The sequence below is a fragment of the Myxocyprinus asiaticus genome, chromosome 45 (assembly GCF_019703515.2).
Source record: "Myxocyprinus asiaticus isolate MX2 ecotype Aquarium Trade chromosome 45, UBuf_Myxa_2, whole genome shotgun sequence".
In the NCBI taxonomy this organism is placed as follows: Eukaryota; Metazoa; Chordata; class Actinopteri; order Cypriniformes; family Catostomidae; genus Myxocyprinus; species Myxocyprinus asiaticus.
In genome coordinates, this window is record NC_059388.1 from 2082430 (window position 1) to 2154518 (window position 72089).

A 72089-nucleotide genomic window follows, 5' to 3' on the forward strand; every position below is an offset into this window, starting at 1 on the left:
ATTTTGGACTCCCTTTGTTTGATTTTGGTGCGATTTTTATCGATAAGATTTACAACATGGAATGTGTGGGGGCTGAGTTAGGTTTTACAACTGTTAGGCCTGCCTTTGTCTTCTATCTGAATACATGAGGCCCAACAATGTTATCACAGTTTGAGCTCCCTGGTCTGCTGATGGTACTTTCTCTACCCATCTAATGAATCTGTCTATTATCACCAACATGTATCTTTTTCCTATTATTGATTTAGCCATTTCCACATAGTCCATTACCAGGTGTTTAAATGGCCCTTCTGGTACTGGTATGTGACCTATTGGTGCAGATGTACCCTTTCTGACATTATTTTTGGCACAAATTTCACATTCAGCTAAAAATTCATCTACCATTGCCTGTAGATATGGGGACCAATATCCCTGTCTTTTTATTTTCCTTATTACATCCCCCCTTGCGCAATGGTCAAAACCATGCGCATCTGAGATTAAAATAAGAAGTCCTTCATGAGATTGCCATATACCATTTAGATCTCTGCTCGCACCTCTTTGTTGCCATACACTATGTTCATATGGGCCAGCTTGATGTTGCATACGTGCAGTGTCATCTAATTGGGGTTGAGGCTGAAGCAGAACTGATACATTTGCCATTATTGCTACTTGGCATCCTGAGGCCTTTTTAGCATGTAAGCCTGCAGCATTATTACCTTGAATGACAAAGTCATTGCCTTTTTTTGTGTGCTTGGCATTTGATAATAGCCAATTTCTTTGGATACATCATGGCTGAGATAAGTTTAATTATTTGGTCACCATGCTGAATTGGTGTCCCATCAGTCTTTTTTGAACCCTCATTGTTTCCAGACTGCTCAAAATAAATGGCATACTCCATGTGCATATGCAGAATCTGTATACATATTAACAGTTTGATTTTTAGCCAACAAACAAGCCTCAGTTAGTGCTTTTAATTCAGCCAATTGTGCTGAGCATGGCTGCTCACAATGCTGCATCACAATTGGAACACAATTCTTGTCATCTTGACAGCATACCTGGCATTATTTCCTAGATGGTCTCTGAAACATGACCCATCCAAAAAATAATCTGCTTCTGCCTCTATTATTGGTGTTGATTCTAGATCTGGTCTTAAATGAGTAAAAGCTCTATTATGCATTCATGAGGTGTTCCCTCCCCTTCTAGAGAAATGAAATTGGCTGGATTTATTGTTGAACATCGTTTTATGGTAATGTCTGGGTTTGCATTAAAACAAATCTACCTTGCTCTAATAACTCTGTTACTTTATGATGTGTATAAATTATCACTGGATAGTCCATTGTCACAGTGGAAGCTTTGTCATATGCAAAATACACTGCTGCAAGTCCTTGATAGCATGGCGGGTAGCCTTGTGCTACATTGTCCAACTTGGTGCTATAATAAGCTAGTGGTTGCTTTTTTCTTCCACTATGGGTCTCCTGCATTAAGATTGCTGATGCATAACCATCCCTTCTAATTGCTACATACAGATGAAATGGTTTAGTATAGCCTGCGGTTGCTAGAGCTGGAGCTGTCTGAAGCTTTTTTTCAATGATTCAAATGCTATCAATGCATCAGTATCCCATGTCAGTCGAGCTCGGAGATTCTGATGCCCTGTCTGTTTCATCAGTGCTCTTTAAGGGAGCTGTTTTAATAGCATAGCATATTTAATAGCATATTGTATCAACACCAGAATTGTTTTTTCAATCATTATACCAATTTTAGCCAACCATGCACCCTATTTCTTAAACAATTCCATTTATATAGTTATAAACAAACAAAACAAGCAACCTTAATCTTTAGTCACCAACATGTTTTTTCCATTCTTCATTACTATTAAAATGTGCATGAGTTCAATAAAAGCATAAGTAAAAGTAATAAATCATCTTCCAATCTAAATTAATTATCATATAAACATTCCCAGGTTTGTTTCATACTTCTTTAATAAGTCAGGCACTCCTTTGTCTGCAACGGTTCTCAAAATTTTACCCCTAAAACCAATCTATAATAATATTCTACACAGGGTATGATCCCCTGATGGCACAGCGATGGTATGCTTGGTTTTTAACACTGTGATAAGTTGTTTTAGTAAAGCAGTTATTAAAATGCAGTCGGGTTGATTGGAACTCACAATTTTCGGGCAGGTCTCTTCTAGACCTCCCTTTTGATGCTTCTGACCTAAGAGCATTCATCCACTTCCTTAAAGCCATATCAAACCTTCTTGGTCAGGTTTTCAGGGCAGTGATGCCCTGCCTTAGGTTGCCTCCCTTTTTTGCATTGGAGAGTCTTACCCGTCATTGGGTCATTACCTCTTGCCACTGGTCTCGATACCGCTCAGTCCTATTGGCCAATCCTTAATAATTTGGTATCAGTTAACAGATATTTTCTTTTGTTTCAGGGAGTATCACCAGAGAACCGTCACAGCCAATGGAACCATCTACAACTGCTTAAATATGGAGACAATTCAAAACGTGGTTAAATTCAAAAAGCATTATTCAAAATTCAACAATCTATTAAAATTCTCCAAATAAAGGTAAAAGAATGCTAAAATTGAACTCATTTACAGATCATTAATTTTCTTTCAGGTTGTGTTTCTTCTATTTTAGCAAACGTCACAAAAGACCTTGTAACATAGTGGGGACTAACATCAGAACAAAACAATATAAAGGATAGTCTCTGTCAAGCTTCTAGAAAGCTTAATTTAAAAACATCACCTTAATTCAATAATAGTCTCTAGAATGTTTTGAACCTACATTAAGTGTGTCAGATCAACTTAATGTCAATCCAGTTATACTTCAACAGTGAAAATAGTAATAATAACTCTCTTATGTTTACTTTCTCCCTTTCCTTACTCTCTCAGGAGAAGGAACTTCCATTCTATCTTAATAAAATAACATTAATCAAGTTTTTAAACTAACAGAAAAGTAAGTAAAAGTTTAAACAGGATGAAGTAGTAAAGAGGCACAATGGAAATTCAAACAACTCTCTTTTCTTGTGTCTTGAAATAATTGATCAGTAAAATACACTAGCCTTTTTAATTTCTCATGTCTCTTATTTTTTATGTCTTAATATTTCAGCATCATTTAACAATAAGATTTTTCTGTTATTATTCTCTTATACTTATCAGCATTTCTCAACAAATTATTCAGTTAAATAGCAGAACCAAAATTCACAGTGCAGAAACTGTATGCCTCTAATGTGATACTTTCATGGAGTAACTATGGCAAATAAAAATAGTAGTAATAGAAAAAGACACTCAATCCTTCTTTGTAGCACCCACTAACCTTTTTGTTTTTTTTAAGTGAGGGTGCTCTCTGAAAAATTTGGGGGAGTAACCAATCCAATAGGTAACTCTAATTTTGCCATCAAGTTTGTAATATTTACTCTTCAAATTAATAAATCAGTGATTAGATGCTGGATTTAAATTTAGACCCTCAGAACCATTTAGACATGGGCATTGAACCCATTGATGGCAATCTGGTTAGTCATATAAGACTGAAATCAACTTATCCAGAGACATTTGAGTCCATATTAGAAATGACAAATCAGTAATGATTACCAGCAGTAATGAGAGCAGGAAGACCAATCAGATAATAGCCCACATAATTTTCAGTCTTCTTTTCTCTGGATTTTCTCCTGCAGTATTAGTAACTTCAATAAATCATCTGGCCCAGCCATCTGCAATGGTGAGAGGCTAGTTCCAGAATGAGTTAGTGAAACAACATACACATAATGATGACAAAAGAAAGGGTAAAACATAGTTAATATCAAAGACACACACAGAATAGACTCATGAATATGAAGTTATTAACATTCATAATTGAGGAAGTTATGATGTTCAATTTAATCTTAGTGTTTCTCCATGGGTTTCACCTGCCACCACCGACCAATTTTTCCTTAGCATTATGAATTATTTTTTACAATCAAATACATCAAAGATATTTCTTAATTCTTAAAATCAGAACTTCTAGCATGAATAACATTTTCTATTATATGCACTTTCAAAAGAAGAAAACTTCTACTTTATTAGATATTAGAGCATCTGAGCAAAACTGTTTACAACGTTTGCTTAGCTCTTCCTCCTTATTGGAGGTTGGAACTTTATTTTCCAACTTATCTGGCATGATTGGTCACAGGTCAAACCCAAGGAAAAAGCATCACAATGTTGGCAAGGGTGCCACACATAAAAATCAGAAAACCAGGTATTAAGAGCACAACTTCAGCAGATTGGAACTGCAGAGAACATGAAATGATCCAAATCATTCTTAAATTTCTTTTCCTTTAATTTTAGTCTCAAAGACAGCTTCTCAGTGTACCCATGACCAACCAATGCCTACACTGTGCATATAAAACAAGAAAATAAAATCTTACCTTAGCGTCCTTCACTGAGAGATTGAAAGGTCTGTGTAGTATCAGCGTTGGTTGGGCACGCATTGACAATGCTTACAATTTGTTCCCCTTTTACATGGAAAGGCAACGGGTAATAGAACAATGTGAAGGGCACACAACAACAATGAAGAAGATAACTTAAATCCCAAATGTTCAAACGTGAGTAGAAAGATTGTTTTGGCTTCCGAACGTGGTTTAAACTATAGATACAATGACACATCAGCGGCCGTCGAGCTAAGACACATAAAGGAGGCGCCTTATAGTCTCAGCATTTCATGTGGACACAATCACCACAACATACCAGAGTATGTGCTGGCAATGGATTCGGTTTTCTCTCCAAGCCTACTGATGTTACATTTGAGAGAAATGTAAGTTAAGCCCCACTAATTTTAAAGTACAAAGCCGAAATAAAACAACGGGCCCAAATGAATCCGAAAAAGCCATGATTTGCATTCATATGTGAATAAAATAGTCAGTTCGGCCCCCGCGTTTGATTATGCTGACACAAAGAGACCTCAGAGTCCTTCATCGAGACACTGGGTGGGGGTGTGGACGCATTGACAATGTTTATACTTCTTACCCCTTTTACATGGAAAGGGAACGGTAATAGAACGTAGTGGTGTGCACTCTACAGCATGACAACACCAAGGACATATAATGAATCCCAAATGTTCAAAGGTGAGTAGAAAGATCTGTTTGGCCTCCACACATTGTTTCGGTCAATGGCACTCCAGCGGCCTTTGAGCTGAGAGAAAGACATCAAGTGATGTATCATTTAAGCGTTTGTTGGGGGGAACAATGCTTTGCTTGTTACGCTGAAAAGTGTTGCACACTGACATGAATAGCTTTGAGTGGCATGGTCCATTTTGCATGGTCCCGCACTGGTCAAACCGTCCATGTCAGCTTGATTGTTTGTGACCATTGACGCACTGTCCGTGACCTCATCTCGCTTTGCCTCTCACGGCGTGACTACGGCATCGCTTCTCGGCCTTTTGGCTAAGATGAAGTGTAGTATTTGTTCTTATCAGTTTAATATCTGATACGTCCCCTATCCGGGGACCATACATTAAATTGACACCACAACGCAAAGGAGTACATGCTAGCAACGGATTCCGTTTTCCCTCCTAGCTTACTGATGTTAAGTTTAGTGGAAAAGTAAAATAACACTTAAATGAAAGCACAGGGAGGAAACAGACATTGAACATGCGAGGATGTGGGTCATTCTCAAAAAAAAAAAAAAAAAAAAAATCAGATTTAATCAGTTATTTAACGTCTTGTCATTATTAATTAATTAATTATTATTTTTTTCATAAAAGGCAACTTGACTAGTTGATTTATTTTATAACTGAATTTTGTTTAACGAATAATGCCAGTGTCGATAACACCAGTGACAAATTCTCTTAAAAGATGCATTTTCTAATATGGTGTCAGTTCCATCACAAAACATATGCCACTAATCAGACTAAAATCAATAAACCATACCATTAAATATATAATATTTACTGGTATATTTCATAAATATTTCAATAAATATCTTTAACATGAACTAAACAGTTTACCACCGATGACATATTTAAACATATCATGTGAAAACATTAGAGTTAAAATGTCAAATATCTCTTTGTGCAGACGCTTCTTTATCTGAACTTTGAAACTGGAAGCTCTTCATCTGAACTTTGAAACTGGAAGTTCTTTTACACAAGTTGAATTGTCTTGTGCTGTATCAAACTAAGATAAAGACCACATGGCGTCCTCCGAGCTGAGAGATAGAAAATAAGTGTCATGTAGGGAAGCACAGCAATTGCCAGCACGGCGTGATGAACACAACTGAGAAAGCTTTATTTTTTATTGTTTATGAATGACCAGGGATCAGCACAGCCGAAGTGCAATGGCCAAGCCTCACCCTGGGTGAACCACCTTCATGATCATAGTATCTCCCCTACCAGGTAAGTATAATTGCACAGGCTTCAGGGCAGAGGACAAATCCCATGAAGCCTTGCTCACTAAAGGATTGAACTCTCAACTCCTATTGGATGAGGCACACAACAGAACGCACCTCAAACCATGACATCATCAGGAGTTGAAATACCTCTGAAATGCTTTCGGGATTTGCTTCCAGCGACTTTGTTCACCAAGTATAGACGTAGTTTCATCGCTGCTCTCAGGTGGAACCTCGTGGCACAAGGAAGTAACATCCGACTTGAAACTGTGGCCATACAATCTCCGTTTCGCTGGACGAGTTGAGATTACTCTGTGTTCAACCGAACACTCTAACGGATCCGAAGGAGACCGCCGAGCAATTCACATCTTCATCCGTTTGCCTACAGAAGTGAAGAGATTAAAGATTTCTCTTCCATCTTCAATCAAGTTGACATTTCTGAGTTCTCCACCAGCCCGCTGAGAATCAACAGCCATACCACCCACCGACAGAGCGAGGAAACGGCCTCCCGTCATCACCCGAGCCTCAAGGAACCGGGTCAGAGTTAAAGGACGGAGGAAAACACATTCTACCTGTGTCCTCCTGCGATTCAAGTAAGAGGTTTATGTCTGGGTAGAGATAGAATATTATTGTGTGTTATTCTTGTGTTTCAAGGTTTTTTTTTTTTTTTGCTTGTACAGTTTACGGACCGCCATGTCCGCTCATTATTAATACTCAGGGTATTAATTATCACAAATTTGTTTTGCTGTATTGTGGTCCAACCAAATTGGACTGTTGTGCAATTTCGCCATCGCGGGTGAGACAGCAACTGAGTTCATCCATTAAAGAGTCAAATAACATGGGACTGTTTACGAGCCGTCCACCGTGTCTCTGAGTGATAAGCCAACAGCTGCTTTCTCTCCCACGATCGCGAAATCGGCTTTAGGGCCATCACTTCTCTCTCGTACTAACCACGCACGCACACATACACGCACGCGGCCCCTCACAAACATTCTGGCACACATTTTTGGCTCGTAGATAGCTTAAATGCTAAAGCCCAGCTTTGTCCCTAAGCTATCGTACAAGCGGATACACGCGGTAACTGGTAGACGCCATTGACTGGTTTCTCTCCGCTCCCATTCGCGGTCATATTCCCTGGCCGGAAGTCTTTTTGTGTGCGTCCCTCCTTACACACACCTTACGTGTGATAGGATTATTTTATTTCCGTATCTAATCATATCACTGTTTAGTTTGTAGTTGTAAGTCAGAAGTTTATTGACTGCATTGTATTAATTATTAATTGATATTACTGCATAAATAAACTTTGTTTATATTACAAAGAGAAGTGTTTTGGCTGACGGGATGTCAGTGCTCGGATTCAAACCTTCATTCATTGTTTTTTTCCCGAAAATCAATATTTTTCGGATGTCGATTTTCCTAAGAAAACAATCTAATATTGAGACTGTTTTACTATTTGGTTATTAGTCCCTGATCTCAGGGTGGTGCCCCATCAATGTTAATCCTTATTAATATTCTATTGATTTTTGATAATTGATAATTATCTTTGATGGTTGTTGAATTTGAATGATCAATAAGCTAGTGTTAATTATAATTAATGTTTAATCGGTGTTAATGATTAGTGATTATCTTTGATAATTGTTGATTTAAAGGATTAAAAAAGGTAACATTGATTCTCATCAATGTATTATTGATTTTAATAATTAATAATTATTTTTGATAATTATTAATTATTACTAATAACCAAACTTGCTCCTAAACATAGCACACTACATTTACTGGAGCCCTATATGAGGTTTTAATGAGTTAGATTCAATTAATTAATAACTAAAGAAATAATTATTAATTATTTCTGATAGTAACACTGATCTAAACAACCAGTAAAGCCCTACAGTGGTCTCAGGAGTGAGCGACAGCACCACTATACCTTTCGCTCTCGGCCGAGCAGTCGGTGGTCTGTTCATGGGTATGCAAAAACACACCTGAACGAGAACTAAATCCTCATTTGCCCGCTCTCAGCCGCTTATTTTATTGGTAAACTAAGATCCCTGCTTTTCATTACAAATTTTGATCCACAAAAAGGGAGCGCACCATGCATGGAGATACTGCAATACCAAGTCGATACGTGGATTGGATGGAGCAAGCCCCACTTCCATCTCCCAGGCCCAAAAATCTATTTAATATATGGTCCCCAGATAGGGGACGTATCAAATATTAAACTGATAAGAACAGATTTTTTTTCTTTTCTTTTGAAAAGTTGTATTGTCATCATTTCTTTTTGACATCCACATTTTTCCACATATAGATATTTTTCCAACATATTTTCACACAATTTGTTTCATTATTTCATACAAAACATAGAAACACAACTTCATATTGTTTTAAAATAAAAAAGACTTCATATTATTTAAGAAACCCATAAAACAATAAAATAGTTTTGTGTGTTGTTTAAAAGTCCAAAGTCCACAGTCCATGGACCGTAATGCGTTTCCCCACCAGCAGTTTCTGGTGATCCAGATGGCATCCTTGGTACAGTTGAGTGTGAGCCAGCGCGAGATAAATTCCTGTTGTGTCAGGTCCTTCAAGCCCCTGCCCATCCCAAGGATGGCGAGCTTATACTCCATCTTGACCCCACCTACTCCATCTTGACCCCACCGTTGTGTCGATGTAGTGACACTAGGGGTTCCTATAGGAAACACCGCAGGTGCTGAACCATGTCACGAGGTACAGAAGAGTGGACATGGGCAAGCTGCTGCATTCCTCACAGCGAGTGCTCAACCACGTCATGACCTTCTAGCAAGTTAAGTAAGGCATCTCCCTAGTCCCATTAATGGGGGTGGAGGCACTTACCCAAGGAGGCTACAGGTGGTGTCTTAACTGATTGCTGTTAAGCAATGTCAAGCCAAGCACTTTTCTAGATTAGCACTGGAAAGTGCTCTTCCCTCTCCAGGAAAGAGAGCACTATGGAGACCACATCCAGCCAAAGGGAGTTAGCATGAGGAGAATACCTCACATGGACTTACCAACAGGGAAGTTCACATATGGAATGATACCACAGGAGGACACTATCTATAGAGAGGATACACAGCACAGTGGCTGAGGCAGAGAAAGCTCTGACGAGGGGAAACATAGGGTTCAACTAAGGGGAACCAAACAGTGGAAACTCATCATATGGGATAACAAAGGGGGAATCACCATGCATGGAGCACTGAGCCCAAGCACACGGGCTCACCTGAAAAGGGGAATACCACAATTACTGGGCCTGGTGGCATCACTCCTCCACTGAGTTCGTCACCTGAACAGTGCTAAAAAACAAAAAAGTGCACATTATCACCTTTGAAAAAGGGGAAAGGTGCAATGCAAGCGGTACACCCAACCAGCCTCCCGGTTAACACTCGGGTCGAAACCGGGTCTATGCGTAGGTTATAAAACCTCGCAAAGGTATTGGGTGTAGCCAACCTGCAGCTCTGCATATGTCTGCAAGAGAGGCCCCCCTTGCCAGTGCCCAGTAGGACGCAACACCTCTAATAGAGTGCGCCCGGACTGCCAAGGGGCACAGCAAGTCCTGAGACTGATATGCGAGGAAAATGGCATCCATGATCCAATGGGATAATCTCTGCTTGGAGACAGATTTCCCCTTCTGCTGTCCTCCAAAACAGACAAAGAGCTGCTTTGAGCATCTAAAGCTCTGCGTGCGGTCCAGATAGATGTGCAGAGCGTGAACTAGACACAGCAATGACAAGGCTGGATCTTCCTCCTCTGAAGGGAGCGCTTGGAGGTTCACCACCTGGTCCCAAAAAGGAGTGGTGGGAAATTTGGGCACGTAACTGGGCCAGGGTCTCAAGATCACGTGAGAGTGTGCCAGCCCGAACTCCAAGCATTCGCTGGTAACAGAGAGCACCTGCAGGTCCCCCACCCTCTTGATGGAAGTGAGCGCCACCAGGAGGGCCATCTTCAGGAACAGAGTGCTGAGCTCAGCCTGCTCCAGGGGCTCAAAGAGGGCTCCCTGTAGGGCAGGTAGGACCACAGACAGATCCCAAGAGAGGATCAGGCGCGGTCTAGGAGGATTCAACCTCCCCGCGCCTTTGAGGAACCTGTTGTTCAGGTCGCGCTGTCGTGAGGGTCTCCCATCCAGTGTGTCATGGTGAGCTGCTATGGCAGCTATGTACACTTTCAGAGTAGAGGGAGACAGCCATCTCTCCAGCCCTTCCTGAAGGAAAGACAGTACAGACCTGACGGCACATCTCTGTGGGTCTTCCCCACAGGAAGAACACCAGTTAGCGAAAAGACGCCACTTCAAGGCATACAGCCGCCTAATAGAAGGGCCTTGGCCTGAGTGATCGTGTCTACCACCGCTGGCGGAAGACCAGCTAGATCTTCTGCGTCCCATCCAGGAGCCAGATATGGAGAGTCCAGAGGTACGGCCATGGGTGCTGGAGCATTCCCTGCCCCTGAGTGAGAAGGTCCTGCCTCAGGGAAATGCGCCAGGTAGGTGCTACTGTCAGGAGCATCAGATCCGAGAACCAAGTCCGGTTGGGCCAGTACGGCGCAACGAACAGGACTTGCTGCTCATCCTCTTTGACTTTTCACAGAGTCTGTGCAATGAGGCTCACAGGAGGAAACGCATTCTTGCGTAGCCTCCGAGGCCAGCTGTGCGCCAAGGCATCCGTGCCGAGGGGGGCCTCGGACAGGGAGTACCACAGGGGGCAGTGAGAGGAGTCTTGGGAGGCGAATAGGTCTACCTGCGCCTCCCCGAATCTCTCCCAAATCAGCTGGACTATGTCGGGGTGGATTCTCCACTCCCTGTGGAGCCTTACCTGCCATGAGAGCGCGTCTGCTGCATGGCTGAGGATGCCCGGAAGGTGAGTGGCCCGCAGAGACTTCAAGGTCTGCTGACGCCAAAGGAGGAGGCAGCAGGCAATTTGCGACATGCGACGCGAGCGTACGCAGCCTTGGTGGTTTATGTATACTACGGTTGCTGTGTTGTCAGTTCGGACCAACACATGCTTGCCCTGAATCAATGGCCGAAGCCTCCTCAGGGCCAGCAATACTGCCAGAAACTCTACGCAGTTGTTGTGCCATTGGAGTTGGGGCCCTGTCCAGAGCCCCGACACTGCCAGCCCGTTGCACACGGCACCGCAGCCCGAGTTCGAGGCATCCGTCGTGACCACGACGTGCCTTGAGACCTGCTCTAAGGGAACACCTGCCCATAGAAATGCCAGGTTCGACCAAGGGCTGAAAGTCTGACGGCACTGTAGCGTGATGATCACACGCCAGATGCCGTGGCGCCATGCCCAACTCGGGACTCGAGTCCATAACCAGTGCTGAAGCGGTCTCATATGCATCAACCCGAGGGGGAGAACCGCCACCGAGGATGCCATATGCCCCAGCAGCCTCTGAAAGTTTTTTTCACTGGCGCCACTACCTTCTGCCTGAAGGTCTTTCTCTGCGTCTCTCATCTCTGCAAGGTTAAGCCACAGGTGCCGCTCTTGGACCACAAGCGTGGACACTGTCCCTAAGGCGAGGTCAGTCGCAGTGCGCAGTTCCTGTATCAGCCCTGGGTCGGTCCTACCCTCGTGCAGATCTTTTAGCACCTTGGCCTGGTGGACCTGCAGGATGGCCATGGCGTGAAGGGTGGAAGCAGCCTTGTAAGCCTTCGTCATTAAAGAGGAAGAGAACTTACAGGCTTTGGAAGGGAGCCTTGGTTGGTCACGCCAGGTGGCTTCGCCCTGCGGGCATAAATGCACTGCTACGGTGCACTCTACCTGGGGGAGCTCGACATATCTGTTAGCCGCTCCGCCGTCGAGGGTAGTCAGAGTGGGCGAGCCTGCGAAGTGTGTACAGGCAGTGTACCCGGTGCCTTCTACGACTTCATTAGCTCCTCGTGCACTTCCGGGAAGAAAGGCACCAGGGCGGGGCGCGGCCATGAGTCGTGCTCCGAGCCCAGAAACCAATCATCCAGCCGCAAATGCTCAGGGCATTGTGGGGGGTTCTAATTCACCCCGATGTTTGCAGCCGCCTGGGCAAGCACGGCTACCATCTCAGCGTCCGCCTCATCCTGTGCTCTACCGCCACGACCGCAATGTTCTCATGGGCATATTCTCGTAATGAGAACACAACCCTTCCACGAAAGCCGCCTCAGCGTGCTGGCGCCCCAGACACTCGAGGCAGATTTCATGGGTATCCAAAGGGGAGAGATAACGGCCACATGCAGTAGCGCAAATGTGGAAGGACATCTTTAAAAAGATGCCAAGCATTTGTGCGAGCTCTTTTAGAAGGAAAATATACTCTTTTTTTTAATATACTCTTTTAGCACCTACAGACTCAGGCTGCTGAAGCGCCCAGGGGAAGCACAGCACTCAACGGTGTGAGGGTGACCGCTGATATGCAGCGTAAAAATCCAGCAGTGTTTCTTCGGCTCCAAAGAAAAAATCTGAATGAGTGAAGCACGCCATCTCCTTTTATACCCGTATGTCTGGGGTAGAGAGTGGCATGCAAATTCCACTTGCCAATTTTCATTGGTCTTTTATATTTTAAGAAAAGGTGATTGGGGCTCTCAAGATTGAACCCCTAGTGTCACTACATCGACACAACATCGAGTGAGTGACAGACAGGGAACCCCAAAGTTCTTAAGTAGGATGCCTTGTTTTCTCCGAATGGGGTCATAGCATATTTGATATGAAGGACGGTAAATCTGCTTCCTAAAAACAAAAAGGGTTTCCTTCCTCCTCTTCACCACCTCCCTTCTGAGGTGCTCCCATTTGGACCCCCAGAAGAAGTAAAACACTGCTCTCTCGACTCCTAAAAGAAAGAACTTTGGTGGGCTAAAAACAGAACAAAGTAGTAAAAAACAGTTGTAAAATCACAGCTTTATATATTAAAACGTTTCTCTCCAAAGTCAACTTTCTTAGCCCCCAGAAGCCCAGTCACTGTCTAACTTTCCCTATTGCGTCCGTCCAGTTCCTCTGTCCGCCCCCCTCTCTGTCAAACTTTAGTCCTAAAATCTTAATGTCTGTCTCCCTAAAGGTCATGTCTAGTCCTGCTGTGTCAACCTCTCCCCATGGTCCGAAGAGCTGGGCCTCAGACTTGTTTCTATTGAGCTTAGCTCCCGAGGTCCATCCATAATGGTCAGTCAAGTCAAGGGTTCTCCAGACTGATAAAAGGTTGGTTGTTAAAAGAGTCACGTCGTCCATGTATAAAACACATTTTACAGTCAGTTCTTTGGTACCCGGTATACTCAGTCCATTGACCCATTGGTCCCTTCTCAGGAGCTGTGCCAGTGGTTCGATACAAGCCACGTACAGGAGCGGGGATAATGGACACCCTTGATGGACACCGTTGCGTACACTTACCGCTTTTGTCAAGTGCTCATTAATAAGAATTCTGCTGGTTATGTCTTGATACAGCACCCCAACCCATGCTAAGAACCTCCCTGGCAACCCCATTTCAGGTACTGGTCAAATGCTTTCTCAAAATCTAAATTTAGAACTGTGAGCCGAATGTTTCTGTCTCTCACGTAACAGATTGCATCTCTGATTAATATCAGGCTGTCTGTGATCTTACTGTGATCACAGTGCATGCTTGATCTGGGTGGATCACGTCTTCTAAAATTTTTGACATATGGCCAGCTAAAAGTTTGCTAAAAGGTTTGCAGTTGAAGTTTAAAAGAGTGATCGGCCTCCAGTTCTTTATGTCTGTTTTGTCACCTTTCTTGTGACAAGTCTGTCAAATTCTTTTAAAACAGCCAATAAGTGGGTGCGCAGGGGCGGGGAGACCGCCGCTGGAGCGCCAAACCAGGAGTTAAATAAAAAGGTAACAAAAGATTCTCCTCCCGGCCCTCCACCGGGGGATGCTTACCAGCTCCAGAGCAGTGGGTTTCCTCGTTCCTGGGTCGCCCGTCTCAGAGGCACTTCGAAGCCTTTCTGGGGTTCTTGGCGGCCGGCCGTGAGACGGTTGGCATCTGCTTCCTGTGGTGGGCTCTACGCCGGGGCCGGGCCGCGGGGGTAGGCTACGGCGGAGCCGGTGCAGTCACCGCAGGAGGACGCCCTTGGCGATGAGCAGATGGGGTGCAGGATCTTGAGCCGTGCCGGGGCAGGATGTGTTGGATAGCTTCCATCTGCTGCTTCACCACCGAGAACTGCTGGGCAAAGTCCTCGATTGTGTCGCCAAACAGGCCAACCTGGGAAATGGGGGTGCCAAGGAACCGTGCCTTGTCGGCCTCTCCCATCTCGACTAGGTTGAGCCAAAGGTGGCGCTCCTGGACCACCAAGGTGGACATCGCCTGCCCGAGAGACCGCGCTGTGACCTTCGTTGCCCGGAGGGCGAGGGTGGTCGTCAAGCGCATTTCCTGCATCAATCCCGGGATGGAACAACCCTCGTGCACTTCCTTTAGCACCTTGGCTCGGTGGACTTGCAGGAGAGCCATGGCGTGCAGGGCGGAGGTGGCTTGTCCAGCGACACCGTAGGCCTTGGCCGTCAGGGACGACGTAAACCTACAGGCCTTGGATGGGAGCTTCGGGAGCCCGCGCCAGGTGGCAGCACTCTGCGGGCATAGGTGCACCGTGAGTGCCTTATCCACCGGGGGATCATCGAATACCCCTTGGCCGCCCCACCCTCGAGAGTAGTGAGGGCGGGGGAGCTGAAAGATCGGGACCGGCAGTAAAAGGTGCCTCCCACAACCTTGTCAGCTCCTCGTGCACTTCCGGGAAGAAAGGAACTGGGGCGGGGCGTGGCTGTGAGTGGCGCCGCGAGCCCAGGAACCAATCATCGAGCCGTGAGGGTTCAGGGGAGAGCGGAGGGTTCCACTCTAGCCCGACGCTTGTGGCTGCCCAGGAAAGCATGTCCTTCATCTCCGCATCAGCCTGTGACTGGGCGACCGTACCCGAGGGGGAAGCCCAGCTGAGGTTTCCGCATCCGACTGGATGAGCCCGCTCTCCGATGCTGCGCTCGAGAGGTTGAGCTCACCGTGAGATGAGCCGGCGGACTCATCCGGAAGCCCAATCGGGGCAAACGAGCGTACTGGGGAATGGGAGGTCCGTGGGGGCATACCCGGCGGAGGTGGTCCCATTGAAGTCCCCAAATCATCCCCATTGCTAGCCGTGCTGGCCTCATACCCGTAGGTAGAAGGACCGAGGCAGGGAGCCACTGGGGTGGCTTGCTTTCTTACAAAGGCAAGCCGCGAACGCAACGTTGCCATGGTCATGTTATCGCAATGAGTACATGACCCATCCACGAACGCTGTCTCCGCGTGGGTAGCGCCCAGACATGAAAAACATCGATTGTGACCATCAGAAGGCAAGAGATAACGACCGCAACCAGGAATAACACTCAAACGGAAAGGCATCTTTAAAAAGATGTTCCGTGTGTGCCATTCTTTTAGAGAAATATACTCTTTTTTTTTTCAGAAAATACTCTTTTATTTCTGCCGAAGCGCCCAGGGGAGTTCTCTGCAGTGCACCAGTGCAGAGGGGGAGAAGCTGCTGAAATGCGCCATCAGATCCAGCAGAAGTGAATGAACAGCCATGAGAATTCAGCTCATTGAGCATCAAACGTTCGGCTCCGAAGAGAAAATCTGAATGAGTGGTTGCATACCAGCTCCTTTTATACCCGTATGTTCGGGGGAGTGGTATGCAAATACCACTCACCAATTTTCATTGGCCTTTTTTCAAAGACAAGAGGTGTTTCGGACTTCCAAGAGTGACCCCTAGTGTCACTAAATCAACACAACGTCGAGTGAGTGACAGATAGGGAACTAATTCATGCGTTCATGACCTCAAGGCTAGATTATTGTAATGCATTACTGGGAGGATGTCCAGCAAGATCAATAAATAAACTTCAATTGGTTCAAAATACAGCAGCCAGAGTGCTGACGAGAACCAAGAAATATGATCATATTGGCCACATTTTATCATCGTTGCATTGGCTACCTGTTAAATTTCATATTAATTTTAAAATTCTGTTAACTACGTATAAAGCTTTGAATGGTCTAGCTCCGCAGTACTTAAGTGACCTTCTGACATGCTATATTCCATCATGTTCATTACGATAGCAAAATTCTGGCCTGTTAATAGTTCCTAGAATATCAAAATCCACTAAAGGAGGTAGATCCTTTTCATATTTGGCTTCTAAACTATGGAATATTCTCCCTAACACTGTTCGAGATGCAGACACACTCACTCAGTTTAAGTCTAGACTAAAGACTCATCTGTTTATCCAGGCATACACCTAATTTATCCTTCGACTCATAATTAGGCTGCTTTAGTTAGGTTACCAGAAATGGTGATCATGATCTATAACTCTGCAATAAATTTAATGGCAACTATGCTAATATTATTTTATTATTTTATTATTATTTGTTTCCCCGTCTCAACATTGGGACTCCTATCCTGAGGTCACCAGAACCGGCTGGATCCAGCTCCATTCCTGCTACGTGTTGGACTCCACTGCTACGTGTCGCTGTATGATGATGACTACTAGCAGCCGGTGCCAGCCAAACATCACTTCAGTCTATTACGATGGACTTCAGAGGATGAACTGATGCCAACTCCAACCATAAGACATGGGATACTTCATATGCTACTGCCTGAACCTTGGGTTTAGGGTAGACCTCACTGAAATTACCGGCCAGGTTGAACTGCGATGCACCTAACTGATCTCTGCCTGCATCACCTCGATCTAATGATGGACTACACTCTGGAAATGGAATACATAGACTATCAATTAATTGCCAACAAAACCCTTCATCAGCCAACTAACAAGGACAATTGTATCTATATGAACTTCTGCAGTTAATCCAGGATGGACTTCAAAGACATTAGTCATTAATCTTACAGTTCATTCAAAATCTTTGTTTTAAAAACTGACCCTTAACACTTTTAATAAGTGTTTAAAATTTTAATAATTTTAAACCATGACTTGCACTATACAAAAGTAATATTGTCATTATATTCATGATGTTAGCCAGAGGGGAACTGGCCTCCACATTGAGTCTGGTTTCTCCCAAGGTTATTTTTCTCCATTAACCAACATCTTATGGAGTTTTGTGTTCCTTGCCACAGTCACCTTCGGCTTGCTCACTGGGGTTATAAATACAATTATTATTTAATTAAATTTAATTATTTAATTTAAACACAATTCACAATTGTATTTTATCAAACTACACAATGATGACTCTAAGACATTATAGATATTACAGTTTTATCTTCTGTTAATGCCTGATCTTCTGTAAAGCTGCTTTGAAACGATGTGAAAGGCGCTATACAAATAAAAATGACTTGACTTCCTCCCTGGGGGTCCAAGGACCCGAGGAGTGTGTCTGGGAGGTGGCGGGCCAACCACGAACACACTATTTGTCAAATTTTCCACTATATTTCATCACTTCCACCAATCTATTAACTGTCCACTTCCAATTTATTGTATGAGCCCTCAAACACTAAATCCACCAAATTACTATTTGCCCACATCTGTTATTGTATGGGCCCAAAACTGGTTGGTAGATATAACACTTTCATGGTATTTTTGATATAAACACTTATTTAGTATTCAGCACAGTTCACTTAACCAATTGCATCTAGTTTTGACTCAAAATGTGTCTGTCCATGTAAGCACATTTTTTAATAGAATAAATGGTATGTGGGATCTCCATATCTCAGCTCTGGAAGAATCTAGAGACTCCATACCTGTGCTCAAATTTGGTAAAAAAACAAAACAAAACACAAATGAAAGGAATTGCCCTCAGGGCATCCAGTTTAACACATTTATCTAACTAACAAGTCACATAAAAGTGAATAATATGCTTCAAAACTGATTGTCAGACCGAGTCACGTGACGCAATGCGAGGTTCGGACGTGTGAACAGCGAGCTCTGCGCACTTTGCTGGTTTTAATACTTTTTATGTCATAAACCAGTAAGATTCGATACACCGTGATCCTTAACTTTTCTAGGAAGACAATATGTCAAAGAATTCAAAATCCTCGGGCTCTGGAGACATTAAAAAACACTTACGTGCTCAAGCTGATGCCCCTGACAAGGCCATGGACCAGGGACTCGATTTGGCCGGAGAAGTGAGGGAAATTTGGCGAGAATTGTTGAACTTGTCGGCAATGCTGACGAAGGTCATTGCTGACTTGGAGGATCTTACTGTAATACGTCGATCGATCACTGCCATGGAGACTAAATTCACTGAGGTGGTTACAAGAGTGGGGGATGTCAAGAAACAGACCGATTATCTGGAGTCACTGGAGAGGGAATTAGCTGCTAATCCGCTAGCGACCAAAGGGGATTTGGAGCGCATCTGAGAAAAGTTGGAGGATATTGAAAATCGTTGGCGGAATAACGTCCGGATTGTTGGAATTCCTGAGGCCGAAGACGGTCAAGATATGTTGAAATTCCTAGACGGGCTCCTTCCGAATCTGCTCGACATAACAGGCCATAAACTGGAAATCGAACAAGCTCACAAGGGTTCCGGCTCGGCAATCCGCTGAGGGAGACATGCCCCAATCAATTCTGGCCAAATTTCTGAGATCATCCAATAAAGATCTAGTGTTGCGCGAGGCGAGGAGTAAAGGAAGGCTTTCTTCCCAGACTTCGCGAATTCTACAAGAGAGAAACATGATAGTTTCTAGGAATACAAGAAACTCTTACATCAATGGAAGGTCGCTTTCGCACTGATGTTCCCTGCCAAATTGAGAATAGATGCTAAGGATGGCTGCAAAATATTTACATGTCCCCAACAAGTGATGTCCTTCATAAAGTCAATGGACTGAGTAAGTTATTTTGTGGTACTTGCATTACAGCCAAGTGGACCAACTCACTGAACATTCACTTGACCGCCCAAGGAAACTGAGTGCCTTTTTTGTTTCTTTTTGTGCTGGTTCCGCCTAGCGGCTGGAGTTTGTTTTGTGTAGTAACACTCCTTCAGGACAGTGTTGTGGATGAATCTGCACATTCTTTGTGCTTATGCCTCCTATTGGTTGGAGATCATTTTGTAGAGTATTTCTTGCAAGACATTGGAGTGATTAGGTCATTTGTTGCTCTCATGTAACAGCAGAATGGTCCGGCTCACTGAACATTTGTTTGACTGTTTGAATTTTTGTTTTTGTTTTTTGTGCTGGTTCCGTTGGCGGCTGGAGTTTGTTTTGTGGAGGAACACACCTTCGGGACAGTTATATGGATGAATCTACACGTTCTTTGTGTTTATTCCATCTATTGGCTGGAGTTTGCTTTATAGATTATCTTCTGTTGTGTAATTCTGTCTCATAAAATTTGTATAGAAACACCAGACTTGAGCAATCTGACAGCAAATTTGTCGCGGGGGCTCTTGTAGGCGTACATGGACTGTTTGAGTTTAGAGGGATGGACACCAGTTGGCTGGGTTAATGCAAATGTTTTTTTTGGTTCTGGGGAAAGTTTGGGGTTTGATTGTTGCCCTAATGTTGGAATTTGGTCTATAATTTTATTTTTGACACAATCTATTTTTTCTAATATGTCAAAATGCCAGATGTTAATATGAGTGGATTGTCTCTCTCCACGTGGAATGTGAATGGGTTGGGGAACCCTATAAAAAGAAGGAAGGTTATTTCTCTTCTTAAACATAAGAAATATGATATAGTGTTTCTTCAAGAAACGCATCTTTCCCAGAAGGAAGCTAAAAAATTGGGAAGATATGGGGTGGACATGTTTTCTTTAGTGCTGGCTCAAGTAAGAGCAGGGGAGTCATTACACTGATAAGTAAGCATCTATAATTAAAATATCTCAAACAGATGAAAGATAAATTAGGAAGAGTTATTATTGTTTTAGCAGAAAGTCTTATTTTGGCTAATATTTACGCATCTAACGTTGATGATCAGGGCTTTTTTATAGATCTTTTTTATACATGTTGCAAGCCACTGGCACCCCTCATGATCTAATATTGGGAGAACACTTTAATCTTTTGATGGACTCAGTCCTTGATCATAGTGAAGCAAAAGTGTGTAAGCCCCCTAGAGCAACACTGACGCTTCACAAGATGTTTAAAAATCTTGGTCTTACAGATATTTGGAAACTTTTGAACCCATCTGGTAGGGACTTTAAATTTTTTTCATCAGTCTATAATATTTATTCTAGAATAGATTTTTTTTATATCTAAGTCCCTCATTTCATCTGTTGTTGATTGCTCAATTGGAAATATTTTAGTCTCAGATCATGCCCTGGTGAGTTTAGAGGTGTTGCCACATATTGAGAAAAGGAAATCATATAGCTGCCGCTTTAATGTATCCCTTTTGCAAAATCCTGAATTCCAACAAATGTTAAAGGCTGAAATCAATGTTTATATGGAGACCAACAGGTCCTCAGTGTCCTCTGTGGGCCTGGCTTGGGAGGCACTTAAAGCGGTTCTTAGGGGCCGGATCATACAGTACGCCTCATTCACCAAAAACTACAAAGCACGAGAATTCATGGAGTTAGATGGGAATATTAAAAGTGCAGAGGCAGAGCTGAAGTGCTAAATGTCATCTGATGGCCTCAGAGAATTGACCCGATTGAAATACTATTTTGTCATGGAAGGTGGAGTTTTGGCTATTCAGGGCAAGACAGTCACACTTTGAGTCGGGGGACAAGGCAGGAAAACTCTGGCTAGATATATAAAACAGAGAGAGTCATTTTCTACCATTCCCTCAGTGAAATCTGCTGGTAGTGAATATTAGCCATTGATATTAATAATGCTTTTAAATAATTCTATCTTGATCTCTATAGTTCCACATCTTCGTCTACTGATGAAGATATTATAAACTTTGTGGAACCATCAGAACTCCCTAAACTCACAAATGAGCAAAAAAATTCTGTTGATTCTGAGATTAAAATGGAGGAGCTTGGCGAGGTAATTAAGGCCTTGCCTACAGGCAAGGCTGCAGGGCCAGATGGCTTTGCCGCTGAGTTATAAAAAATTTGCAAAGTCTGGGAACAAGAAAATGCTGTGGTGCTTCCAAGAAAGCCTTCCTTTACTCCTCACCTTGCGTAACACAAGATCTTTATCGGATGATCTCAGAAATTTGGCCAGAATTCAGCGGGGCTTGTCTCCCTCCTATCTCGGCCTTCTTCATGCTCAGGAATTCCAATAATTTGGACATTGTTTCGTCGATGTCGATTCTCCAGATCCTCCAATTTTTCCCAAACGCGTTCCAAATCTCCCTTGGTCGCTAGCGGATTAGCATATAATTCCCTCTCCAATGACTCCAGATAATTGATACGTCTCTGGACGTCCACAACTCTTGTAACCACCTCAGAGTATTTTGTCTCCATGGAAGTGATCGATCGACGTATTCAAATCAAATCAAAATCAAATCAAATCCCTTTATTGTCACTCAACCATATACACAAGTGCAGCAGTGCGTAAAAGTTACAATAAACATCTGAGATCTCAGAATTGGTAATATATGTACAATTTTAAAGGAAACATGAGTGAGCAGGCAAAACATTTCTTTTATTTATTATGGGATACATATTCAACTGTAGGTTATAATAGAATGGCACAATCATAAAACAAAACATGGCAACAAAGAAAAAAATGAAATGACCCCTGTTCAAAAGTCTGCATACCCTTAGTTCTTAATACTGTGTATTGCCCCCTTTAGCATCAATGACAGCGTGCAGTCTTTTGTAATAGTTGTCTATGAGACCCCAAATTCTTGCAGGTGGTATAGCTGCCCATTCGTCTTGGCAAAATGCCTCCAGGTCATGCAAAGTCTTCGGTCATCTTGCATGAACCGTACGTTTGATATCTCCCCAGAGTGGCTCGATGATATTAAGGTCAGGAGACTGTGATTGCAACTCCAGAACCTTCACCTTTTTCTGCTGCAACCACTGGAGGGTCAACTTGGTCTTGTGCTAAGGGTCATTGTCATGCTGGAAAGTCCAAGTGCGTCCCATGCGCAGCTTTCATGCAGAGGAATTCAAATTGTCTGCCAGTATTTTCTGATAACATGCTGTATTTGTTGGGCCTCATGTATTCAGATAGAGGACAAAGGCAGGCCTAACACAGTCGTAAAACCTAACTGAGGCCCACACACTCCGTCATAAATCTTACTGATAAAACCCGTGCCAAAATCAAAGGGAATCCAAAACAGACTACAAATCCCACGAAGCCTTGCTCACTAAAGGATTGAACTCTCAACTCCTATTGGAAGAGGCACACAACAGAACGGTCCCTCAACCATGACATCATTTGGAGTAGAAATACCTCTGAGATGCTTCCGGGATTTGCTTCCAGCAACTTTGCTCATTGTGCATAGACGCAGCTCATCGCTGCTCTCAGGTGTAGCCTCGTGGCACAAGGAAGTAACGTATGACTTGAAACTGTGGCCATACAATCTCCATCTCGCTGGACGAGTTGAGATTACTCTGTGTTCCACCGAACACTCTAACGGATCCAAAGGAGACCACCGAGCAATCCGCATCTTCATCCGTTTGCCTGCAGAAGTGAAATGATTTCTCTTCCCTCTTCAATCAAGTCGACGTCGCTGATTTCTCCGCCAGCCCGCCGAGAATCAGCAGCCGTACCGCCCGCTGACAGAGCAAGGAAATGGCCTTCCGTCATTACCCAAGCCTCGAGGAACTGAGTCAGAGTTAAAGGATAGATGAACACACATTCGTCTGTGTCCTCATATGATTCAAGTAAGAGGTTTACATCTGGGCAGAGATAGAATATTATAGTGTGTTATTCTTGTGTATCAAGGTTATTGCTTGTACAGTTTACGGACCGCCGAGTCTGCTCATTGCTGCTAATAATACTCAAGGTATTACTGTAATGTACTGTTATCACGAATGAGATCTGCTGTGTTGTAGTCCAACCACATTGGACTGTTGTGTATTTCCGCCAATGCGGGTGAGACCGGCACACTGAGTTTATCCATTAAAGAATCAAAGACCGCGGGACGGTTTACGAGCCATCCACTGCATCTCTGAGTGATAAACTAACAGCTGCTTTCTCTCCCACGATCAGGAAACCGGCTTTGGTGCCGCCACTTTATTCTCGCTCTCTTGTACTAACCACAAACACACGCGACCCCTCACAAACATTCTTGCACACACTTTTGGCTAGTAGATAACTTCGTGATAAAGCTCAGCTTTGTCCCTAAGTTATCATACAAGTGGAGACACGTGGCAAACGGGCAGATGCCATTAGCTGGCTTCACTCTGCCCACATTCGCGGCCATATTCTCTAGCCGGAAATCTCATGTGACGTACTCTCCATGAGAGTCAAGTCCGCCATTTTGTACGCGTTACACCTTACACACACACACACACACACACACACACACATTCACACACACACCTTCCTCCCATGTGTTATAGGCTTATTTTGGTTACCATATCTAATCATGTCACTGTAAGTCAGAAGTTTATTAACTGCATTGTATTGATTATTAATTGATATTACTGCATAAATAAACTTTGTTATATTTCAAAGAGAAGTGTTTTGGTTTGTTTTGCATACACCTGTGTCATTCTGACAGGGGATGTTAGTGCTCGGATTCAAGCCTTCATTGTTTCTTTTCGAAAATCGATATTCTTTGGATGTCGATTTTCCTAAGAGAACAATCTAATACTGAGACTGTTATACTATCTGGTTATTAGTCCCTGATTCCAGGGTGGATCCTTATTAATCCTTATTAATATTCTATTGATTTTTGATAATTGATAATTATCTTTGATGATTGTTGAATTTGAAGGATCAGTAAGCTAATGTTAATTTTAATCAATATTTCTTCGATGTTAATAATTGATGATTATCTTTGATAATTGTTGATTTAAAGGATTAAAAAAGCTAACATTGATTCTCAACAATGTTCTATTGATTTTAATAATTGATAATTATCTTTGATAATTATTAATTATTACTTATAACCAAACCCGCTCCTGAACGTGGCGCACTTCATTTAATGGTGCGCCGTGTGAGGTTATGTTGAGGTTATATGAGTTAGATTCTATTATTTAATTTAAATATTAATTAATAATTAATTATTTCTGATAGTAACACTGATCTAAACAAACAGTAGAACCTACATATTCATCTTGGCATCAATTTTCATAAGATTCCCTGTGCCTTTAGAGCTCACACACCCCCAAAACATCAGTGAGCCACCACCATGCTTCACAGTGGGGATGGTATTCTTTTCACTATAGGCCTAGTTGACCCCTTTCCAAACATAGCACTTATGATTGTGACCATAAAGCTCTATTTTGGTCTCGTCACTCCAAATTACAGTGTGCCAGAAGCTGTGAGGCATGTCAAGGTATTGTTGGACATATTGTAACCAGGCTTTTTTGTGGCATTGGTGCAGTAAAGGCTTCTCTCTGGCAACTCGACCATGCAGCTAATTTTTTTCAAGTAACGTCGTATTGTGCTCTTTGAATCAACCACACCGTCTTTTTCCAGAGCAGCCTGTATTTCTCCTATGGTTACCTGTGGGTTTTTCTTTGTATCCCGAACAATTTTTCTGGCAATTGTGGCTGAAATCTTTCTTGGTCTACCTGACCTTGGCTTGGTATTAAGAGATCACCCAAATTTTCCACTTCTTAATAAGTGATTGAACAGTACTGACTTGCATGTTCAAGGCTTTGGATATCTTTTTATATCCTTTTCCATCTTTATAAAGTTCCATTACTTTGTTACACAGGTCTTTTGACAGTTCTTTTTTGCTCTCCATGGCTCAGCCTGCTTAGTGCATCCACATGAGAGCTAACAAACTCATTGACTATTGATACACAGACACTAATTGCAATTTAAAAAGCCACAGGTGTGGGAAATTAACCTTTAATTGCCATTTAAACCTGTGTGTGTCACCTTGTGTGTCTGTAACAAGGCCAAACATTCAAGGGTATGTAAACTTTTGATCAGGGCCATTTGGGTGATTTCTGTTATCATTATGATTTAAAAAGGAGCCAAACAACTATGTGTTAATAAATAGCTTCATATGATCACTATCCTTAAATAAAAGACAGTTTATTTTTTTTATTTTTTTATTTTTTTTTTGCATGATCAGTCATATTTTCAAAATCAATGCCAAAATTTCACAATTTCTGCCAGTGTATGCAAACTTTTGAGCACAACTGTAGATGTCCTGGAGGGAGGGAAGTTCACATCCGATGATATGTCTGGCAGTTTGCACCACACTTTGCAGGGCTTTGCGGTTGAGGGCGGTGCTGTTGCCGTACCAGGTGGTGATGCAGCCAATCAGGATGCTCTCTACAGTGCTGGTGTAGAACCATGTGAGGATGTGGTGGTTCATTCCAAACTTCCTCAGCTGTCTCAGGAAGAAGAGGCGCTGGTGAGCCTTCTTCACAACGGCCTAAGTGTGGATGGACCATGTGTGTTCCTCAGTGATGTGGACACCAAGGAACTTGAAGCGGCTGACTCTCTCCACCGGTGCTCCATTGATGGTGATGGGGCTGTGTTCTCTGTCTTTTCTCCTGAAGTCCACCACAAGCTCCTTGGTCTTACTGACTTTGAGGGAGAGGTTGTGCTCCTGACACCAGCAAGTCAGAGTGTGCACCTCCTCTCTATAGGCTGTTTCATCATTGTCAGTGATCAGACCTACCACCGTCATGTCGTCAGCAAACTTAATGATGGCATTGGAGCTATGTGTTGCCACACAGTCATATTAGTACAGGGAACACAGGAGTGGGCTGAGAACACAGCCCTGCAGGGCTCCAGTGTTGAGGGTCAGCGATGAGATGTTGCTGCCCATTCTAACCACCAGGCGTCTGCTTGACAGGAAGTGCAGGATCCAGCTGCACAGTGAGCTGTTTAAGCCCAGAGCCTGGAGTTTCACATCAAGCTTAGAGGGCACTATGGTGTTGAATGCTGACCTGTAGTCTACAAATAGCATTCTCACATATGTGTTCCTTTTTTCCAGGTGGGAGAGAGCAGTGTGTAGTTTAAATGCAATGGCATCATCAGTGGAGTGGTTGTTGCGGTATGCAAACTGCAGCAAGTCCAGTGATGCAGGCAGCACAGAGCAGATATAATCTCTGATTAGCCTCTCAAAGCATTTGCTGATGATGGGGGTCAGAGCAACAGGATGCCAGTCATTTAAGCAAGTGATTTTGGATTGCTTTGGTACAGGCACAATGGTGGACGTTTTAAAGCATGTGGGGACCACAGACAAGGAGAGGTTGAAAATATCCGTAAAAAACACCAGCCAGTTGGTTCGCGCACGCTCTGATGACATGGCCTGGAATGCCGTCTGGACCCACAGCTTTACGGATATTCACCCATCAGAAGGATCGGGTTACGTCCACTACAGAGACGGAGAGTGAACTAACCTCTGTAGCTTCGGCCACGAGAGTTCTCTCCACGAGGGTGGTGTTATTTTCCTATAAAAATTATTAAGCTCAACCGGGAGAGAGGCAGCAGTGTTCATGGTGGAGTTTTTATTCCCTTTGAAGTCTGTGATGATATTAATTCCCTGCCACATGCTTCTAGAGTCGGTGGTGTTGAACTGTCCTTCAATCTTGTCCCTGTACTGGCGTTTAGCTGCTCTGATAGTTTTGCAGAGGGCATAAATGGATGGTTTATGCTCCTCCGCATTCCTGGAATTAAAAGTGGAGGTCCATGCATTAAGTGCCACACAAACATCGCTGTTAATCCACGGTTTCTGGTTGGGGTAGATCCATATTGTTTTGGTCGGCACTACATCATCTATGCACTTCCTGATGAAACACATTACGGTATCAGCGTAGACCTCGATGTCGTCATCAGAGACGGACCGGAACATCTCCCAGTCTGCGTGATCAAAACAGTCTTACAGCGCTGGACGTTTTGAGGGTGGGTGCTTCCTGTTTCACTTTCTGCCTGTAAGCGGACAGAAGCAGAATGGAAGAGTGGTCCAATTTGCCAAATGGTGGGCGGGGGAGGGATTTGTATCCGTACTGGTAGGGAGAGTAGCAATGGTCCAAAACCCGATCCCCTCATGTGTTGAATCTGATGTGTTGGTACTATTTTGGTGCTATTGACTTGAAGTTGGCTTTGTTAAAGGCCCCGGTCACAAAGAACGCAGCCTCAGGGTGCGTGGTTTCCTGTTCGCTTATATTCCCATACAGTTCCTTGAGTGCCCGGTCTGTGTCGGCTTGTGGCGGGTTGTACACAGCTGTGATAATGACCGCTGTGAATTCCCTTGGTAGCCAGAATGGCCAACACAGAAGCATGAGAAATTCCAGATCAGGAGAGCAGAAAGACTTGATAGAATGTACGTTCCTCTGATCTCATCAGGATTTGTTGATCATAAAACATACACCGCCACCTCTGCTTTTACCTGAGAGGTCTTTCACTCTGTCTGCTTGGTCCACTGAGAACCCCATGGGTTTGATGGCTGAGTCTGGAATTTCCGCAGTCATCCAAGTTTCTGTAAGGCAGATAATGCAGTAGTCCCTCATCTCTTGTTGGAAAGAGATCTGTGCTCTCAGCTCGCAGAGCTTGTTGTCTAGAGACTGAATATTTGCCAGTAGAATGCTGGGTAGCGGGGGTCGATTTGCGTGACGTCTTAGTCTGACGAGAACGCCGGCTCTCCTTCCCCTTTTCTGGCTATGTTTCCGACAGCCAGGCTGTCCAGACAAAAGGCTCCGCTGTCGTGTTTGAAAAGAGCGGGTTGCATTGAGGTATTTAAAGTCTGGTTTTCAGTGTGCTATTGCAGAACCAGTGTCCAATAGTGTTTGGTTTGTCTATCATAGACAATAAGGCAGACAACATCCTAGACAAAAAACATAAGAATTGTAGCCAAAACAAACAAAAAACTGCAATATTGGGTCGGAGCTCACAACGCAGCAGCCATACTTGGTGCCATCTTGAACATGTTGAGCACCATCTTGAACACAGCAAGATCGTACAGCAAGATCCTCCAAGTCTGCAACGAGCTTCATCAGCATTGCCGACACATTCATCAATTCACGCTGGATTTCTTTCAGTTCACCGTCCGAATTGAGTCCGGAGCTTCCGGCCTGCCGCTGAGGGGAATCAGCCTGAGCATGTAAGTGTCTTTTAATATCTCCAGAGCCCGAGTGTCATATATTCCCTGTTTTTTTCTAGACTTTTATGTTGAAATTATTGTTTAGTTCCCTGTTCCTGTTTCATGTGTTAGTTTTGTAGTCCTTTGTAGTTTTATTTCATGATTGGTTCTCCCTGATTGTTTCCCCAGGTGTTCCTCGTTTTCCCTTGTGTATTTAAGCCCTTGTTTCCCCTGGTTATTTTGTCAGTCTTCACATGTTTTTTTTGTTATGCTCTGTACTTGGTTCCCTCCATGTTTTGTTTTCTATACATTCTGAGTTACTTTGTTTATCTTTGTTAATTAAAGTTGCATTTAGATCATCATTTCTCGCCTGCCTCGTTACACCGAGAATTTTGAATTCTTTGACTTATTGTCTTCCCAAAACAATTAAGGATCAGGGTGTATCGAATCTCACCAGGTTGTGACACAAATATGATTAAAACTCGCAAAGTGCACAGAGCTCGCCATTCACAAGTCCGACCCTTGCATGGCGCCCATGAGACTCATCCAGACAGATAGTTTTAAGGGGATGGAGGTCGGCTGGAGCGCCCCCATTTCAGGAGTGGTGCTCAAAGATGGGGAGGGTGACAGCTTTTGAAGAAGGGTCATCTAGAAGACTAGGGAAATTGGAATCGTTTGTGGGGAAATGGGGTGGATATCTGGCATTTTTGGAGGGCTCTCGGGGAGGGGCAAAGGAGAGAAAGGTGTAGTTGTTAATATGTGTGGTTATTATATATATATTTTTTGTTTTGTTTTTTGTTCTTTTTGTGTGTGTCTATAATCATGTATGACCACTGGGATGTTCTTGGGGGCCAGGGTGGGGTTAAATGTTGATTCTGTGTATATATGTTTAGTTTTTTCTGTGTTTAATATGTGAATCAATAAAAAAATGTTAATCAGAAAAAAACAAAACAAAACTGATTGTCCATGGACCACCTTTCTGGTGGCCGTTAAATAAATTGTACTTGGGCACTTATTGTATGACTCAGTGAAAATACCCTTAATTGTGGTTGAAAGACCACGTAGCTTTGAATGCTTCATTAGTGAGCCTTCATAAACAAAAACAAAAATCAAGAAAAATATTCAAGAGAAGTTACACACACGTCATCCAATTGAGCACTTAATGAGGTCATATATATACTTCAAACATCACACACTGTCTAAGGACCCCCTCGGAAGATATACTCAGTTTCAAATTGGAGTAATTTGGACCTTTCTGAGTGCTGTCTATGAAACACCCATAGAAATTAATTGTATAAATTGTACGTGGGCTTCGCCCTGGCAATGCTATTCTATGGCCTAGAGACCCCAAATTTCACATGGTGACCTGTCTAGTGCCCCTTATCAACATACTCAGAGGAATAAGGCCTAGGATGCGAAAAAATATGTTTTATTATTTTTCACAGATCTCTATCTCTGCCATAGAAGCCTATGAGACAAAGTGCCTGGGAGGCCAGAAAGCAGCAGTATATTCATCAAAGTGAATAATACTAAATTATCGTTGACGGCCTTCAAATTCAGGGGCCTGATTCGGTGGCCCGTGAAGGTTGATAAGCTGGAGTTTCAATATCCTGTGACCTTTTGACCTCTCTTTTCTTTATGTCCCACTTGCACATTAAACCAATGCAATTTTCATAAGGGGTCTGTGAACAACATCCCTAATTTGGCCAATTATAGTTGTGGCCAAAAATATTGGCACCACTGGAAAATATTAACAAACATAAATGTCTTTTATTGTTTGTCCTTTTGATCTTTTATTCAAAATATTCACAAAAATCTAACCTTTAATTGAAATAAACTAATAAAAATCTCATAGTTAAATAAATATTTTTCTCCAAAACATGTTTAATTCTTTACATGTTTTAGTACACCTGGGTCACTAGGAACATAAAATTCACAGGGGTATAAATATGAGGTAACACACAAGCCAAATTCCCAAATTCATCCATCACAATGGGTAAGACCAAAGAATAAAGTTATGATGTGTGGCAAAATGTTGTTGAGCTTCACAAAATGGGAAGTGGCTGTAAGATAATAGCTAAAGCATTGAAAATACCCATTTAAACCATCAGGGCAATAATTAAGAAGTTAAAATCAACTGGAGATGTTAAGAATCGTCCTGGAAGAGGACGTGTGACTATATTGTCTCCACAAATGGTGTGGAGGATGGTTCTAGTGGCCAAAAGGAGCTGGAGAATTGCAGAAATTAGTTGGGTCTTGGGGTCAGAAAGTCTCCAGAACTACAATCAGACATCACCTACATCACAACAAGTTGTTTGGGAGGGTTTCAAGGAAAAAGCCTCTGCTCTCATCCAGCAACAAACTCAAGTGTCTTCAGTTTGCCAGACACTACTGAAACTTCAAATGTGACCTGGTTGTATTGTCAGATGATACAAAATAGAGATTTTTGGCAGCAAACACCAGAGCTGGGTTTGGCACACACAGAGAGGTAGCTATATGGAAAAGTACTCCATCCCCACAGTTAAATATGGTGGTGGATCTTTAATGTTGTGAGACTGTTTTTATGCCAGAGGTCCTGGACATCTTGTTCAGATACATGGCATCATGGACTCATCAAATACCAACATATAAAACATTTCTGCCAGAAAGGTTCAAATGGGCCCTGGTTGGAACTTCAAGCAGGACAATGATTCAAAACACACATCAAAATCAACACAAATATGGTTCACTCTTCAAAACATCAAAGTTCTGCCATGGCCATCCCAGTCCCCTGACCTGAACCCCACAGAAATCCTGTGGGGTAAATTGAAGAGATGAGTCCACCAGCGTGGACCTTGGAATTGGAAGGATCTTGAGAGATTCAATCAAAATCAAATCAAATCACTTTATTGTCACTCAACCATATACACAAGTGCAACAGTGGGTGAAAGCCTTGGGTGCAGTTCCAAGCAACATAGCAGTCATGACAGTGATGAGACATATACCAATTTACAACAAACATCAGATTTACACAACACAATTTACGAAACTAATATACACATAATTACAACACAATATACAAATAATAATATGCTATGTACAGTATACAGTACACACAATATGGAATACACAGTATACAATAAAAATAATATATATAAAAGTGCAGTAAGTTGTATAGTGGTTCAAGATTCTGTATGGAGGAATGGTCTCAGATCCCTTGCCATGTGTTCTCCAACCTCATTAGGCATTATAAGAGAAGACTTAGAGCTGTTATCTTAGCAAATGGAGGTTGCACAAAGTATTGAATAAAAGGGTGCCAATAATTATGCCACATATATTTGACAAAAATGTTTTTTGATAAAAATTGTTTTGTGTCTGCAAATGTGTGATATCAATTAGAGGGTATATTTTTGTGGATAGTTTCAATGAAAGATCAAAAGGATAAACAATAAAGACCTATTTTTCACAGCCTTCTTTGCTCATATTTACCAAGGTTGCCAATATTTTTGGCCACAACTGTAAGTGGAAAAAAAAGGTAGAAAGGTCTCAGAACTCTGGACACTGTCTAATGGCACCCTGACAAGACACATATGTCAGTTTCGGGACGCTCTGACCTTTCTGAGCAATGTCCACCAACCCCTAATAAAAGTTGAGATGTAGATGAGATTTTTTTCTTGAAAGGTCCCAGAGGCCCTAATTTCACATGGTGGTAGCCTGAGGTCTCTCGACAGACATATCAAGAGCACAAGGCTCTAGATAAAAGTAAGTACTTTTTGGAATTTATGCAAGAATCTCACAAAGGCCTCTTGAATGTTCCAAGTCAGTTAGGTTTAGGGTTAAGAAGTAGGGCTAAAAAAATGCACTCAGGAAGTTTCTAGAGCCACAAAATTTTATGGACTGATTTGGAGGCCCGTGAGGCTTTAAAGATCCTGTGACCTTTTGACCCCTCTTTCCATCCCACTCGCCCATTAAACCAATGCAATTTTCATAAGGAGTCCATTGACGACATGACTAATTGGGCCAATTAAGTGTTAAAAAAGGTCAAAGGGTCACGGAACTCTGGATACGGTTATAGGACACCCTGACAAAACATATAGGACAGGTTTGGGACACTCTGGCCTTTCTGGGCTATGTCCACCAACCACTTATGAAAATGAATGGAATAAGTTGCATGTGGGATTTTACTAGAAAGGTCCTACAGGCCCCAAACTATTCATGGTGGTAGCCTGAGCTCCCTCAAGCATCATATTGAGAGGACAAGTCTCTGGTAAGAAGAAAATTTATGGGGGACAATTGTGTAACAATCTCACACTGCCCTATGTCTCTCAGAGTTTCATGCATGAGCAAAGTCAATTGAGGAAAAGGAATTTCCTAGAGCCTCGGAATTTGGGGCCCTGATCAGACTACAGCGATGCAGAATTTCTAGATCTTGCGACCTTTTGACCCCACTCTTCTAGACATCCCACTGGCCCATTAAACCAATGCAATTTTCATAAGGGTTTGTGGACACTGTCCCTAAATGGGACAATTTAGGTTAAAGTTCAAAGGGTCACGGACCTCTGGACACCGTCTAAGGACACGGTGACAAGACATGTATGTCAATTTCAGGCCACTTGGACCTTTCAGTGTGTCCACAAAACATCTGTAGGACTCTATGAGACAGTCTGCCTGGCAGGCCCATGTGCACCAGTTTATTCACAGAAGGCTAATAGACTCAGCAAGCATCTAGAGCCTTCTCCTTCAGGGGCCTGATTCGGGGGCCCCTGACAGGTGAGAATTTCAAAGTTTTTGGTCATGTGACCTTTGGAACCCTCTTTTTTAGACATCCCACTTGCCCACTAAACCAATGTAATACCATAGGGCAGTGGTTCCCAATCCTGTTCCTGGAGGCCCCCCAACACTACACACTTAGGATATCTCCCTAATCAAACACACCTGATTCAAATAATTACCTCATTACGTAAGACTCCACATCCTGAATTGGGTGTGTCAGATTAGGGAGATATACAAAATGTGCAGTGTTGGGGAGCCTCCAGGAGCAGGGTTGGGAACCACTGCCATAGCACCAAATTTCAGGATGTCCACAAAACCCCTAAAACCTGGAGGCTTTAAATGCTTCATCCCTGGGTCCTCAGAAACAACATATTAAAAATCCATGACAGTCAGTGATTGGGAAGTACTTAAAAAAAATCAAGAAAAATATTATGGGCGGAGTTGCGTTCTGACGTGTGAACGGCGAGCTCTGTGCACTTTGCTAGTTTTAATACTTTTTGCATCATAAACCGATGAGATTTGATACAACCTATTCCATAACTGTTCTATGAAGACAATATGTCAAAGAATTGAAAATCCTCGGGCTCTGTAGACATTAAAAGATACTTACGTGCTCAAGCTGAAGCCCCTGAGCACCAGGCCGTAAACCAAGGACTCAATTTGACCAGTGAGGTGAAAGTGATTCAGCGTCAATGGTTGAACATTATGGCAATGCTGATGAAGGTCGTTGCTGACTTGGAGGATCTTGCTGTAATACATTGATCGATCACTGCCATGGAGACGAAATTCACTGAGTTGGTTACAAGAGTGGCAGATGTTGAGAAACAGATAGATTATTTGGAGTCATCGGAGAGGGAATTAGCTGCTAATCCACTAGTGACAAAGGCAGACTTGGAGCGCATCTGGGAAAAGTTGGATGACCTTGAAAATTGTAACGGGTGAAACAACGTCCGTATTGTTGGAATTCCTGAGGACGAAGAAAGCCGAGATATGGTGAAATTCATAGACGAGCTCTTCCCAAGTCTGGGAAGTCGAACGAGCTCACAGAGTTATGGCTCAGAGATCCGCAGAGGGAGACAGGCCCCAATCAATTCTGGCCAAATTTCTGAGATCATCCGATAAAGATCTCGTGTTACACAAGGCGAGGAGTAACAGAAGGTTTTCTTGGAAGAACTGCAGCATTTTCTTGTTCCCAGACTTTGCGAATTCAACAAGAGTGAAACGTGACTGATTCAAGGAATGCAAGAACTCACATGAACGGAAGGTCGCTTTTGCACTGATGTTCCCAGCCAAATTGAGAATGGATACCAAGGATGGCCACAAAATATTTACATGCCCACAGCAAGCAATGTCCTTCATAAAGTCAATGACTGAGTAAGTTATTTGTGGTTCTCATGTTGCAGCCGAGTGAACATTGACTTGAGGAAATGAGCGCCTTTTTTGTTTCTTTTGTGCTGGTTCCGCCTAGCGGCTGGAGTTTGTTTTGTGGAATAACACTCCTTCGGGACAGTTGTGGATAAATCTGCATGTTCTTATGCCTTCTGTTGGCTGGAGTTTGTTTTATAGATTATTTTCTGTTGTGGAATTCTGTTTCACAAAATGTGTATAGAAACACCGGACTTGAGCAATCCAATGGCAAAGTTGTCGCGGGGACTCTTGTAGGCATACACAGACTGAATGAGTTTAGAGGGATGGACGGCCGTTGGGGCTGTTGTGCACAGGGTTTTTTTTTTTTTTTTTTTTTTAGGGGGAAGTTTGTGGTTTGATTGTTGCACTAATGTTGGAATGTGGTCATTATAATTTTATTTTTGACACAAAATCTATTCTTTCTAATATGTCAAAATGTAAAATGTTAATATGAGTGGATTGTTTCTCTCCATGTGGAATGTGAATGGGTTGGGGCACCCCATAAAAAGAAGGAAGGTTATTTCTTTTCTTAAACGTAAGAAATATGATATAGTGTTTCTTCAAGAAACGCATCTTTCCCCGCAGGAAGCTGAAAAATTTGGGAAGATATGGGGTGGACATGTTTTCTTTAGTGCTGTCTCAAGTAAGAGCAGGGGAGTCATTTCACTGATAAGCACCTACAATTCAAATGTCTCAAACAGATTAGAGATAAATTAGGAAGAGTCATTATTATTTTAGCAGAAATTCAGGGGCTAAAATTGATTTTGGCTAATATTTACGCACCTAACGCTGATGATCAGGGCTTTTTTATAGATCTTGAAGGGATGTTGCAAGCTGCTGGCACCCCTCATGATATAATATTGGGAGGAGACTTTAATCTATTGATGGACTCAGTCCTTGATCATAGTGAAGCAAAAGTGTATAAACCCCCTAGAGCAACGTCATTGTTACTGGTGTAACCTCCGTTCCCTGATGGAGGGAACGAGATGTTGGTGTCGATGTAGTGACACTAGGGGTCACTCTTGGGAGCCCGAGACACCTCTGGTCGTTGATAAAAGGCCAATGAAAATTGGCAAGTGGTATTTGCATGCCACTCCCCCGAACATACTGGTATAAAAGGAGCTGGTATGCAACCACTCATTCAGGTTTACACTGAGGAGCAAATATAAGGTCCGGCCATTTCAGCGGGTAGTTCAGCGTTGTGGCAGGAGGGACCAACATCTCGTTCCCTCCATCAGGGAACGGAGGTTACACCAGTAACCATGACTTCCCTATCTGTCACTCACTCGACGTTGGTGTCGATGTAGTGACACTAGGGGTCCCTATACAAAACGCCACAAGGCTGAACTGTGTTACGTGAACTGGCGGTGTGTGGTGGGCAGACTTTCTGTGTGCCTCATAGCCAGCACACCAGGTCGACACGTAACCTCCCCCAACATAGTTATGAGTGTCGAACGGCCCTTTTTGGGGACAAGACGACTACCCAAAGATAGAGACAGGCTTAACCCAGTCGTGGCCTCTTTTCCCCTTCTCTTTTTCCACTCCCTAAAAAAAGGAAGGGGGATTATCCGACTGGGCCGCCAGGTCTAGTCAGGGGGTGTCCCTCCCAAGGGGAGGACACCGTGGAGACCACACCTCGCCCCAGAGAGGGGGGGATATTTAAGTGGAAAAATACATCACATGGTCTTTCCAACCATGTGGAGAGCCTTCAAGGTAGATCCTGCCCAATGGGGGAGGAGGTACTACAACATGGAGACTGGGGCAGAGGGGCTCTGCCCAAGGAAGACGCAGTTTGCCAGCAGGGAAACGAATTAGCGGAAGATATAGATCGTATGGGGTTAGCCTTACAGGGAACCACCACATGCGGAGCACCTACCCCAGAACCGGGCTCTTAGTTAGCACGTGTACTGGGCCGGCAGTGAGTCTCTCCGAAAACTCGACTGCCACAGGGCTCGGAGGAAGTCAACCAGGAACAAGTTTTGTGAAAACTACTGGGAATTAACAGCGCATGTCTTCAGCTCAAAAGGAGGTGGAAGGCGCTATGTGCAAGCGATACACCCGGCCGGCTATCTCGGGCTTATCCGCTTAAGTTGCGTGCCACTACCTGGGACAAAACCGGTTCCACCCGGAGGTTGTAGAACCTTGCAAAGGTGTTGGGTGTTGCCCAGCCCGCTGCTCTACAAATGTCTGTTAGAGAGGCACCTCTGGCCAGGGCCCAAGAAGCCGCTACACCACGGGTAAAATGGGCTCGTAGCCCTACCAGGGGCGGCATGTCTTGGGCGAGATATGCCATAGATATGGCATCAACAAGCCAGTGGGCGATCCTCTGCTTGGAGACAGCGCTTCCTTTCCGCTGTGCACCAAAGCAGACAAAGAGCTGCTCAGAGTCTAAAGCTCTGCGTGCGATCCAAATAGATGCGCAAAGCGCGCACCGGACACAGCAATGCCAGGGCTGGGTCTGCCTCCTCCTGGGGCAGCGCTTGCAGGTTCACCACCTGGTCCCTAAAAGGAGTGGTGGGAACCTTGGGCACATAGCCCAGTCGGGGTCTCAGGATCACGTGAGAATAGCCCAGACCGAACTCCAGGCACGTTTCGCTGACAGAGAATGCTTGCAGGTCACCTACCCTCTTGATGGAAGTGAGCGCAGTCAGGAGGGCAGTCTTCAGGGAGAGTGCCTTAAGCTCGACTGACTGCAAAGGCTCAAAGGGGGCTCTCTGTAGGCCTTGAAGAACTACGGAGAGATCCCATGAGGGAACGATGGGCGGTCTGGAGGGATTCAGCCTCCTGGCGCCTCTTAGGAACCTGATGATCAGGTCGTGCTTCCCTAAGGACTTACCATCAACTGCGTCGTGGTGTACTGCTATGGCAGCAACGTACACCTTCAAGGTGGAAGGGGACAGCCTCCCTTCCAACCTCTCCTGCAGGAAGGAAAGCACTGATCCGACTGCACATCTCTGGGGGTCTTCGTGTCGAGAAGAACACCACTTAGCGAACAGACGCCACTTAAAGGCATACAGGCGCCTCGTAGAGGGGGCCCTAGCCTGAGTGATCGTGTCTACCACCGTGGGTGGTAGGCCACTTAGGTCTTCCGCATCCGGTCCAGGGACCAGACATGGAGATTCCAGAGGTCTGGGCGAGGGTGCCAGAGGGTGTCCCGTCCCTGAGAAAGAAGGTCCTTCCTCAGGGGAATTTGCCAGGGTGGAGCTGTCACGAGGAGCGTGAGGTCTGAGAACCACGTCTGGGTGGACCAGTAGAGTGCTACCAGGACGACCTGCTCCTCGTCCTCCCTGAACTTGACAGAGTCTGTGGAAGTAGGCTCACTGGGGGAAACGCGTATTTGCGAATGCCAGGGGGCCAGCTGTGTGCCAGCGCGTCTATGTCGAGGGGAGCCTCGGTGAGGGCGTACCAGAGCGGGCAGTGGGAGGATTCTTGGGAGGTGAACAGGTCCACCTGTGCATGACCGAATCGACTCCAAATCAGCTGGACCACCTGAGGGTGGAGTCTCCACTCTCCCCTGAGGGAAACCTGCCGTGACAGCGTGTTCGCTGTAGTGTTGAGGTTGCCCGGGATATGAGTGGCTCGCAGCGACTTGAGGTGCTGCTGACTCCGGAGGAGGAGACGGCGGGCGAGTTGTGACATACAGCGGGAGCGCAGACCACCTTGGCGGTTGACATATGCTACCGCTGCCGTGCTGTCTGTCCGAACTAGCACATGCTTGCCCTGGATCAACGGCCTGAACCTCACAGGGCGAGCAGAATTGCCAGTAACTCGAGGCAGTTGATGTGCCAACGCAGCCACGGACCCGTCCAGAGGCCGGTGGCTGCGTGCCCATTGCAAACAGCGCCCCAGCCCATTTTGGAGGCGTCTGTCATGACCACGACGCGCCTGGAGACTAGTTCTAGGGGAACACCTGCTTGGAGAAACGAGAGGTCGGTCCAAGGGCTGAAAAGACGGTGACAGACCGACGTAATGGCCACGCGGTGTGTCCCGTGGTGCCATGCCTGTCTCGGGACTCGAGTCTGGAGCCAGTGCTGAAGCGGCCTCATATGCATCATCCCAAGCGGGGTGGCCACCGCCGAGGATGCCATATGCCCCAGGAGCCTCTGAAAATGTTTCAGTGGAACCGCTGTTTTCTGTTTGAACGCCTTCAAACAGGCCAGCACCGACTGGGTGCACTCGTTCATAAGGCGCGCCATCAGGGAGACTGAGTCCAACTCCAAACCGAGAAAAGAGATGCTCTGAACCGGGAGGAGCTTGCTCTTTTCCCAGTTGACCCGAAGCCCTAGTCGGCTGAGGTGCGAGAGCACCAGGTCCCTGTGTGCGCATAACACGTCTCAAGAGTGAGCTAAGGTTAGCCAGTCGTCGAGATAGTTGAGAATGCGAATGCCCACCTCCCTTAACGGGGCAAGGGCAGCCTCTGCGATCTTCGTAAAGACACGAGGAGACAGGGACAGGCTGAAAGGGAGGACTTTGTACTGATACGCCTGACCCTCGAACGCGAACCGCAGGAAGGGTCTGTGTCGAGGAAGGATCGAGACGTGAAAGTACGCGTTGTTCAGGTCTACCGCCACGAACCAATCTTGATGCCGGACGTTCGCTAAAATGCGTCTTTGCGTCAGCATCTTGAACGGGAGTCTGTGTAAAGCCCGGTTCAGTACTCGCAGGTCCGAGATTGGCCGCAACCCACCGCCTTTCTTTGGTACGATGAAGTAGGGGCTGTAAAACCCTTTCTTCATCTTGGCTGGAGGGACAGGTTCTATCGCGTCCTTCCATAGGAGGGTAGTGATCTCCGCGCGCAGGGTAACAGCGTTTTCGCCCTTGACGAAGGTGAAGTGAATACCGCTGAACCTGGGCGGGTGCCTGGTGAACTGAATCGCGTAGCCGTGTCAGACGGTCCGGATCAACCACCGCGAGAACTGCTGTGCAAAGTCTTCAACGGTGTTGCCGAATAGGCCCGCCTGGGAAATAGGGGCAGCAAGGAACCATGTCTTGTCGGCCTCACCCATCTCGACCAGGTTGAGCCACAAGTGGTGCTCCTGGACCACTAGTGTGGCCATCGTCCGCCCGAGAGACCACGCCATGACCTTCGTCGCCCGGAGGGTGAGTTCAGTCGCCGAGCGCAGTTCCTGCATCAAATCTGGGGTGGAACTACCCTCGTGCAGTTCTTTCAGTGCCTTGGCTTGGTGGACCTGCAGGAGAGCCATGGCGTGCAGGGCAGAGGTGGCTTGTCCAGCAGCGCTGTAGGCCTTGGCTGTCAGGGACGACGTGAGCCTACAGGGCTTGGATGGGAGCTTAGGGCATCCACGCCAGGTGGCGGCGCTCTGCGGGCATAAGTGCACCGCAAGCGCCTTATCCACTGGGGGAATCGCCGTATAGCCCCTGGCCGCCCCGCCATCGAGGGTAGTGAGAGTGGGGGAACTGCGGAGTCGGGGTCGGGCAGTAAAAGGTGCCTCCCACGACTTCGTCAGCTCCTCATGCACCTCTGGGAAGAATGGCACTGGAGCGGGGCGCGGCTGGTGTGAGCGGCGCCACGAGCCCAGAAACCAATCATCAAGCCGTGAGGGTTCAGGGGAGAGCGGAGGGTTCCACTCTAGCCCGACGCTCGCGGCTGCCCGGGAAAGCATGTCCGTCATTTCAGTATCGGCCTGTAACTGGGCGACCGTCCCCGAAGGGGAAGCCCAGCTGAGGCTTCTGCATCCGACTGGACAAGCCCGCTCTCCGATGCTGTGCTCGAGAGCTCATCATCTTCGTGGGCCTCGAACAAGAAGCCAGACTCGCCGTGTGATGAGCCGGCGAACTCATCCGGAAGCCCGATTGGGGCAGACGAGCATGCTGGGGAATGGGAGGTCTGCGGGGGGATACCCGGCGGAGGCGATCCCATTAAGGTCCCCAAATCGCCCCCAGCGCTAGCCGCGCTGACCTCATACCTGTAGGTAGGAGCCGCTGGGGTGGCTTGCTTCCTTACGAAAGCAAGCCGCGACCGCAACGTTGCCATGGTCATGTTCTCGCAGTGAGAACATGAACCATTCATAAATGCTGCCTCCGTGTGGGTCACGCCCAGACATGAAAGACAGCGATCATGACCATCCGAAGTTGAGAGAAAATGAAAGCAACCAGGAATAACACACGAACGGAAAGGCATCTTTAGAAAGACACGTCTTTAAAAAGATGTTCCGTGTGTGCGCTCTTTTAGAGAAATATACTCTTTTAGAGGAGAAAAACGCTCTTTCAGAAAATATACTCTCTAGTTTTTCTGCCGAAGCGCCCAGGGGCGTTCTCTGCAGTGCACCAGTGCAGAGGAGGGAGAAGCCGCTGAAATGCGCCGTCACATCCAGCGCTATTCAGCTCAATGAGCATGACCGTTCGGCTCCGAAGAGAAAATCTGAATGAGTGGTTGCATACCAGCTCCTTTTATACCCGTATGTTCGGGGGAGTGGCATGCAAATACCACTCGCCAATTTTCATTGGCCTTTTATCAAAGACCAGAGGAGTCTCGGGCTCCCAAGAGTGACCCCTAGTGTCACTACATCGACACCAACATCGAGTGAGTGACAGATAGGGAACAGTGACGCTTCACAGGATGTGTAAAAATCTTGGTTTTACAGATATTTGGTGACTTTTGAACCCATCTGGTAGGGACTATACATTTTTTTTTCATCAGTCCATAAGTTTTATTCTAGAATATATTATTTATATTATATATATATATATATATATATATATATATATATATATATATATATATATATATATATATAATCTAAGTCACTCATTTCATCTGTTGTTGATTGTTCAAATGGAAAAATTTTAGTCTCAGATCACGCCCTGGTGAGTTTAGAATTGTTGCCACATACGAAGAAATCATATAGTTTGTGCTTTAATGTATCCCTTTTACAAAATCCTGAATTCCAACAAATGCTAAAGGCTGAAATCAGTGTCTATATGAAGACCAACTGGTCCACAGTATCCTCTGTATGTGTGGCTTGGGAGGCACATAAGGCAATTCTTAGGGGTCAGATCATACAGTATGCTTCATTCATCAAAAAATACAAAGCACGAGAACTCGTGGAGTTAGACGGGAATATTAAAAGTGCCGAGGCAGAGCTGAAGCGCCGTATGTCATCTGATGGCCTCAGAGAATTGACCCGATTGAAATACGGATATAATACTATTTTGTCACAGAAGGTGGAGTTTTGGCTATTCAGGGCAAGACAGTCATATTTTGAGTTGGGGGACAAAGCAAGGAAGCTTTTGGCTGGATATATAAAGCAGAGAGAGTATTTTTCTACCATTCCCTCAGTGAAATCTGCTGGTGGTGAAATATTTACCTCAGCCATTGATAATAATAATGCTTTTAAAGAATTATATCCTGATCTCTATAGTTTCATGTCTTCTTCTACTGATGAAGATACTAGAAACTTTGTGGAACCATTAGAACTTCCTAAACTGACAACTGAGCAAAACAATTATCTTGATTCTGAGATAAACTTGGAGGAGCTTGGCAAGGTAATTAAGGCCTTGTGTACAGGCAAGTCTCCGGGGTCAGATGGTGTTGCCGCTGAATTTTTTAGATCTTATGCTTCAGAACTGGCTCCAATTTTTTAGTAGTTTATACGGAATCATTAAAGAATGGAAAGCTTCTGCCAACCATGACACAAGCCCGGATCAGTCTGATTCTTAAAAAGGACAAAGATCCAAGTGTGTGTAAAAGTTACCATCCAATTTCTCGGATCCAGCTAGACATAAAAATATTGTCAAAAATTCTGGCTAACCGATTAACTTATGACATCTCTTATACATATAGATTAGGTGGGGTTTATTCAGGGCCACAGCTCTTCTGATAACATTAGGCATTTCATCAATATTATGTGATCGGTGGCGAATGATCAGACTCCGGTCGCTGCCATCTCACTTGATGCCAAAAAGGCGTTTGATATGGTAGAATGGGATTATCTTTTTAAGATTTTGGAAATATACGGGTTTGGGAATACTTTTATTGGATGGATTAAATTACTTTATAGACACCCGGTAGCAGCGGTACAAACAAATGGATTAATTTCAGATTATTTCACTCTTGATAGGTGCACCTGGCAGGGTTGTCCTCTTTCCCAATTATTGTTCTGTCTTGCCCTGGAACCATTAGCAGCTGTGATAAGAAGGGAAGATGATTTTCCAGGGGTGGTGGCAGGAGGTTTGGCGCATAAGCTTTTGCTTTATGCAGATAATATTTTATTACTCCTCTCCGACCCCACTAGATCTATACCTTGCCTCCATAGAATTATTAATTCCTTTTCTAAATTCTCAGGATACAGAGTCAACTTGTCCAAATCCAAAGCTTTGGCTCTGACAGCGTGCTCCCCAGTAATGGCTTTCCAGCAGGGCGCCTTCCAGTGGCCCAAACAGGGCATTAATATTTGGGCATTTTATTCCCAGCAAATTTGTCTGATTTAGTTAGTGTTAATTTTGACCCCTTAATAAAAAGGTTTTCGAGTGATTTGGGCAGGTGGTCTTAATTGCATTTATCTATGATTGGGAAGGTTAATGTTATTAAAATGAATTGCATTCCAAAATTTAACTACCTGTTACAATCTCTCCCTGTAGATGTACCCCTCTCTTATTTCAAGCAATTTGATTGCTGGCGATGCCAATCAGAAGATGGAGACACAACCCATGTTTTTGGGGGGTGTGTTAAGATCCAAGAATTTTGGTTGAAGGTTCAGAGTTGAATGTGTGACGTTTTGGGCACTCAAATTTTACTTTGCCCCAGACTCTGTATTTTGGGTGATGGGGCGATCATAAATTTGGGGGATAGTCATTCAAACTTTGCACACTGTCTAGGGACCCCCTAAGAAGACATAGATTTTAAATTTGAGTCATTTGGAGCTTTCTGAGTTGTGTCCAAGAAACATCTATAGACATGAATGGAATAGTTTGCTCAAGGGATTCGCTCTGGCATCATGCCCAGAAGTTCTAAAGACCCCTAATTTCACATGGTGACACGTCAAATGCTGTTTGAAGTCATACTAACAGGGCTAAGGCCTAAGACAGTGGTTTCCAACCCTGTTCCTGGAGGCCCCTCAATAATGCACATTATGTATATCTCCTAGTGTTGGGTTCAAGTCCACCTTAGTCGAGTCTGAGTCTTTAAACAATCAAGTCCGAGTCGAGCCCAAGTCCAAAAGGGGCCGAGTCGGACTCAAGACCAAGTCCATAACAGGCAGAGTCCGAGTCAAGTTCCAATGAATCCGTTTAAGAATCTGAATTAAAGGGGCCTGGGTAGCTCAGCGAGTATTGACGCTGACTACCACCCCTGGAGTCATGAGTTCGAATCCAGGGCGTGCTGTGTGACTCCAGCCAGATCTCCTAAGCAACCAAATTGGCCCGGTTGCTAGGGAGGGTAGAGTCACATGGGGTAACCTCCTCGTCGTCGCTATAATGTGTGGTTCTCGCTCTCGGTGGGGCGCATGGTTGTGCGTTGATGCCGTGGAGAATAGCATGGGCCTCCACATGCGCTGCATCTCCACAGTAATGTGCTCAACAAGCCATGTGATAAGATGCATGGATTGACGGTCTCAGACGTGGAGGCAACTGAGATTCATCCTCCACCACCCGGATTGAGGCGAGTCACTACACCACCATGAGGACTTTAGAGCGCATTGTGAATTGGGCATTCCAAATAAAAAAAAAATTTAAAAAAAGAATCTGAATTAAAATTGTAACTGTAAACTCAACATCAATATTTTAAGCTTATTTTAACCTTCACAGCTAAGAAAAACAATTTGTCAATATAAATGCAAAAAACAAATGATTAGTATCCTGCTGAACAAATTTCAAAGTGGTTTCAGAATGAAAGCATATGCTTTAGGTGTATGAAGACAAAACTGTCCTTCACACTTCTTATTGCATTCTGTTGACATTTCATTTGTTGCTTTTCCCCTCCACTCAAACATACATACACCAAAGAATCTGAAAGCTGCATTAGTCATTACAACCAGTTATTATTATTTCAAATTTTAATTTAGTTTTTATTTCTACTTCATTTTCAATTTGTCTCTTTTAATATAGTTTAGTTTTATCTAAAATGATGGGTGAAATACATTCAGTGTAATTAATTAAATACATTTAATGTGTTTAATAGATTTAATAAAGTCCATAAAATTAAATACAACAACATAAAATAAAAACAGAAAAGACACCATTAGAAATGTATTTTTATTCTACTACACTTCACACTTTTCAGTCCTCCTGCTGTGTCCAGGTATAGCCTACTTCCCTAAAAACAAGATCAAACTCACCTTGGGCTGACGTTTCATTCTTTTCACATTATATTTAGTATGGCTAAGAGGTATAGAGACTAGATATAAACAGAGACTTCTCCCCTCAATTGTGTTCTATTTTCTGACTTTTTTGCCATTGAAATGCAAGTGCCAGCTTTACAGTTAACACACAGAGGTTGCACTAAATTATGTGACAGACTGTGTTGTACAATTTCCATCATGGTCTATTTCATCCGTCGTATTAGTTTAAATGTCCCTGATCCATAGTAAATTTGATTTTGGCTCAATATAGTCAACATTTTCAGTTAGAAATGACTGCATAGTAAGCGTGAGTCTGATAAAACATGTTCTAATTAATAATTTGCAGAGTTGGGGAACATACTTTTTAAAGTGTACTTACGTTATTGATATTTCTTGATGAGAGCGGCAGAGCACGTTCAGTGATTGGTGATCTCTTTCCCGCACACACATACAGTATGGACACACGGGTGAGAAAGGTAAAAAAGTACTTTGAAAGAGTGCGCGCTGCTGCTCTCAGCCAGAATAATCACACGTAAGGACATATACGCGTGAAACTGATGTGCAGAATCAAATACACAATGTATTACAGTATTAACTGTAGAGTGCACATCAATATGCCAAAATACAAATACAAAGCCAAATACCAGACATTTAGAGGCAATTTTGAAATTCTGGCCAGATGCTTTTTTCAGGTCTGAAAAAGAGGACATGTCTGGGGAAAAGAGGACGTATGGTCACCCTATGTTACGTTATTTTTTTTGTTTGTTTGTTTTTTATTGCATCACAAATGCCACGGACTCGGCCGGACTCAGAAAAAAATTCCAGGTCCGAAAGGCTCAGAATCCGATTCAAGTCCGAGTAAAAATGCCAACCCCAACTCTTCTTTGGCAACGTCACAGGCATGATGGAGTTTTTCATGAAACAAGCTGACATAATCCAGCATTTTCACTGAGGTAGATGGCACAGTCAGCATTTGTTCATAGAGCAGCTTTAATGGTCCGTGAACCGTGTGCCCAAAAACAAGTTTTGCCGGGCTAAACCCCAAGGACTCCTGCAGTTTCACGTATAGCAAACATCAGCAAAGGTAAGCCATCATCTCAGTCCTTACCTGTTTCAATGCAATACGCACACAACATTGACTTTAACATCTGATGAAAACGTTCCAACGCACCTTGTGATTGAGGATGATAAGCGCTGGCACGTTGGTGCCTCACTGCCAGTTCACAGGAAATCAGTTTAGAGGTAAAATTAGACTCCTGGTCAGTCTGAATTATCTCCGGAAACCCAAAAACTGAAGAAAACTTAACCAGAGCTTTTACCACTGCCTTCGCTTTTAGCGTTCTCAAAGGAACAGCCTCTGGGTAATGAGTAGAAGCACACATCAAAGTTAAAAGATATTGATGCTCTGATTTTGATCTAGGCAATGGTCCCACTCAATCAAGGATAATTCTCTCGAACGGCTCCCCCATCACAGGAATAGGTTGCAGAGAAGCTGGAGAAATTACCTGGTTTGGTTTACCTGAAAGCTGGAAAACATGGCATGATTTACAATATTTGGACACAGCTGATATGATACCTAGCCAAAAAAATAAAATAAATCTTAAGATGCGATGATATGATGTTTTTTTTAACCTCTAAATGTCCTGACAGTACATGATCGTGAGCAAGCTGTAGAACCTGAGGACGGAAAACAGCTGGCACAACAATTTGATGGACTGTATCCCAGCCCGCACCAGTGCGAGGCGGCGTCCACTTACGCATCAGGACACCATCCCAAAAATATGCTGTATCATATAAGGATATTTCATCCTTATCTTTAGCTGTTGCAATACATCCAGCCAAAGAGGGGTCAGCTCTTTGCACATCAGCCAGTTGCTCTATTCTTATTTCAGGCAACAATTCAAGTGACTCAAGTGAAATCAAAAGGCAATTCAGGTTCAATAAACACTTTACATTCACTTGTTTATCTCACATTTTATACTGTATTACATCATGGACCCAAACAAGTGAATCTGTAATCAGTTTAATAGCATCTTTATATAATCAGGCTTTAAAATTCTTGATAAAACAAACTATGCTTTCTAAGAATGTGATGATGCCATCGATTAGATTTTTTAAGTTTTAAAATGTAATACATTTTTCATATATCAAATTGCTTTTAAAATGCTTGCACAATAAAGCCCAACAGATTTTATGTAGATTATTAAATAGGCAAGATGGTAACAGAACAACTAGGGGTATAGCAAATGATACTTGTAGAATTTATTTTAAAAGAACTTCTTACAGACAAAGTGCTTTTTCTGTAAAATTCTCTCAGCTTTGGAATACATTACCAAATGAAATCAAGATGATAGAGAATTTAAAGTGTTTTGTAATGGTGGTTAAGCATTGGCTCAAATCAAATCAGACTTGCACTCGCTCTTAGATTAGTCTAATATATATATATATATATATATATATATATATATATATATATATATATATATATATATATATATATATAACCTAGCCTAGCGTTATGGCAGTTAGTAGTTATTAGTGTAGAAAAATACACAGTTCTAGCAAAATAACTGTCTTATTGTACAGCACCAAGATATCCTTCATGTGCTCAAAGTGAACATGAAGTTTAGTTGATTTCCAGCCACGTTCTGCCATCCTTCACTTTCTCCTTAAAATGTGAATATCTTCATTTATCCAAAGGGATTTATTTACTTCTGACCTAGTTCTTGTTTTTACAGGGGAAATTGAGTCTAATATTGACACACAAATTATTGAAATATTTTAACTGATAAGTTGTGCTGGCATCATGAGCCCAGTTATCAGATGAAGAAGAAAAAATGGCTGAAAATCAATCTACAGTTTCTGGAGTTATAGTTCGAGGATGATAAGAGCAACTTGTCTTATTTTTCTCTGCAGTTAATACAATATCTAAATAAATGCTTCTATGATCTGACACAAAAGTGTCCTCTATTTTCAGATTACTCACAACTAATCCAAGAGTAAACACCAGATCTAATGTGTGACCTTGATTATGCATTGGACATGATACATGCTGCTCTAAATTAAAAGACTGTGTAATGTTTAAAAATGTGTTTACTTCAGGATCGTCAGCCCTGTCTACATGGAAATTAAAATCCGTAACAATAATCATCTTATATTTTTAAACCAAATCAGAGAACAGTTCTGAGAATTCATCCCTAAAATTGGAATTCTAATTTGGAGGATGATGTATCACACAACAAAGTATAGGATCTTTTCCTGATATTTGAAACCCCAGAACTTTGGTCCTGGGTCTCATGATGCCATGCGAGGTTCGGACGAGTGAACAGCAAGCTCTGCACACTTTGCTAGTTTTAACACTTTTAATATCATAAACCGGTGAGATTCGATACACTCTGTTCCATAACTGTTCTAGGAGAACAAAATGTCAAAGAGTTCAAAATCCTCAGGCTCTGGAGACATTAAAATACACTTACGTGCTTAGGAGACCTGGCTGGAGTTTCCAATTAGCAGCAGCGATAAGAAAGGATGATTTTCCAGGGGTGGTGGCGGGAGGTGTTGCACATAAGCTTTTGCTTTACGCAGATTATATTTTATTATTCATCTCTAACCCTACTAGATCAATGCCTTGCCTCTACAGAATTATTAATTACTTTTCTAAGTTCTCGGGATACAGAGTTAATTGGTCTAAATCTGAAGCTTTGGCTCTGACAGCATACTGCCTTGTATCGGCTTTTCAGCTGGGCGCCTTCCAGTGGCCCAAACAGGGCATTAAGTATTTGGGTATTTTATTCCCAGCAAATTTGTCTGATTTAGTTAGAATTAATTTTGACCCTTTAATAAAAAGGTTTTCGAGCGATGTGGGCAGGTGAGCTTCATTACATTTATCTATGATTGGGAAGGTTAATGTTATTAAAATGAATTGTATTCCAAAATTCAACTACCTGCTACAGTTGCTCCCTACAGATGTCCCCCTCCCCTTATTTCAAGCAATTTGATAGCATAGTGAAGTCCTTCATTTGAAATGGTTAATGTCCCAGATTACATTTAATTAAGTTGCATAGGCTGATTGACAAAGGTGGGCTAGGCCTACCCAAGATTTTGTTTTATTATTATGCATTCGGTCTCAGCTATTTGGCTCATTGGTCACTTCCACCTGAGAGAGCCCCTCCCTGGTTTTGTATTGAACAGGAAGTTTTTGCACCTATTTTGCCATTGCAAAGCCTTTCTATCAAACTAATCGGAGAAGTTAAATTACACCCCATTATCTCGTATTTGCACTTGGTATGGACAAAAGTGTCCAGACTATTTAATTTGGACATTTATTTAAATGTTGCATCGAGCATATGGCTGAACCCAAATTTATGTATTAATAAGTCCCCTTTCTGCTGGTTAGAGTGGATTGTGAGAGAGGTTAATACACTTGGTGACCTATATGAGAGTGGAGTGTTGAGATCCTTTGAAAATTTGGTTCAACATTTTGGGATTCCCAGATCTCAGTTCCTTAGGTCTTTACAGCTGCACCACCTGCTCTGTACTATTTTTGGGAGTAGCATACACCCCCCTAAAGTGGCAGATACTCTGGGAGTGGTGATTACTGCTTTTGGAAAAGGTCATGAGGCATCAGTGTGTTACTCCCTGCTAATTCAGAGTCTGGGGGATGGAGCTTTAACTTCTGTCAAGAGATTATGGGAGAAAGATTTAAACTTGGTATCTGAGGAGGGAGTGTGGGCTAGGATTCTAAAAAACATCAAGTCTGCATCTAGAGATGCAAGGGATAAACACATAAAAAATTGGGTCCTAACCAGTCTTATGATTGCCAGACAAATTGTTTTAAGGGGATGAAGTTGGCTGGAGCACCCTCATTTCAAGAATGGTGCACAGAGATTGGGAGGGTGGCGGTTTTCTAGGAAGTGTTACGTAGAAGGCTGTGGAATTGTGATTCATTTGATGGGAATTGGGGCAGCTATTTGGCATTTTTGGAGGGCTTTCAGGGAGGGGCAGTGGAGAGAGAAGTTTAGTTTTAAATGTGTGTGCTTATATATAATGTCTGTATTATTATTGTTACAGGGATGTTGATGAGAGTCAGGGCGGGGTTGGGGATTGGGAGGGGGAGGGGTAATATTAAGGTTAAATGTTGATTCTGTGTATATATATTTTGCTTTTCTTTGTTATCTATATGAATCATTAAAAAATGTTAATCAGAAAAAACTCCAGAACTTCAACGGAAGATAAAACAATCTTTAAAAACTACTGAAGATCCTCCCCACAACCATTTGGCCTAGGCTTACTAAAATAATTATATTGTGGTGGACGCACTTCGGAAAGATGACCGGTAGCGAGTTGTGGGTGTACTCCACCCAGGCCAGATGGGAACTCCAATACAAAGAATTCCGAGAGGCCACACAGCACAGTGCCTTCTCCAAGTCCTAGTTCGCCCACTCCGTTTGACCATACGTCTGGGGGTGGAACCCAGAAAACAGAATCACCTTCGCCCCAGCTGTCGGCAGAATTCTGTCCAAAACTTTGACACAAACTGGAGTCCCCTGTCGGAAATCACATCTAATCACCATGGACGTGAAATGCTGTTGCTGTTTTCTTCACTGAAGGCAATTTGGGGAGGGGAATGAATTGAGCAACCTTCGAGAACCGGCCCACGACGGTCAAAATGACCATGTTGCCATGGCACGGGGGTAAGCCAGTAACAAAATCTAAGGCAATGAGCAACCAGGGTCTCAAAGTGACTGACAGCAGTTGGAGGAGCCCAGCCAAAGGGCGGTGGGAGCCCTTAGTGGTCGTGCAAACAGGGCAGGTGGCAATGAACCATCGGACGTGTTATGCCAGCGATGGCCACCAGAATCTCTGTCTTATCATAGCCTGAGTACAATCCATGTTGGATACCATGTTGGATGAATGGTCCCACTGAAGGACGTGCGTGCGGACCTATCGTGGAACAAACAACATGCTTGCTGGGCACTCCGCGGGAATGGTGGCATCGCGTGATGTGGAATTTAGATTCCACCTCCCAGGAGACCATGACCACAACCCATGCCGGTGGCAGAATGGTGTCTGGGGAGTATGCGGTGGTCTCGACCTCGAAAGGTGTCTGGGGAGTATGCAGAGGTCTCGACCTTGAAACAATGAGAGAGGGCATCATGTTCTTGGAACCTGGCGAACAGGAAAGAACAAAGTCAAAGCACTTAAAAATGTGACTAAAAGTAGCGTGGCCGTACTGTATGTTTGTGCGCTCTGCCACTCTCATCCAGAAATATCAGTAACGTAAGTACACTTTAAAAAGTATGTTCCCCAACTCTGCAAATTATTAACACATTATAGAACACGTTTTATTAGACTCGCGCTTACTATGCAGTCATTTCTAACTGAAAATGTTAACTATATCGAGACAAAATCAAATTTACAATGGATCAGGGACATTTACACTAATATGACGGATGAAATAGACCATGATGGAAATTGTACAACTCAGTCCATTACATATTTGTAGCGCAACCTCTGTATGTTAACTGTAAAGCTGGCACTTGCATTTCAATTGCAAAAAAGTCAGAAAATAAAACGCAAGTAAGGGGAGAAGTCTCTATTCACCTATTAGCCATACTAAATATAATGTGAAAAAAACAAAACGTCAGCCCAAGGTGAGTTTGATCTTGACTTTAGGGAAGTAGGCTACACCTGGACACAGCAGGAGGACTGAAAAGTGTGAAGTGTAGTAGAATAAAAATTCATTTGTAATGGTATCTGATATTTCTGTTTTTATTTTCTGTTGTTGTATTTAATTGTATGGGCATTATTAAATGTTTTAATACTACCATTTATTAAATGTATTAAACACATTAAATGTATTTGAATGTATTTCACCCATAATTTTAGATAAAACTAAACTAAATTAAATGGACAAATTGAAAATGAAGTAGAAATAAAAACTAAATTAAAATGTGAAATAATAATAACTCTTGTTGTAATGACTAACACAGCTTTCACTTTCTTTGGTGTATGTATGTTTGAGTGGAGGGGAAAGCAACAAATAATTGAAATGTCAACAGAATGCAATAAGAAGTGTGTTGAAGGACAGTTTTGTCTTCATACACCTAAAGCATATGCTTTCATTCTGAAACCACTTTGAAAATTGTTCAGCAGAATACTAATCATTTGTTTTTTGCATTTATATTGACAAACTGTTTTTCTTAGTTGTGAAGGTTAAAATAAGCTTAAAATATTGATGTTGAGTTTACGGTTCAATTTTAATTCAGATTCTTAAACAGATTTATTCAGACTCGACTCAGACTCGGCTTGTTATGGACTCAGTCTTGAGTCCGACTCGGCCCCTTTTGGATCGGACTCGGTTGTTTAAAGACTCGGTGTAACAGTTAAAGGACGGGCAAGGTGGAGGCAGGAATTTTAATGTCAAATGAAAACGTCATGGTTACTGGTGTAACCTCCGTTCCCTGATGGAGGGAACGAGACGTTGGTGTCGATGTAGTGACACTAGGGGTCACTCTTGGGAGCCCGAGACAACTCTGGTCTTTGATAAAAGGCCAGTGAAAATTGGCGAGTGGTATTTGCATGCCACTCCCCCGAACATACGGGTATAAAAGGAGCTGGTATGCAACCACTCATTCAGGTTTTACGCTGAGGAGCCGATATAAGGTCCGGCCATTTCAGCGGGTAGTTCAGCGTTGTGGCAGGAGGGACCAACGTCTCGTTCCCTCCATCAGGGAACGGAGGTTACACCAGTAACCATGACGTTCACTATCTGTCACTCACTCGACGTTGGTGTCGATGTAGTGACACTAGGGGTCCCTATACAAAACGCCACAAGGCTGAACTGTGTTACGTGAACTGGCGGTGTGTGGTGGGCAGACTTGCTGTGTGCCTCATAGCCAGCGCACCAGGTCGACACGTAACCTCCCCCAACATAGTTATGAGTGTCGAACGGCCCTTTTTGGGGACAAGTCGACTACCCAAAGATAGAGACGGGCTTAACCCAGTTGTGGCCTCTTTTCCCCTTCTCTTTTTCCACTCCCTAAAAAAAGGAAGGGGGATTATCTGACTGGGCCGCCAGGTCTAGTCGGGGGGTGTCCCTCCCAAGGGGAGGACACCGCGGAGACCACACCCAACCCCAGAGAGGGGGGGGATATTTAAGTGGAAAAATACATCACATGGTCTTTCCAACCATGTGGAGAGCCTTCAAGGTAGATCCTGCCCAATGGGGGAGGAGGTACTACAACATGGAGACTGGGGCAGAGGGGCTCTGCCCAAGGAAGACGCAGTTTGCCAGCAGGGAAACGAGCTAGCGGAAGATATAGATCGCATGGGGTTAGCCTTACAGGGAACCGCCACATGCGGAGCACCTACCCCAGCACCGGGCTCTTAGCTAGCGCGTGTACTGGGCCGGCAGTGAGTTTCTCCAAAGACTCGACTGCCACAGGGCTTGGAGGAAATCAACCAGGGAACAACTTTTGTGAACACTACTGGGAATTAGCAGCGCACGTCTTCAGCTCAAAAGGAGGTGGGAGGCGCTATGTGCAAGCGATACACCCGGCCGGCTATCCCGGGCTTATCCGCTTGTGTTGCGTGCCACTACCTGGGACGAAACCGGTTCCACCCGGAGGTTGTAGAACCTTGCAAAGGTGTTGGGTGTTGCCCAGCCCGCTGCTCTACAAATGTCTGTTAGAGAGGCACCTCTGGCCAGGGCCCAAGAAGCCGCTACACCCCTGGTAGAATGGGCCCGTAGCCCTACCGGGGGCGGCATGTCTTGGGTGAGATATGCCATAGATATGGCATCAACGAGCCAGTGGGCGATCCTCTGCTTGGAGACAGCGCTTCCTTTCCGCTGTGCACAGAAGCAGACAAAGAGCTGCTCAGAGAGTCTAAAGCTCTGTGTGCGATCCAAATAGATGCGCAAAGCGCGCACCGGACACAGCAACGCCAGGGCTGGGTCTGCCTCCTCCTGGGGCAGCGCTTGCAGGTTCACCACCTGGTCCCTAAAAGGAGTGGTGGGAACCTTGGGCACATAGCCCGGTCGGGGTCTCAGGATCACGTGAGAATAACCCGGACCGAACTCTAGGCACGTTTCGCTGACAGAGAACGCATGCAGTTCATCTACCCTCTTGATGGAAGTGAGCGCAGTCAGGAGGGCAGTCTTCAGGGAGAGTGCCTTCAGCTCGACTGACTGCAAAGGCTCAAAGGGGGCTCTCTGTAGGCCCTGAAGAACTACGGAGAGGTCCCATGAGGGAACGAAGAGTGGTCTGGAGGGATTCAGCCTCCTAGCGCCTCTTAGGAACCTGATGATCAGGTCGTGCTTCCCTAAGGACTTACCATCAACTGCGTCGTGGTGTGCTGCTATGGCAGCAACGTACACCTTCAAGGTGGAAGGGGACAGCCTCCCTTCCAACCTCTCCTGCAGGAAGGAAAGCACTGATCTGACTGCTCATCTCTGGGGGTCTTCGTGTTGAGAAGAACACCACTTAGCGAACAGAGTCCACTTCAAGGCATACAGGCGCCTCGTAGAGGGGGCCCTAGCCTGAGTGATCATGTCTACCACCGCAGGTGGTAGGCCACCTAGGTCTTCCGCGTCCCGTCCAGGGGCCAGACATGGAGATTCCAGAGGTCTGGGCGCGGGTGCCAGAGGGTGCCCCGTCCCTGAGAAAGAAGGTCCTTCCTCAGGGAAATTTGCCAGGGGGGAGCTGTCGCGAGGAGCGTGAGGTCTGAGAACCATGTCTGGGTGGGCCAGTAGGGTGCTACCAGGACGACCTGCTCCTCGTCCTCCCTGACTTTGCACAGTGTCTATGCAAGTAGGCTCACTGGGGGAAATGCGTATTTGCAAATGCCAGGGGGCCAGCTGTGTGCCAATGCATCTATGCCGAGAGGAGCCTTGGTGAGGGCGTACCAGAGCGGGCAGTGGGAGGATTCTTTGGAGGCGAACAGGTCCACCTGAGCCTGACCGAATCGACTCCAAATCAGCTGGACCACCTGGGGGTGGAGTCTCCACTCTCCCCTGCGGGGAACCTGCCGTGACAGCGCGTCCACTGTAACGTTGAGGTTGCCCGGGATATGAGTGGCTCGCAGCGACTTGAGGTGCTGCTGACTCCGGAGGAGGAGACGGCGGGCGAGTTGTGACATACAGCGGGAGCGCAGACCGCCTTGGCGGTTGACATATGCTACCGCTGCCGTGCTGTCTGTCCGAACTAGCACGTGCTTGCCCTGGATCAACGGCCGGAACCTCCGCAGGGCGAGCAGAATTGCCAGTAACTCGAGGCAGTTGATGTGCCAATGCAGCCGCGGACCCGTCCAGAGGCCGGTGGCTGCGTGCCCGTTGCAAACAGCGCCCCAGCCCGTCTTGGAGGCGTCTGTCGTGACCACGATGCGCCTGGAGACCAGTTCTAGAGGAACACCTGCTCGTAGAAATGAGAGGTCGGTCCAAGGGCTGAAAAGACGGTGACAGACCAGTGTAATGGCCACGCGGTGTGTCCCGTGGCGCCATGTCCGTCTCGGGACTCGAGTCTGGAGACAGTGCTGAAGCGGCCTCATATGCATCAACCCGAGCGGGGTGGCCACCGCCGAGGATGCCATATGCCCCAGGAGCCTCTGAAAAAGTTTCAGTGGAACCGCTGTTTTCTGTTTGAACGCCTTCAAACAGGCCAGCACCGACTGGGCGTGCTCGTTCGTAAGGCGCGCCGTCAGGGAGACAGAGTCCAACTCCAAACCGAGAAAAGAGATGCTCTGAACCGGGAGGAGCTTGCTCTTTTCCCAGTTGACCCGAAGCCCTAGTCGGCTGAGGTGCGAGAGCACCAGGTCCCTGTGTGCGCATAACACGTCTCGAGAGTGAGCTAAGATTAGCCAGTCGTCGAGATAATTGAGAATGCGAATGCCTACCTTCCTTAACGGGGCAAGGGCAGCCTCTGCGATCTTTGTAAAGACGCGAGGAGACAGGGACAGGCCGAAAGGGAGGACTTTGTACTGATACGCCCGACCCTCGAACGCGAACCGCAGGAAGGGTCTGTGCTGAGGAAGGATCGAGACGTGAAAGTACGCGTCCTTCAGGTCTACCACCGCGAACCAATCCTGATGCCGGACGCTCGCTAAAATGCGTCTTTGCGTCAGCATCTTGAACGGGAGTCTGTGTAAAGCCCGGTTCAGTACTCGCAGGTCCAAGATTGGCCGCAACCCACCGCCTTTCTTCGGTATGATGAAGTAGGGGCTGTAAAACCCTTTCTTCACCTCGGCTGGAGGGACAGGTTCTATCGCGCCCTTCCGTAGGAGGGTAGCGATTTCCGCGCGCAGAGTAACAGCGTTTTCGCCCTTGACGAAGGTGAAGTGAGTACCGCTGAACCTGGGCGGGCGCCTGGCGAACTGAATCGCGTAGCCGAGTCGGACGGTCCGGATCAACCACCGCGACAGATTGGGAAGTGCAAGCCATGCGTCCAAATTCCGTGCGAGGGGGACCAAGGGGACAACGTCGTCGGACATACCGGCAGGTGGGGCCTCACGGCGGGGCGGAGCGCGAGGTGCCACAGCACGTCGTGGCCGTGCTGAGTCTAGGGACATCGAAGCACTTACCTGGCTCCTTGTGACCACCCCCGGAACAGCCTGGGACAGGGGAGGAAGAGGCCTGTCCTCGCGACCCATGGAGGCTGTCACATCGGGGGTGGATTTGTGCCACAGCCGGGCGCTCAGGGGCGAAAAGGGCACCGCTGGAGCACCAATCCTGCAAGATAAAACCCGTGGACGGTAGTCGTGGTGATGACCGTACACAGCGGGTATGTGACCCAGGGAGGAAGGAAGCCGCTCTTTTGTTGAACTGTTGGGTACCGCAGCCACTTGGGCGTGCGGCGAAATCAAACGAAAAGGCAACAAAAGATTTTCCACCCGGCCCTCCACCGGGGGATGGAGTGGTCTTTCTACCAGCTCCAGGTGAGTGGGTTCCCTCGTCCCTGGGTTGCCCATCTCAGGGGCGCCTCGAAGACCTCCGTGGGTTCTTCGGTGCCGGCTGAGAGACGGGTGGCGTCGGCTTCCTGCGGTGGGCTCCACGCCGGGGCTGGGCAGGAGGGGCGGGCTGCGGCGGAGCCGGTGCAGTCACCGCAGGGGGACGCCCTTGGTGACGAGCAGACGGGGTGCGGGGTCTTGAGCCGCGCCGGGGCAGGATGTGCCGGATTGCCTCCGTCTGCTGCTTTACCGTCGAGAACTGCTGGGCAAAGTCCTCAACGGTGTCGCCAAATAGGCCCGCCTAGGAAATGGGGGCAGCAAGGAACCGTGTCTTGTCGGCCTCGCCCATCTCAACCAGGTTGAGCCACAGGTGGCGCTCCTGGACCACTGGTGTGGCCATCGCCCGCCCAAGAGACCACGCTGTGACCTTCGTCGCCCGGAGGGCGAGGTCGGTCGCCGAGCGCAGTTCCTGCATCAAATCTGGGGCGGAACTACCCTCGTGCAGTTCTTTCAGTGCCTTGGCTTGGTGGACCTGCAGGAGAGCCATGGCGTGCAGGGCAGAGGCGGCTTGTCCAGCAGCGCTGTAGGCCTTGGCCGTCAGGGACGACGTGAGCCTACAGGGCTTGGAGGGGAGCTTAGGACGTCCACGCCAGGTGGCGGCGCTCTGCGGGCATAAGTGCACTGCGAGCGCCTTATCCACCAGGGGAATTGCCGTATAGCCCCTGGCCGCCCCGCCATCGAGGGTAGTGAGAGCGGGGGAACTGCGGAGTCGGGGTCGGGCAGTAAAAGGTGCCTCCCACGACTTCGTCAGCTCCTCATGCACCTCTGGGAAGAATGGCACTGGAGCGGGGCGCGGCCGGTCTGAGCGGCGCCGCGAGCCCAGAAACCAATCATCAAGCCGCGAGGGTTCAGGGGAGAGCGGAGGGTTCCACTCTAGCCCGACGCTCGCGGCCGCCCGGGAAAGCATGTCCGTCATTTCGGCGTCGGCCTGTAACTGGGCGACCGTCCCCGAAGGGGGAAGCCCAGCTGAGGCTTCTGCGTCCGACTGGACAAGCCCGCTCTCCGATGCTGCGCTCGAAAGCTCATCATCTTCGCGGGCCTCGAACGAGAAGCCAGACTCGCCGTGCGACGAGCCGGCGAACTCATCCGGAAGCCCGATTGGGGCAGACGAGTGTGCTGGGGAATGGGAGGTCCGCGGGGGGATACCCGGCGGAGGCGATCCCATTGAGGTCCCCAAATCGCCCCCAGCGCCAGCAGCGCTGACCTCAAACCCGTAGGTAGGAGGACCAAGGCGGGGAGCCGCTTGTGTGGCTTGCTTTCTTACGAAAGCAAGCCGCGACCGCAACGTTGCCATGGTCATGTTCTCGCAGTGAGAACATGAGCCATTCATAAACGCTGCCTCCGTGTGGGTCGCGCCCAGACACGAGAGACAGCAATCATGACCATCCGAAGTTGAGAGAAAACGACCGCAACCAGGAATAACACGGAAAGGCATCTTTAAAAAGACACGTCTTTAAAAAGACGTTCCGTGTGTGCGCTCTTTTAGAGAAATATATACTCTTTTAGAGGGGAAAAATGCTCTTTCAGAAAATATACTCTCTAGTTTTTCTGCCGAAGCGCCCAGGGGAGTGAGTGACAGATAGGGAACTTAAAACAACATAAAACATAAAATTCTCCCGAACCGGTGTCTCCAGCTGCTCCTTATCTCGCTCTCCCGGTGATCAGCTGATTCAGCTGTGCTCCATTAAGGCCCGGCCACGCCCTCTTCCTCGTCACACTTGGACTTGACTCGGACTCAACTAAGGTGGACTCGAACCCAACACTATGCCAGAGCTAATTTGGGGAATACCCAGTCAAGAATGAAAAACAATTTGACAAGAAAAGCGTATTTCAACCGGGTGATACCGTGCTTGTTTTTCATCCTGTGCCTGGTTTGGCTTTACAAGCTAAGTTTTCCGGACCCTATTTGGTAGAGCATAATTTGAGTGAAACTGACTACCTAGTGCAAACTCCTGACCATAAATGTTTGTCATATTGACATGTTGAAACAGTAAGTGGATCGGTCATCTGAAAGTAGTCCTCCATCTCTGTCCGTTTCTCTCCCTGATGTTAATCTGTGTTGTTACAATTCTGCGGAGGGTGGGTTACAATGTTAGAATCTACCTGATTTGGGTGCTTGGAAGCAAAATTCTGATATTTTAAATAATTTTCCCTCATATCTAGCTCAAGTCTCAGAGGGAAGATTTAGTGGGGGCGATTGAGAAGTATTGTTCCACCTTTTCTGATACCCCTTCTCGAACTCATGTTTTGGTTCATGATATCGATGTAGGTGATTCTGTACCGATAAAACAGCCCCCCTATCCTGTTAACCCTAAAAAGAAACAAATAATGCGAGAAGAAGTAGATTATCTCCTGAAGCATGGGCTTGTGGTTCTTAGTTACAGTGCATGGAGTTCACCGTGTTTGTTTGTGCCAAAAGCAGAGGGGTCATCTCGCTTCTGCACTGATTACCGAAAGGTCAATTGATTATCTAAGGCTGACTCGTTCCCACTTCCCCGGTTAGAATATTGTGTTGACCGTGTGGGATCTGCATGTTATGTGACTAAATTAGATCTGCTAAAAGGGTACTGGCAGGTGTCCTTGACCGAGCGCGCTGCGGAGATCTCAGCCTTTATGACACTGGATAGTTTTATGTCCTATTCTGTAATGGCTTTCGGTCTACGGAATGCGCTGGCTACCTTCCAACAGCTTGTGCAGAAAGTGTTGCATGGGGTAAATAACTGTGAAGCATAACTCAACGATGTGATCATCTATTCAAGCACTTGGGAAGAACATCTTATGAGTATATTGATACTGTTTCATCATTTTGCTGATGCTTCAATGACTTTGAACTTGGCCAAATGTGACTTTAGGAAAGCGGTTGTAACCTTTTTAGGAAAACGGGTAGGTCAAGGTTAAGTGCACCCCATGACTACCAAAGTCACTGCCATAGTTCAGTTTCCACCGCCTACCACAAAATGGGAATTGAGATGCTTCTTTGGTATGGTCGGATATTATCGTTCATTTTGCAAGAATTTAGCTGATATTGTGTGTCCCTTAATTGATCTTCTCAGCTCTGTTTGGGAATTTGTGTGGACTTTGGCCGTGTTAAATGCAGCATCACACTTCAAAGATTTAATGAGTAGTGCTCCCATGCTCTCTGCTCCTGACTTTGCGTTTCCGTTTAAGTTAGAGGTAGACACAAGTGTGAACGGAGCGGGAGCTCAGTCTGGTGTACATGCTTATCTAAAACATGTTAACTAATGTAAGTATGAATAAATGACTTACTCATCAGAAATGATATTCTCCGTTGGATCAAGTCGCTCTTCAAAATGCAACTGTTCTTCTGTTGCGCCCTTCTTCAGATGAAAAGATGAATTCTTCATCACTGTCAAGGATCAGATGGAGAGCTTGACAGCTTTGTGTAGCATAGCATCTTCCAAAAGCGATGAAAAATCAATTAATCTTATAAAGCTCGAAGCCATTTTTATAGCATTGATGGGGGCGTTTGCCATATTTGTACATTTCATCTAGGTCATTACTGTGAATAGTAATGTGATGGAAAATGGATGTGGCCTGAACAGCGCTAATGAGATGAGACAAACTGTACCTCTCGTTAGTTTCTTATGCATATGATTATATTTAATCTCATCATTAAATAATCAGAGAATATTTGTTTTAGATTTGAATAGGCTCATTTAAAAGTAGACATTTCAATGTTTCTGTAGACATATTTATCATGTCTGTGTTACAATTATACGCTGAGTATCGGTTCATTTTTGTGATGTGCTGCAGAAAAAAGTTAACAGGGATAAAGTCAGCAGAAAATTCATCATGTTAGCGTTTTATTTTTATTGTGAGTGGACACAAATAAATGTAGACCCTTTACAGTTTCAAATGATGTTTTCCTCTTATCTGTATGACCATAAATGACAGAGTATTTGAAGTCGTTGCTGTTGTTATTATAAAAAAAAAAAAATGATCGCACCGGCACCTCCGGCGACTCCACGGGGTTAAAGTCCCCCTCCAATTATTATGCGTTTATTTGTGGCACAAACTGTCACTAGAATCTAAAAGATCTCCTTCCTCTCATCAGCCCTCTGTGGAGCATAAACAGAAAGTACTCTGTAATCAACACCCATCAATTTCAAATCTGCCCCATGACTCTTCCTTGTGGAACCGAAAATTATCTCTCTACCTTTTATCTTCTGATCAATGAATGATATTCCCACTCTTGAAGAATGCACCCCACCTACACTACATAATATTATTAACTCATCGCTATCTTTAGGACATGTCCCAAGAAACTTTAAGCTGGCAGTTATCATACCCATGGTTCGTACAAGGTGCTTGAAGTGCTTGAAGTACTTGAATTTGGCTTTTTCAAATTTAAGTCCTGGAAAACCCTTGAAAATAGCTATTTTTACCAAGAGGTGCTTAAAAAGTTCTTGAATGATTGAAAATCTTAAAATATGTTGCTTAAATCATTTAATAAATTAAATGTATTTATTTATTTTCTGAAAAGCATGACGCAGATCAATGGAGGATTAAGTTTTGTGAGCCGTCTAGTGCCCCCTTCTGTAAAGAAAGCTTTGTGTCTCACAAAATAGTTTATTTCTGACAACATTTGGGTCAATATCAAAATATGTTGACAAACATGTCCCTTGACTTTTTTAGTCATGAAAAAGCTTTCAAATAGTGAAAAAATAAATACAAAAAAATAATACTTTTATAACCTAACCTTTAATGATATGAAATGGCTTGACTGTTTTGCAATGTTTTTAGAAACTATATTTGAATTTGTGAATTGCCTGAAAAAAATCCTCGTTCCCTTCATCTGTTACACCACTTCTATGACATGTAAAGTTATTTGTGTATTGATTTTACACTTATTTTTAATAAAAGCATTAGTGCAAGGCCGAACAAGTGTGCAAAAAAGCAAAACAAAATTATTATAAATAATTTTAATAATTTAAAAAGAATGTTTGTCCCTTGATTTCATGTTATTGGTTTTATCAGTTAAAACCTTTTTTTTTTATGTTTAAAAAAATGTAATACAAAAGAAATTTTTGTTGTAGAAAATAATTTTTAAGCTTTAAGTTCAGAGGCTGCTTAAATATGCATATAGTGATTTTCCCCAGCATGTTAAAAAGTTATTCACATTTTAACTAATATTTTCACACAAAAATATTTGGTGTTGTACCCCACTGAACCCTCAAAATGTGGTGTTGTAACCCATTTAACCCCCGTTAGTGTTAACTTAGTGTTAACTTGCTTCGTTCGTGAAACAAAATTAAATAATAAAAGAAAGAACAGCAGCCAAGTTGTCCTTTATGAATAAAAATTAATGTCAACCTGTTTACACTCAGCGTTTATAGGCAAAAACTGAACTAAATGGAAAATTTCAATATTTTGTATTTTACATTTTTGAGAATGCCCCATTTGCAATTTCAGTCAGTTCCTCACATAAATCTGTTGTGTGACTTTAGAAAACATGAAACAGCACATGAGTCATATGGACTACTGTTTACGGACCCAGTTATTCACTCTTGTTGGAAAACGAAGTGCGTTTTAAGGGAGCACACTACAATTGCACATCAATTTCATAATGAATGAACCAAGAATTGTTACTGTCAGAATATGTAGTTAAAGATGCTCATTGTTGACACTGAGGTCTCTCAACTCCTCCTCTCTAACCACCTGTTGGGAATTTTCAGGATTGGCCCCTAAGTATCAAGTCAGGTCTGCAGTCGCTGTCTCGATCCGGATCCTAATGAGGGGAGAAATGAATGACACAGACATTTATGTATGCATCAGAAATTTCTCGTACTTTTTTGTTCAGCACAGCTTTATATATCTTTGTAAGAACAGGAAAAGCAGTACATTAACTACATTATCCAATGAGATCAATCATTACCATATTTGGAGAAAGCATACATAAAGTTTCTACATTTATTATGTAAATGAAACAAAATATTCTAGAATAGAGGAGTGGTATTTAACCCTCTGGAGTCTGAGGATGTTTTTGGGCCCTGGAGAAGTTTTGACATGCCTTGACATTTGTGCTTTTTTCAGTTGCTTAAAAGAAATTAATTTGTGAACACTACTGGGAGTCAACAGCGCACATCGTCTGCCTCCTCCTGGGCAGCGCTTGCAGGTTCACCACCTGATCCCTAAAAGGGGTCATGGGAACCTTGGGCACATAGCCCGGTCGGGGTCTCAGGATCACATGAGAGTGGCCTGGACCGAACTCCAGGCACGTTTCACTGACAGAGAACGCTTGCAGTTCTCCTATCCTCTTGATGGAAGTGAGTGTAGTCAGAAGGGCAGTCTTCAAAGAGAGTGCCTTAAGCTCAGCTGACTGCAGGGGCTCAAAGGGGGCTCCCTGTAGACCCTGAAGAACTACAGAGAGGTCCCATGAGGGAATGAGGTGCGGTCTGAAGGGATTCAACCTCCTGGTGCCTCTCAGGAACCTGATGATCAGGTCGTGCTTCCCTAAGGACCACTGTGTCGTGGTGTGCCGCTATAGCAGCTGCATACACCTTCAAGGTGGAGGGGGACAGCCGCCCTTGCAACCTCTCCTGCAGGAAGGAAAGCACCGATCCGACAGCGCATCTCTGGAGGTCTTCACATCGGGAAGAACACCACTTAGCGAACAGACGGCACTTCAAGGCATACAGGCGCCTCGTAGAGGGGGCCCTAGCCTGAGTGATTGTGTCCACCACCGCGGGTGGTAGGCCACTCAAGTCTTCCGCGTCCCGTCCAGGGGCCAGACATGGAGATTCCAGAGGTCTGGTCATGGGTGCCAGATGGTGCCCCGTACCTGAGAAAGAAGGTCCTTCCTCAGGGGAATTCACCAGGGTGGGGTGCTGTCGTGAGGAGCGTGAGGTCCGAGAACCACATCAGGGTAGGCCAGTAGGGTGCTACAAGGATGACCTGCTCCTCGTTCTCCCTGACCTTGCACAGGGTCTGTGCAAGTAGGCTCACTGGGGGAAACACATATTTGCGTAGTCCAGGGGGCCAGCTGTGTGCCAGCGTGTCTATACCGAGAGGTGCCTTGGTCAGGGCGTACCAGAGCGGGCAGTGGGAGGATTCTTGGGAAGTGAACAGGTCTACCTGTGCCTGCCTGAATCGACTCCACCCTCAGGTGGTCCAGCTTATTTGGAGTCTCCACTCTCCCCTGAGGGGAACCTGTTGTGACAGCGCATCCACTGCAGTGTTGAGGTTGCCCAGGATATGAATGGCTTGCAGCGACTTGAGGTGCTGCTGACTCCAGAGGAGGAGACGGTGGGCAAGTTGTGACATACAAAGGGAGTGTAAACCGCCTTGACGGTTGATGTATGCCACTGTTGCCATGTTGTCTGTCCGAACTAACACATGCTTGCCCTGAATCAATGGCCGAAACCTCCGCAGGGCGAGCAGAATTGCCAACAACTCGAGGCAGTTGATGTGCCAACGCAGCCGCGGGCCTGTCCAGGAGCCGGCGGCTGCGTGCCCATTGCATACAGTGCCCCAGCCCGTTTTGGAGGCGTCTGTCGTAACCACGACGCACCTGGAGACCTGCTTTAGGGGAACGCCTGCCCGTAGAAATGTGAGGTCGGTCCAAGGGCTGAAGAGGCAGTGACAGACCGCCGTAATGGCCACACGGTGTGTCCCACGGCACCATGCCAATCTCGGGACTAGCGTCTGGAGCCAGTGCTGAAGCGGTCTCATATGCATCAACCCGAGCAGAGTGGCCACCGCTGAGGATGCCATATGCCCCAGGAGCCTCTGAAACAGTTTCAGTGGAACCACTGTCTTCTGCCTGAACACCTTCAAACAGGTCAGCACCGACTGTGCGCGCTTGTTTGTGAGCCATGCCGTCATCGAAACTGAGTCCAACTCCAAGCCAAGAAAAGAGATGCTCTGAACAGGGAGCTGGTGCATTCACCACAGGGGGACGCCCTTGGCGACGAGAAGATGGGGTGTGGGATCTTGAGCCGCGCCGGGGCAGGATGTGGTGGATAGCCTCCATCTGCAGCTTCACCACCGAGATCTGCTGGGCAAAGTCCTCGACGGTGTCGCCGAACAGACCAACCTGGGAAATGGGGGCACCAAGGAACTGTGCCTTGTCGGCCTCTCCCATCTCGACCAGGTTGAGCCAAAGTTGACGCTCCTGGACCACCAAGGTGGACATCGCCCACCCGAGAGACCACGCCATGACCATCGTCGCCCGGAGAGCGAGGTCGGTCGCCAAGCGCAGCTCCTGCATCAATCCTGGGGCGGAACTACCCTCGTGCAGTTCCTTTAGCACCTTGGCTTGTTGGACTTGCAGGAGAGCCATGGCGTGCAGGGCGGAGGTGGCTTGTCCAGCGGCACCGTAGGCTTTGGCCGTCAGGGACGATGTAAACCTACAGGCCTTGGACGGGAGCTTTGGGCGCCCATGCCAGGTGGTGGCATTCTGCAGGCATAGGTGCACCGTGACCACCTTATCCACCGGGGGGATCGCCGAATGGCCCTTGGCCGCCCCACCATCAAGGGTAGTGTGGGCGGGGGAGCTGAAAGATCGGGACCGGGCAGTAAAAGGTGCCTCCCATGACCTTGTTACCTCATAGCTGTGAGTGGCGCCACGAGCTCAGGAACCAATCATCAAGCCGCAAGGGTTCAGGGGAGAGCGAAGGATTCCACTCTAGCCCGACGCTCGCGGCTGCCCGGGAAAGCATGTCCATCATCTCCGCGTCAGCCTGTGACTGGGCGATCATGCCCAAGGGGGGAAGCCCAGCTGAGGCTTCCGCATCCAACTGGATGAGCCCGCTCTCCGATGCTGCGCTCAAGAGCTCATCACCTTCGCGGGCTCCGAAAAAGAGGTCGAACTCGCCGTGAGATGAGCCGGCGAACTCATCCGGAAGCCCGATTGGGGAAGACGAGCGTGCTGTGGAATGGTCCGTAGGGGGGATACCTGGCAGAGGTTGTCCCAGTGGGGTCCCCAAATTGCCCCCAGTGCTAGCTGCGCTGGCCTCATACCCGTAGGTAGAAGGGCCAGGATGAGGAGCCACTGGGGTGGCTTGCTTTCTTACGAAGGCAAGCCGCGACCGCATCGTTGCCATGGACATTCTCTCACAATGAGTACATGACCCATCCACGAACGCTGTCTCTGTGTGGTCAGCACCCAGACACGAAAGACAGCAATCATGACCGTCAGAAGGCGAGAGATAATGACCGCAACCAGGAATAACACACAAATGGAAAGGCATCTTTAAAAATACGCGTCTTTAAAAAGACGTTCCGTGTGTGCCGCACTTTTAGAGAAATATACTCTTTTATTTCTGCCGAAGCGCCCAGGGGTGTTCTCTGCAGTGCACCAGTGCCATCAGAAGCCTCTGAAATGCGCCGTCAGATCCAGCAGAGGTGAATGAACAGCCGTGGGAATTCAGCTCAGTGAGCATCGACCATTCGGCTCCGAAGAGAAAATCTGAATGAGTGGTTGCATACCAGCTCCTTTTATACCCGTATGTTCGGGAGAGTGGTATGCAAATACTACTCCCCAATTTTCATTGGCCTTTTATCAAAGACCAGAGGTGTTTTGGGCTCCCAAGAGTGACCCCTAGTGTCACTACATCGACACAACGTCGAGTGAGTGACAGATAGGGAACATCTGTTCACAAGACTTTTGAGAACTGGATCTTGTAGCCTAGAGTTTTGCTACAAAAAGATGTGAAAACCATCCTGATCACTCATTCATACAAAAAATATAGTCATTTAACTATTGTAAGACACTTTTAGTGTTAGAAAGGCCATATGCGAGGAGGCGTGAATGATCATGAATTCTGATGTGATTCACACCTGAGGAGACAGAGACCCCTCCCCTGGGAATGGAATAAAATGTAATATCTGATATAGGGCATATACACAATATATACATTTTGTTTTCAGGATAATTTTATGAATAGAAAGTTTGAAATAACAGCATTTATCTGAAATAGAAAGCTTTTGTAACATTATAAATGTCTTTACTGTCACTTTTGATCAATATAATGCATCCTTGCTGAATAAAAGTATTAATTTCTATCCAGAAAAAAAATAAAATAAAAATCTTACTGACCCCAAACTTTTGAACGGTAGTGTATGTTACAAAAGCTTTCTATTTCAGATAAATGCTATTTTGAACTTTCTATTCATCAAAGAATTCTGAAAAAAAAATTGTACACAACTGTTTTCAACATTGATAATAATAAATGTTTCTTGAGCAGCAAATCAACATATTAGAATGATTTCGGAAGGATCGTGTGACACTGAAGACTGGAGTAATGATGCTGAAAGTGCAACTTTACATCACAGGAATAAATTGCATTTTAAAATATATTATATATACATATAATATATAAAACTTGCCTCGGAGGGCGTTTACCATTTGCGTTGATCGCCTCAGCACATTACCGTATGAATAGCGCCCCCTGCGCGTGGGTGTGATCACATTAGGGATAGTTAGCTGAGCCAGGAGAAACTGTACATCGCTATGTTTCATACAGATTACATTGCAGGAGAATATTTGTTTTAAATTTGAATTGTTTTATTTAAAAGTAGACATTTTAAGATTTCTTTAGACATATGTTTCATGTTTGTCTGATAAGTATTCGCTGAGTTTCAGTTCATTTTTGTGACGTGTTTCAGAAAGATGCTTGTGGAGACAGAGACGGCTGAAAGCACACCCTGTATATTTTCTTTATTTTACAAAAGCACAAGGTTTTGTTGTTATTGTGAGTGTATACAAATAAAAGTAGACCCTTTATAGTTTCTAATGATGTCTTACACTTATCTGTATGCCCAAAATTGACGGAGTATTTTAAATTGTTTCCGCTGTTATGAGGAAAAAATCCAGCAGGACGCACTGGCGCATCCGTCGACCCCTAAGGGTTAACCTTTAAATTGAGACACTCAGAGAAGAAAAACAGGGAACCCTTTCCACATAATTTCCATTACTTACACACACACACTATGAAAATAGGAACTGAGTACTAGCTGTGAAACATCAGCTTGAACATACAGTATGTCAACTGAGAGGTCAACTGAAAGGTCAACTAAGAGGTGTTCCTTTTCTCACAATGCCCTAAAGTGGATTGCATCATCGAAACAGTTTCATCAGCTTGAATTAGATCAGGGCTTACCACAACTTCCTTCGCTGCCCATTTCGCAACCTCATCAACTAATCTGTTTCCCTTGCCTCCTCAGACTCTCCTGTTATGTGTCCTGCAACTTTTATTACAGCCAGTTTAGCAGGCAACTGTGCTGCTCTCAGAAGCTCTGCTACTAGGTTATGATGGGATATCGGTTTGCCTTTGGCTGTCTTAAAATTTCTTCCAACATACAGGCAAAATCGTGTACCACCCCATATGCATATTTTGAGTCTGCGTATATATTGATTGATTGATTTGTCTTTGGCCAATTGGCATGCTCTAATCAATGCAAACAGCTCAGCTGCTTGTGCGGATTTGTGTGGAAGCGAATATGCTTCGATAATACGATTTGGAAGTTCAGTTATGGCATAACCACACCAGAATACAGCATCATTCAGTTTTGAACATGACCCATCTATATATCAGTGATCCCCCTCCTCCAAGGCGGACGAGGAAATGTCCAGCCTGCAAGAGGAGGATGCATGTAGACGATCCAAGCAATCATGTGAGTCATCAGAAAACTGGTCATTGGTTAACAACGGTAGGGAAGCAGTAAGGCCGGGAGGTCCTCGGAAGGCTTATTCGGTAGCTCCGTGGCTGCTGGTTCGTGGACGCTGCGCGATGCCCCCTAGATGATTTTTGCCAACGTGCAGTGCTACTCTGCATCAACCGGTGGGTCCCCGAAGAGGACCAGAGGTGTCCCGAGCGGCTGCGCCCCATGGTGGCAGTGCTACGAACGTCAAAAACTGAACGTTTTTCCTTGCAGTTCTGCAGCCGACCGCTGGGTGGCGCCACCACGTCCCACCGCAGGCTTATTGCAGTGGGCTCCCTCTCCATTCAAATAAACCACAGGTGGGCTCTTTTTTTTGGGGAAGGTGGGGGCTGACCACAAAAACCCTATAAGCCCAAATGCCCACTATATTGCATCACTTCCTCCTCGGGGAGCCAAGGACCGCCCCCACGACCCACGAAGCCACTAAACGGCCCCTTACCAGCTATTTTGGGGATCAAGCCCATGGAAGCCAGCCTTTGATTGGCCGACCGCGGGAGCGTGTCAGGGAGGGGGCGGGGCTGACCACGAACACATTATTTGTCCACCTTCCCACTATATTACAGGACTTTGTCCCTGGGGGTCCACGGATCCCGGGGGTGTGTCTGGGAGGGGGCGGGACTGACCAAGAACACACTATTTGTCCACCTTCACACTATATTAAAGACTTTGTCCCTGGGGGACCACGGACCCCTAGAGTGTATCCAGTAGAGGACGGGGCTGACCACAAAACAACTATTTGTCCATTTACCCACTAAATTGAACAACTTTCTCACTGTTAGCCTGAGGACCCTCTGTGTGTGTCTGGAAGGCAGTGGGTATGTCCAAGGACAAATTATTTGTCCCCTTTGACCACGCTAAAATATTTATGACTTGCAAGTGGGTGCAGTAGTGTAGGGCTTTACTGGTTGTTTAGATCAGTGTTACTATCCGAAATAATTAATAATTATTTCTGTAGTTATTAATCAATATTTAAATTAATTAATCGGATCTAACTCATTAAAACCTCATATGGGACTCCAGTAAATATAGTGTGCTACGTTTAGGAGCAAGTTTGGTTATTAGCAATAATTAATAATTAAAGATAATTATCAAAGATAATTATTAATTATAAAAATCAATAGAACATTTGATGAGAATCAATGTTAGCTTTTTTTAATCCTTTAAAATCAACACTTACCAAAGATAATCGTTAATTGTTAACATCGATGAAACATTAAAATTAACACTAGCTTATTGATCATTCAAATTCAATCAAAGATAATTATCAATTATCAAAAATCAATAGAATATTAATAAGGATTAACATTGACGGGGCACCACCCTGGAATCAGGGACTAATAACCGAATATTAAAACAGTCTCAATATTAGATTGTTTTCTTAGGAAAATCGACATCCGAAGAATATCGATTTTCGGGGAAAAAAAACAATGAATGAAGGTTTGAATCCGAGCACTGACATCCCGTCAGCATGACACAGGTGTATGCAAAACAAACCAAAACACTTCTCTTTGTAATATAAATAAAAGTTTATTTATGCAGTAATATCAACTAATAATTAATACAATGCAGTCAATAAACTTCCAACTTCTAACTACAAACTAAACAGTGACATGATTAGATATGGAAATAAAAATAATCCTATAACACATAAGGTGTGTGTGTGACAGTGTGTGTGTGTGTGTGTGTCAGTGTGGTTAGTGAGAGTCAGAGAGAGAGATTATTAAGTGACAGCCCGAAAGCTGATTTCACGATAGCTGGAGATAAAGTAGCCGTGTTCATCAGTCAGAGACGCGGTTTTACGAGCGGGGCTCGTAAAAGTCCTGCGTTATTTGACTCTAATGGATGAACTCAGTTTCTGTCTCGCCCGCGATGGCGAAAATGCACAACAATCCAATTTGGCTGGACCACAATACAGCAAACAAATGCGTGATAATTAATACCCTGAGTATTAATAATTAGCGGACATGGCGATCCGTAAACTGTGCAAGCAAAAACCTTGAAACACAAGAATAACACGCTATAATATTCTATCTCTGCCCAGACGTAAACCTCTTACTTGAATCACATGAGGACATGGGTAGAATGTGTTTTCCTCCGTCCTTTAACTTTGACCCAGTTCCTTGAGGCTCAGGTGATGACGGGAGGCCGTTTCCTCACTCTGTCGGCGGGCGGTACGGCTGTTGATTCTCAGAGGGCAGTACGGTTGTTGATTCTCGGCGGGCTGGTGGAGAACTCAGAAATGTCGACTTGATTGAAGATTGAAGAGAAATCTTTAATCTCTTCACTTCTGTAGGCCAACGGATGAAGATGCAAATTGCTCGGTGGTCTCCTTTGGATCTGTTAGAGTGTTCGGTTGAACACAGAGTAATCTCAACTCATCCAGCGAGATGGAGATTGTATGGCTACAGTTTCAAGTCGGACATTACTTCCTTATGCCACGAGGCTGCACCGGAGAGCAGCAAAAAGCTACGTCCGTATTCGGTGAACTAAGTCACTGGAAGCAACTCTGGAAGCATTTCAGAATTATTTGAAGTCCTGATGATGTCATGTTTGAGGGACGTTCTGTGGTGTGCCTCATCCAATAGGAGTTGAGAGCTCGATCCTTTAGAGGGCAAGGCTTCATGGATCTGTAGTCTGTTTTGGACTCCCTTTGTTTGATTTTGGCGCGATTTTTATCAGTAAAATTTACGACTTAGAAGGTGGGGGCTTGAGTTATGTTTTTATGACTGTTAGGCCTGCCTTTGTCTTCTATCTGAACACATGAGGCCCAACACTAGCAATAAAATTCACTTATGATACGACGGTGGTAGATCTAATCACTGACAATGATAAAACACTCTGACACACTGTCACCACCAACATACTAAATGTCCATTTCCAATTTATTGTATAGGTGTATTAACCCTAAGTCAACCAACATACTAAATGTCCATTTCCAATTTATTGTATAGGTGTAATGTGTCCACCACCATATTAAATGTCCATTTCCAATTTATCGTATAGGTGTATTACCCCTGTGTCCACCAACATACTAAATGTCAGTTTCCAATTTATTGTATTGGTCTATTACCCCTGTGTCAACCAACATATTAAATGTCCATTTTCAATTTATTGTATTGGTCTATTGTGTCCACCAACATATTAAATGTCCATTTTCAATTTATTGTATTGGTCTATTGTGTCCACCAACATATTAAATGTCCATTTTCAATTTATTGTATTGGTCTATTGTGTCCACCAACATATTAAATGTACATTTTCAATTTATTGTATTGGTCTATTACCCCTAAGTCCACCAACATACTAAATGTTAATTTCCAATTTATTGTATAGGTGTATTACCCCTGTGTCCAAAACATACTAAATGTAAATTTCCAATTTATTTTATTGGTGTATTACCCCTGTTTTCAAAACATACTAAATGTTCATTTCCAATTTATTGTATTGGTGTATTAACCCTAAGTCCACCAACATACTAAATGTCCATTTTCAATTTATTGTATTGGTCTATTGTGTCCACCAACATATTAAATGTCCATTTTCAATTTATTGTATTGGTCTATTACCCCTGTGTCCACCAACATACTAAATGTCCATTTTCAATTTATTGTATTGGTCTATTGTGTC

General features: G+C 44.8%; 1 non-coding gene and 2 pseudogenes across 1 annotated transcript; 1 reads left to right on the forward strand and 2 right to left on the reverse strand.

Annotated features, from left to right (window-relative positions):
- Positions 1–5377: 5377 nt before the first annotated feature.
- LOC127435514 (uncharacterized) lies at positions 5378–5484 on the forward strand (annotated as a pseudogene).
- A 709-nt stretch (positions 5485–6193) lies between these two features.
- On the reverse strand, positions 6194–6355 carry LOC127435507 (U1 spliceosomal RNA). Its single transcript, XR_007896245.1, has one exon. It is a non-coding gene; the product is annotated as a U1 spliceosomal RNA (small nuclear RNA).
- Positions 6356–8417: 2062 nt separating this feature from the next.
- Positions 8418–8598, reverse strand: LOC127435511 (uncharacterized; annotated as a pseudogene).
- Between the last annotated feature and the right edge of the window lie 63491 nt (positions 8599–72089).